At 43.5% G+C, this 70193-nt stretch overlaps 5 protein-coding genes across 7 annotated transcripts; 4 read left to right on the top strand and 1 right to left on the bottom strand.

Annotated features, from left to right (window-relative positions):
• Positions 1-19347: 19347 nt before the first annotated feature.
• ift52 (intraflagellar transport 52 homolog (Chlamydomonas)) lies at positions 19348-25426 on the top strand. 2 transcript variants are annotated; one of them, XM_080494923.1, is made up of 14 exons: positions 19348-19588; positions 21403-21538; positions 21923-22010; positions 22339-22468; positions 22576-22651; positions 23344-23415; positions 23513-23639; positions 23723-23803; positions 23888-23956; positions 24040-24194; positions 24287-24374; positions 24829-24937; positions 25021-25166; positions 25239-25426. In XM_080494923.1, the coding sequence occupies exons 2-14, from the start codon at positions 21420-21422 to the stop codon at positions 25278-25280; spliced, it is 1302 nt and encodes a 433-aa protein (XP_080351049.1). In that variant the 5' UTR covers positions 19348-19588; positions 21403-21419; the 3' UTR covers positions 25281-25426. The 2 variants fall into 2 exon arrangements, with proteins under 2 accessions (XP_080351049.1, XP_080351048.1); XM_080494922.1 differs by having other exon boundaries at positions 23720-23803.
• Positions 25427-28861: 3435 nt separating this feature from the next.
• mybl2b (v-myb avian myeloblastosis viral oncogene homolog-like 2b) lies at positions 28862-35320 on the top strand (the record flags this gene model as incomplete). The annotated part of the gene is made up of 15 exons (XM_080494508.1): positions 28862-28914; positions 29308-29404; positions 29492-29563; positions 30474-30566; positions 30651-30871; positions 31704-31836; positions 31913-31972; positions 32050-32247; positions 32433-32705; positions 32786-32928; positions 33933-34032; positions 34134-34244; positions 34399-34509; positions 34592-34723; positions 35192-35320. Exons 1-15 carry the CDS (start codon positions 28895-28897, stop codon positions 35318-35320), a joined length of 1893 nt encoding a protein of 630 aa, XP_080350634.1. The 5' UTR covers positions 28862-28894.
• A 2521-nt stretch (positions 35321-37841) lies between these two features.
• Positions 37842-49611, top strand: rpn2 (ribophorin II). Of its 2 annotated transcripts, XM_080495282.1 has the most exons (18): positions 37842-37895; positions 38193-38383; positions 39145-39240; positions 39959-40134; positions 40224-40299; positions 40396-40530; positions 40608-40784; positions 41038-41156; positions 42232-42337; positions 42858-42949; positions 43666-43780; positions 43877-44071; positions 44622-44708; positions 44832-44927; positions 45499-45574; positions 46760-46889; positions 47278-47390; positions 48917-49611. In XM_080495282.1, exons 1-17 carry the CDS (start codon positions 37883-37885, stop codon positions 47327-47329), a joined length of 1932 nt encoding a protein of 643 aa, XP_080351408.1. In that variant the 5' UTR covers positions 37842-37882; the 3' UTR covers positions 47330-47390; positions 48917-49611. The 2 variants fall into 2 exon arrangements, with proteins under 2 accessions (XP_080351408.1, XP_080351409.1); XM_080495283.1 differs by lacking the exon at positions 47278-47390.
• Positions 49612-50980: 1369 nt separating this feature from the next.
• Positions 50981-54276, bottom strand: ghrh (growth hormone releasing hormone; the record flags this gene model as incomplete). The annotated part of the gene is made up of 4 exons (XM_080494426.1): positions 50981-51104; positions 51188-51292; positions 53589-53675; positions 54197-54276. The coding sequence occupies 4 exons, from the start codon at positions 54274-54276 to the stop codon at positions 50981-50983; spliced, it is 396 nt and encodes a 131-aa protein (XP_080350552.1).
• Positions 54277-56655: 2379 nt separating this feature from the next.
• Positions 56656-63293, top strand: cdk5rap1 (CDK5 regulatory subunit associated protein 1). Its single transcript, XM_080494515.1, has 13 exons — positions 56656-57027; positions 57131-57234; positions 57364-57398; positions 57692-57792; positions 57857-58067; positions 59527-59647; positions 60340-60570; positions 60650-60747; positions 60844-60899; positions 61455-61585; positions 61674-61823; positions 61909-62049; positions 63069-63293. Exons 1-13 carry the CDS (start codon positions 56784-56786, stop codon positions 63213-63215), a joined length of 1770 nt encoding a protein of 589 aa, XP_080350641.1. The 5' UTR covers positions 56656-56783; the 3' UTR covers positions 63216-63293.
• Positions 63294-70193: the final 6900 nt, after the last annotated feature.

Genomic DNA, 70193 nt, shown 5'->3' with positions numbered 1-70193 from the left:
TCCGTGTCTCCGGCGCTCCGCTCTCGCCTGATGGAAAGCAAATAACAAGCCGCATGAAACCCCCACCCCCCCTGGACACACACACACATGCACACACACGCGCACGCTAACCCAGCACAAGATAACAGGGCCTCTGCATGGGGGGGGGGGGGTGCAGGGAGTCGGGGATCGAGGAGAGGTGGGAGGGGGGGGGGGGGGGGGGTGAAGGGGGGTGAGGTATGGCACACACACACACACACACACACACACACACACACACACACACACACACACAAAGGCAGCCCTGAAATAGCCCCCTCGCACAATGAGACCTGCCACTCTGTCTATGAGATAATGTCTAATTGAAAACACTGCAGCCATTGTGCTCCTGTCACCGGCTCTATTGTCCAGATAGCCCTCCACCCCCGCACCCCCCCACCTCACCCACCGCCGCCGCCGCCACCTCTCTTTTTTCCATTGACGCGGCGCAATTGTTCCTCGCCATTGTGGCAACCCTACTCTCTCTCTCTCTCTCTCTCTCTCTCTCTCTCTCTCTCTCTCTCTCTCTCTGTTTCTCTCTGTCTCTGTTTCTCTCTGTCTCTCCCTCAGTATTGTTATAATTTCATTACTTATTTGTTTTTTGTTCTGCTTCTCCTTTCACTCCCCTGCAGACCTTTTGTTTGCCTTATTTAGGCACTTCATTGGGATCTGCTGCCAAGAGATGTGTGTGTGTGTGTGCACGGGTGTGTGTGTCTCTTTCAGTGTGTGTGTGTGTGTGTGTGTGTGTGTGTGTGTGTGTGTGTGTGTGTGTGTGTGTGTGTGTGTGTGTGTGTGTGTGTGTGTGTGTGTGTGTGAGCAGGTGTCAGTTTCACGAGGAGATAAAAACAGGAAGCAAGATAAAATAGCTCTCTGAGATGAAATAAAGCCCTCGCAGGCATCACAGAGAGAGAGAAGCGAGGCAGAGGAGGGGAGGCCATTTCATCCACACGCAGCTCTGTGAAACCCGGCCTGCTGTTTATCCGCCGCCTGTATTATTCTTTTTAATCGATGTCGTCCCGGAACTCTTGAGCAAGCTGTCACGGCTGACCCCCGGGTAATGAGTGGCACTGTACCTCGGGCCGCCTCAACCTGTAGCTGAAGAACAGTAACACTCATGTTACTCATGGCTTTTCTCAGTTCCGGCTCAAACAGGAAGTGTCAAAAGCCCCATTTACACTTTTTTTTTTTCCCCCAAGAGAAAAAGCAAAACTTTTGCCGTGTTTGAGTGTCCGTTTACACACCGAAAACCAAGCTTTTAAAAACTTCTCCCATGGTGGAACTTTAAAAAACGCTTTGACTCTTTGAACCTTTCTGGAAACGCTCAGGCGCCATTACCATGTGTAACGGCGGAAACACTGCTACTGCACACGCACCGTGTCACATAGTTGTTCTGCACATGCTCAGTAGATGGACAATAAGAACAACGTTTCCTCCAGAGCAGTGGTCCCCATTCAGGTCAGTGACGCTGCGTCTTACCTGGAAAACATGCATTTTGATTGGATAGTGTCGCGTAATTCCTCGGCATTCCCTCGGGGAAACTCCTCGTCGTCCGACATTTTGAATTTTTAAGTTTCGTAAACATTCAGATCGTCACGCGAACGTATTAAAAACCCACGCGAATTCAACACATTAAAACAACTTCAACTAAAAATACGTATTTTTTGATTATTTTGACTTTCTAATTCCAAATGTAGAACTTTTTATGGTTCAGAAAAAGGTTGAGTGAGCAGGAAGAGAAACGGACAGGGACAGGACTTCATTTGTTATTGACCAATATAATAGGGAAAATCCTTTTTTTTTCTGTGAAGAACTCAGCGAGGGTTATTTGGTTATTTATTTCATAAATAGTGTTATGATTTGTTTCCTGACTTTTTTCTGTGAAGAACCCGGAAAGGGTTATTTGGTTACGTGCGGCTTTCTGGAAAACAATACATGTTTACGTTTAGGAACCCCTGCGATCGTCACACTTTTTCTGTTACAAACTGACCCCGGCCCCCCATCAGAGAAGGGAAAAGTCATGTGGCCCTCACAGGAAAAAGTCAAGAGTGTCAAGACCCCCAGTCCATGTTCTCCTGGGACTTGGTGGTTTTATCGGTTACAGTGACAATCCAACTTGGTCGTCTGTCCAGTAGAATGTCCGTTTACTCAGCATCGTTTATAGCGCATTGTTCTCTGCTGCACGTGTGTGTTGTTTCATGACGAAACAAACAGGCCCAACATGCGAACCATGTTGTTTCTAGCATTAGACAAATATGACAGAAACATGTAAACAAAAGATCATGCATTTCCGCTTGAAACGTCGTCGTCTGAGCGGGACCTCAACTGAAACTACATAAGCTGGCAGACCTACAATGTCTTAAGGTCTTAAAAGATAAATATCATTACAGAATCGTGGTGATATCTTTGGCCTTTGCTCAAAATCGGCAGCACTCCATGACTCTGTCAGACAGGTTAGAGGATGGCCGTTGTCGTGACAACCTGTGATAAAATTCAGATATCCCATATTTGGGATAATCGAGACTGGTGCTGCGATCTGCGTCAACTGCCTGACTGACTGACTGACTGACCAATAGGAATGCAGTATGACTAATTGATCACAGCGACACCAAACCCAAATAGATGCTTTACAATGTGTAGCGGGGATTAAAGAAAGACATTGCAAATCTTGTGAATTGTGTTAAATAAACCTGTTCAATGTGAACAAACTGCAGCTGTACTTTCAGATTTGTAGGTCATTGTGAAGCATTTCTGTCGAACATGCCCCAGCAGGACAGAGTGAAGGTGCGAGCGATCCACTGTCATCTCCGGGGTGAAAGAACTTACCCTCCCTTCTATGTACTCCTGCTGCCCCTAATGCATCCAACGTGATTTAACACACACACACACACACACACACACACACACACACACACACACACACACACACACACACACACACACACACACACACACACACACACACACACACACACACACACACACAGAGCGATGGTTTGTCCTCTCCCAGTGGAACTGGTGAGGCTCGCAGACTATAGCAGCGAGAAAAGACCCGTCTTTGTTCCCGTATGACTCTGCCAGGCTGGAATGTGAGTGCACAGACTTATTAGGCTGCTTTTGTGCACTAACAAGTCAGGCCACACATGTCATGTTGATTGAATAAATTGCTTACAAACAATGATAATCACCCCCCCAATGAAGTTCTCGAGCACTTCTCCACCTGCATCATCACCGCGCTGAACTTTGGACCAGAAATATCATTAAAGCTGCGAAACCGAGATGAAGATGAATGGTCGCCATGGTAGCGCTTAACACAGATCCCGATTCCTCTCACCTCACATGGTGTTTTTTAATGATTGGAAAGTGGTAATTACGTGAGAGAAAATCTGCATCTATTTCACTATTTCGTTTTGGGTTTTTTTTGGTGAGTTTTAGTATTTTGCTTTTGGAGCTGATGTCAGTCAGTGATAAAGGCCATTTTACGGGACGATTCAAGTGAAAACGTATCGATTTGGCATTTTTGTTTCAGAAACGTTTCACGTTTACACAGCAACGCCATGAAAACAGTGTACATTTACACAGAAACAGTAATTTATATGGAAGTTCAATTATTATTTGTTTCTTGTATATTTTAACTACTGTATTAATCCTCTTGGGGCACGTTTTGACCAAATGACCCATCAGTACTATTAGTGTGACTGTCAACTCTTGAGCTAGGTTTTCTCTCTAAACATTTCACCTTGTTCTCTCAGGTGGTAAAACTTACTGAACAAACAAAAGAGCAAAATATACACAAAGCCTTACCTCCCTACCTGTAATAAACAAGAGAAAAAGATTGAACTTAAAAGTTAAAGCTCACTGCAACACCGCACACATTACTCTCCAGCTGTTTGACTCGACGAGGGATGGCTCCGCCCCTCTGATCCAAGTTCTGCCACCACACAACGTCATCCTTCCTCCTTATGTACCTTCAAGCTGCTCCTGGAGGAAGGTTCTGCAGAATACGGTGACCTCCTCCTTTATACTGAAGTCACATGGTTGAGCAGAGCTACGATTCTCCAGCACTTTCTTTCCTTGCTTGATGACATGAGGGCTTTCATGGAGACGAGGGGAGAGGACACCACCTTGTTGAGTGATGCTGAGTGCTTGTTGAATCTGGCTTTCTTGGCAGATGTGACTGAAAATGTGCACCACCTGAATCAGCAGTTGTGAGACAAAACTGTCATTGATATGATCAGTGCTATAAAGGCGTTCAAAGCCAAACTGTCTTTTTACATTCGGCAAATGGAAATCAAAAGATTTCAGCACTTCCCTGCTGTTGCAAAGCTGCTGGAGGTCCATTCAGGAGTGAGAAACATGTTAAAGGAACAGAGATATTGTGACCTGTTGTCTAAGCTGCGGCAGAAGTTCTCAGACAGATTCTGTGACTTTGACAAACTGGAACATTTATTGCCAACTCCTTCCTGAATGTACAATACCTTAATAGGTATTGTTAACGTGCTCCTGACAGCTCATCCCTCCTGAGCTGTCAGGAGGGATGGCTGAACTGCTTTGTGTTGATCCTGTGGATGGAGATGGAGATCATAAATCTCCAAAGTGACGTCCGGCTAACATCCCAGCAGCATTCGCAGCATTTCTGGAGTTTGGTTGAGCCAGACAATTACAACAATCTTCACCAGGCTGCACTGTAAATGGAAGCTTTATTTGGGTCGACATATTTGTGTGAATCAGCCTTTCTAGACATGAACGTAATAAAAATCAAAGTTCAGAAGCAGACTGACAGATGAACATTTAAATGAGTGCATCAGAGTCAACCTCAGCAGATCCACTCCTGCTTCCAGCTCTCTGGTTGAATCCATGCAGCGCCAGTCTTCTCACTGACTGAAACTGTGCAACCAATGGACGTGACCATGTGATGGTGAATGTGTGTTCAGAAGGTTGCACTATTGCACTGTTTATAAATGTTTTGACAGCATATGAGTGTCGTTACAAATTCAGCATGCTGCTGACTTTTCTTTGACTATATAAGTGACCTGTTCTACAATTTTATAACTGTTGAGAATGTCTAAAATTTAGTTAGAACAGTGTGCATATGCAAGGGATTTGGGTTTAAGTTTTTCTATTTGTAAAGTTCCCTTTTCATGATTTTGAAGCATTAAAAATGCATTTATAGGTGTACGTTTTAAGTATTGTTCATTAGTTAGTTTACAAAATGCACATGCTGGTGAATGTTATATGGACATTATGTGTTCTGTGTCAATATATTTGAATGTGTATCCAAAATAAGTACATTTACCTGTTCTATATGGAAATTAGCGATTTGAATAAACCTTACTAAACACCAGTATATCTCCGGCACATTCATTGTTCCAAAGTAGCTCAGAGACAATAAAAGGTAGGAGACCCCTGCTCTAACACTGTTGTTATACATGATAATTCAAAATAGTAAATGTAAGTGATCACCAACAACAGTTGACAATCACACTGATGTAAAATAGCTTGAACGCAATGGAAAACACAGCGTTAGTCAGTGTCAACAACTGAGACTGTCATTACTGAGTTCCTCTTCAATATTTACAGAGCACTAATGCGGCAGCATTAGCAGTTGTTCTCTTTGTTGCTGGGGAGCAGCGAAGGAACAAAGGCTGTTGACACAATGCAGAGAAAAGTTGAGCTGCACTCAGGTAAGATGAGTTCTCAGTCGGCTGGATTACCTTTTGTCTGGTGCAGCCACATGATCAGGACGTAACCCCTCCTGACCTGCAAGACCGAGTCCCTGACTCTGCCTGTATTTGTCTTAAAAACACGACTCAAACAGATGTTTGATGGTGTGTGAAAGTAATTGAGGCTGGATTCTGCTTTGTTTTTCTTCACTTCTGACATTTCTTTAATGTGTAGCGAACTGAATAACTACAACCACTGCAGTAACAAGGTGTCCTTCGTTCTTTAATTTAGTATAGAGTGAAGCTTTTCAAAGCTGATTCCAACATGGTGATCAGGGCAAACCCACGAGGGTATGTATAAAAACAGAACATTCATACTGAGAAGTCCATAATGTGATCATGAATAATTCCAAAAACAACTGAGTCCTGGACACAAAAATGAGTCCCAAACAAACCATTGAGATCAGGAAGTTATTGCCATCCAAGAAGAGTTGTTCTTGTGTAAAGTTGATCGAAGGACTAGCTTTCCACATTGTTGTGCTTGTTTGGATTTAACATCAGATTGAAAAATCAGGAGTATTTTCTGGAAGGGTCATAGAGTTGTTTAAAATTACGCCATTGTTGTTATTGTCTGTCGTAAAACCATTTACTATGACCGCCGTAGTGTTTCAGAAAAGTTGCATTTAAAACGTGACGTTAGCCTGGCTTAAGACCTCTGGTATGATGAATGATTCACTCTTTCAGTGCAGATGAAGTTCCATAGGAGAAAGATTGTCAATACTCTGCATGGTATCGCTCCTTATAAAGAAACAAGGAAAAGAAGCAGCAACTGTGTATGCAGGCCAACGCTAACATAAATTTAGGAGAAACTAAACAAGCGTTTAGTAACGCTGTAACAATGAGGCAACAGAGAGGGAGCCCTACAATTATATGAATGTTTTACAAAAAGTGACTTAAGACGCTTAATAGCCACTGTTAGCACATAAACAATTGTTCATTCAGTTCATGGCTTCATGACACGTTACTCACAAACATGCGACAAGTGTCGAGTTTAATCGTGGAGACAACAATGGAGTTCAAATGCCAGTGGGTTTTAATGAAACTGGTTCTTCCTGTTACCATCTACCAAAGCCTTCAAACATCATCTGAAAGCCAAGACTCAAATCCAACATCCGTCAAGAGACGCACCAGCTATCTTATTTTTTAATCCAGATACAACATGTGAACACAAGTACTTTGTGAAATAAAGCTACTCCCTTGTCATGGATGGTTAATGAAATAAAGCCTCTTCTAAGGTCCTGGCAGGTTTTGTTTGGAACGATAGAAGCTGATAAACGTGTCAGGCTTATGAGTCGGTAGGTGTCTGAGATATAACTGGTGCGCCGCCCTCCGCCCTCCGCCCTCCGCCCTCCGCCCTCCGCCCTCCACGCTGCCACCCCGCCACCCCGGCCGCCGCTCCCTGACCCCCGCCACTTGTGGAGCAGACCTGGCTGACATGTTCATCAGATCCCCTCCGTGTTACAGCCAAACAAGCGCACAATGAAAAATGCCTCCACATTTCCCCGCTTTCACAAACACCGTTTGAAACAAAAAGCCCTTATCGGACCTGGGTATTATTCACCATGTTAATTCCAGGGGAAAATAAATGCATTGTGCATCTCGACGCTGCTGTTAAAACAAGATAAGGGCCGAGCGAGCGAGTCTGAGGCAGCAGCTATTGAGTGAATTGTTTAATAGAGAAAGTATGAACAAGTTGGAAATGTTTTTCTTTTTCCCCCCATTCTTTCCCTCACTGCTGTAGTTTTGCGACTGATGTGAGCCATGTGGTAATCCCCAGGTAGCTTTCATTCATCGATCCTCACTGATCACACGTCAGACATACACGTAAATACAATCGAAAGTGGAAACATGGAGTCTGGATTCCCCCTGATGTTCCCTCACTGATTAAGCATTGAGTGATACAGTGAGCCAGAGCAGATGTGGTATTTCTGGGGATTTAAGCAGGCGTGATGCTCCATTTTTGTTCTGTTCTCAGGCAGCTGTAGAGCTTTTCTCCACCTCGGGCCACAATGGACCTCAGCCCTCAGAAGCCACCTTCTAACACCAATGTGACAGCTGTGTGTGAATTAACAAAGAAAAGAGAAAGAAACTTAGTTGCTTATTGGTTTTTTCTTTTTCTTTCTTTTTTTTTCCTGAGCGGCCCAGTGTTTCCAGTTCAAGAGAACAGTAGACATGGCGTAAAATGTGGATCATTTCAACGCTATGTAGGAGACATGTACACATGAATCTTAATTATTTTGAGCCTTGGTCAAAGAGTTTGGGCTTTGGGCTTGGATTAAAACAGTCCAGGTTCAGTTTCAAGAAGTGAAGTAGAAGTAATCGTGGTCTGTTTGACAAATCCCAGGTGTGGTTTGGTGAATCCAGGCCTTTAAGAGTCTGGATCGTGTCCGAATAATCCTTGTCTACTTTGTAAAGGACCTGGTTTTACTTTTCAGAGTCTGCATGGAGTTTATAGAGTCATGGAGAGAGAGTCTTCGTCTGGTTTATACAATTCAGGTGTAGTTAAAATAGTACAAATTCTACGATTAAGATGCGAAGTCTGCTTTGAACTGAAGTCGAATTGAAGTCGGCGAGATGTGAAAGAAAATAAGGTTCATGGATGGATGGATGGATGGATGGATGGATGGATGGATGGATGAGACACGATTGGCAATGCTTCAGAATACTGAAAAAAGAGCTGATTACATATGTTATAACTAACAAAGTGAAACAGAACTCTAAATCATTATTTGGTTTAAAACTGATTTTTTCAGAAAATGTCAAAGTTTTTCTTCAATGAAAAGCCAACAATTTAAAGATTTTAACTTAACGTGATGCAAAGAGGAAAGTGGATCTTTTTTTTCCTTCTATACTGCTTGACACCTCGAAACGATTAGTGAAATCCAGAGAAAACACTCTTCAACCGTGCTGGAAACCATTCCAGGATGGAGATGATCTTCAAGCTCTAAGGCTCTGCTGCATTAAACACATGATTATGTCAAACCACAGCATGAGCTCAGGAACACTTCTGAAACAGCCGTCTGTGAACACGGCTCTTCCCTTCATCCACAAACACAAGCTGAAAGTCAAAGAAGAAGAGAAGCTGAGTTCATTTAATGCTGTTCTTTCATCTGATGAAGCAAAAGTTCACATTTCCACTCAGCTTGTTGTCGGTACAGATATCAAACATCAATATCAGTCCTCGATAAAGTTGGATCTGCAATTAGGCCAATAGTACTTATTGATATTTACAGATAACGTCTGACTGCCGCATGAGAATGTGGAAATTTGGTTATTAAGTGAACATGTGGTTGTATTGTGTACTCACAAATGGGTTTGTATGTTGTGGCTGCAACGCCACAAACTATAACCCGGTTTGTACATCACCCACCGATGGACGGAAGCAGTACGGTGGCCGATAATTACATCGTGAGTCACATCTGTAAAGTCCGTGCTCGGTAAAGCTCGGGCAAAGAAAACCAAAACATGATTACACACGTAGCTATAATTGGTTCACTCTCCGTGATGCAGGTCGCAGCAAGTTGCTCCACCCTGCACTGAAGCGATTGTCTGCTTTGAATGAAACATGTCAGCTTGTTTGGTCGAAGCTTTACCGGCTCTGCGATAACATCTGCACTGCGGACGGACTCGGGTGCACGGCCAGGTGGAAAGTTGAAACGACGGGCATTGATTCAAAGTGATAGCGCCGGGGGGTTTTTTTTTGTGGTTTTTTTAGACATGCAGTTGTTTTCACTGCCTGTGCTGCGAGCACTGTGTTTCATTACCGAGTGTTGCGTCATTTGACATCAGCAGCTCGAAATAGTTGAGTAGTTGGATTGTGTTGATCTCTGAGTAACTAATAAAAAAAAAAAAATCTTTGATGGAAGGACAGCTATGTATCATTTCTCCTTCATCATTTTGCAGTAGATCAGAACAAACACTTGCTGATGGGCCTTCAGTCTCTGTTACTAAACATAGCACACACAAATATGTACACATATCGGGGTGAGCGATGAACTGACATTTTTTAAAAGGACAAATATGATTACTAACAATTAGCTACTTTGTGATACTGAATAACAATACAAGTACTTAATAAATGTAATTACAATTACAACTCGAACAGGCACTCAGTAGAGCGCATACCTTCCCCAAAGCTACATTTGCTTGCGGCACCAAGTTAGCATTCCTAGCAGGTTAGCCATTAGCTCACACTGAGTGGGAGAGATAAACCACTACCACCTGAGTCAATGCGCTCACACTGGTGTTTCTGGATACTTGCCAAACTGGGGTATTAGCTGCGAGGTCTGGAGTGGCGTTAGCTTAGTACGGTAGCTTCCATGCTGCAGCCCTGACTGACAACAGAGTAAATATTTACCTCTCTAGAAGCTGTTTGATCCCAAAATCTAGTCGATTGGTCCTTGGATGATGACAAATCATCCCTGGAGATTTCATACAATTCAAAAAGCTCCCTGAAACAACCTGGCGAGTATTACGTGACGTCAGCAGCGTGGCCCATGATTACGCAAGAGAGCACAAGCAATCTCGACGGTTTGGAAGTTCTTCAATGATATAGGCAATGACAAAAGTAAGACGGACTGTAAAAAGTATTGTGCCAAAATATCACAGGGAGGAGAAAAGTGGTTCGTACAATACCAGCAACTCCACCAGTTACATTTTTCGTCAACCCTCCGTTGAGGTACCGAGCACTGAGAAAGGGGGACAGACGATGCAGCCGTCCGCTGATTGGTAGGGAAGACCGTCACTCTTAAATCACCCACAATATTTAAATTTCTCATCGGTAGTAAATCCACTCTGCGTTTTTTTGCCTGACACATCCCTGCGTCGTTCACAACTCCGCCTACATTTTACCGTACTGTCTGCAGTGGGACCATATGACAGAGTTGGATCTGGGTGCACTTTACCATACCGTACGTGGGACTACGCTTTTTTGTGATGGATCATCTCCGAGGTGAGAACATTTCCAGTAGCTGGTTCTGGAGATTAGAAGAGCAGACTCAGCATGTTGCAGGTTTGAATCCCACAGCTTACATGTTACCACTGTAGGTCCCTGAGCATGACCCTTGACCTCCACCAGCTCCCTGGCAGCTGCAGCATGGCAACCAACTGCTCCTTCTATGTGTAGTTAAAATTAACTCTGAATAGGTTAAATGCAGGGAAGGAATTTCCCAGAGGTGATCAATAAAGTATGCTTTCTTTCTTTCTTTCTTTCTTTCTTACAAAGACATTGTAAAGCCCACAGGGGCACATTTGAATACTCCTGTTTACACGTGATTCCACTCATATTGTCACTCTTAATACATTACCTGCAAAAGGCATACAAACTCAACTTGCGATCCATTCTTGTGTATTTAGCATGAGCTGAGTAAATCAGACAAACAGTGGTCAGAAAGATTTTGCCTTCAACACTGTGAAGGTTTTACATTTCCTGTATACTGACACTCAACTCCTATTAAAGCAGCACATAGTGTTGAAAAGAGAGAATTGGGCCCTGGTTACACATTTTGTTTTCATTTCAGAAAGGTTTTACATTTAGTTGGCAAGTGTAGAAAGCAAAGTTTATTTACATGGAAATGGCATAAATGCTGATAGTGAAGTAATTTTCATCTTAGGCCATTAGTGGGTGCTGTCCTTTATTTTTTTGTAATAAAACCACACACATTTTTACATGCACGCAGAGAACAAACCTTTAACCTTAACAATGGGACTGCCACCAAGTTGAACTGTTACTAGTGACTCTGGATGAAACTTTGATGTTATCATCCATCTACTGAGCATTTGCAGAACTATCCTATACTGGGCCATTGTGTGCATGCACAGGAGCAGCGTTTCAGAAAACGTGCATTTTCTACATTTCCAGAGAGCATTTTCAAAAGTAGTGTTTTCTACCGTTTCTATAGAGATGGAGTCTGAGTGTTTTTGAAAGATTGCTTTTGTCAATGGCTCCAGGCACTATTGTTGTGCAAATTTACACCAAAAAAAGCAATGAAAGTTATCAGTTTTCAATTGAATACCTCTCGTATGATGCCTGATTGTTTAAGTACAGATGGAGTTACAACATGGGAGAAAGATGCTGGATACTCCTTGACAATGTATGAACTATGAACAAGGACAGGAAGAATCGACAGACAGAGACAACAGTGTTACAATTATTTTAATATTGTCAGGGATTGCAGGTGGTGTGCAGAGGGATTCAAGTGCAAACTCACAGAGTTCCATGAAAAACAGAGTTTATGGTTGAAAAGGTCCAGGGAAAATTAAGACCACAGGTAATCTGGAACAACAGGTGAAAAGAAGAGCCACAAGATGAGCCGACAAAGACAACAGAGGGAGAGGGGTTTAAATACACAGGGGAAGGGTGGACACAGGTGGAACACAACAATGGGAGCACACAAAGGGAGAAGATCATTGGTTAATTGGAAACATGAGGTGAGAAACACAGGGGCAAACACAGAGACCTGACAAATATATGACAAAGGTGACTTAAGAAGCTTAATAGGTATTGTTAACGTGCTAATAATTGCTCAATCAGTTCCCGAATTAATCATTTATCATTCACAAAGTAGTTACAAGTGTAGATGTGCTTAAAAAAAAAAAAAATCCCCTTTTCACTGCCTCCAAGCATTGTTGTCACAAAAATAAACAAAAAAGTGTTTTGTGTGTTTACATTCCACCGCAGCTCAAACTGCTCCATTGGCTACAGAAAAGGTTAAAAGTTTGGGACGTCATCAACATAAATAGATGAGCGGGTATTGTTTGCAGATGTGTCAAACTGGCTCAGGCAGAATTGCTCAGGCAGTCAAGACAACCATGTCGGAGGAAAGATGAAATGCAGTAAACCTGAGTTAAACACAGCACACTTCAGTTGCCCACAGAGCTGTCCGGATGAGCGACACTTTGAACTTCACTAAGTGCTGGAAGTGACACGTGCTCCGGCTCGGGGCCAGACACTGCAGTGAACGTGGCCGAGCTGGTAGAAATGCAACGATCACATTGAAATACTGCGTTTGATTTGCAGAACCTTGCGGTGATATAACGAGTGAGCTGAGCTGTGAATCAGAGCTGCAGTGTGGGTCTGACGGTGTTCCAGCCACACCATGGACATCCCGTCAGTCAGCGGGGCAGGAAGCCGGCGGCCAGCGGGTCGTCTGGCCAGCAGGACCGGGCGCGCAGGGGTCAGACTGTCAGGTGGAGGGGGTGCACGTAGGTGAGGCAGCGAGGGGAACAAAGAAATACCAGCTTCCACCTCCTCCTTCCCCATCCCGTCTGCCTTCCCTTCCCCTCTGAACAATCGGCACTGGCAGGAACAGGAAGTGATGTCGGTGGATCCAAACGGGGCAATTCCTTTTCGGAGGCTCAGAAAGACGAGCGTGGAAGTGAGGCTAGAAACAAAACACACGCAGGGCGAGTGGCAGGAGGGCATCCTGTTTGTGTGTGTGTGTGTGTGTGTGTGTGTGTGTGTGTGTGTGTGTGTGTGTGTGTGTGTGTGTGTGTGTGTGTGTGTGTGTGTGTGTGTGTGTGTGTGTGTGTGTGTGTGTGTGTGTGAGACGACTATTTTTAGGAAATCCAACTCCAGACAACCTGTCGTTCACTGCTGATGCACACTCTCAAAGAGTCTGAAACTTTATAACTTTGCATGAGGCTCATCTCCCAATAAAGTTGAGACGCCAAGGCCCCATTTATGCAACGTTTTCAAGCATAAACAGAACGCTGTGTTTGTATTTTGGGTGTCCGACATGACAATAAGATAAAAAAAACAAAAAAACAAAAACTGAGGACAAGCAAATGATTCATTTGTGTATATGTATAAAAATACAAAACATGCATGTAATCATATGTGTGCATGTACAAATAAACACAATTTGATAAAAATACATGAATCCTGTTTGATTAAAGGAGTAGGAAGAATTATGCACTCATATTTTTTAACTGTTCTTACTATTACATATTTGGATGTGATTTTCTGCTGGTGTAGAGAATTTTTTTTTAATGATATAAGATATGAAATACGAGCACGTTTTTTATTAAATACCAGCAAAACTGTTTAAAAAGCCACTTTAGTTTAATAGAAACAAATCCAAATATTCCAAGAAGGTTTAATACAAACAAACAAACAAACAAATCATTAAATAAAAAATATATAATTGTTATGATTTAATAATATCAAAATATGTTACATTATTATTAGTAGTAGTAGTAGTATCATTTAGGTAAAGAAAATGAAAAACTGTATTGTTATTTAAAATGATTTAAAGGGCATTATCTAAAAACTCAATTAAAAAATTTTTTTGTGTTTGTTTGTTTTAAATTTTGACCCTCTGAGCGACACACAAACAGCACAATGTTGGAAAATCACCTCCTCGGGGGGGGATTTACGTCTCAACCTGCTGCCCGATACTGGTGGAGTCCACGCTTCAATGGAGCGTCTCTCTCGTAGCAGACCAACACTTTATTCGATCCTAATGTTTTGGCTGATCTGTGTGTTTGTTTGTTGAGGTTGTGTTTGTCCATCGTTGTGGCTGCTGTCAGATATGAGGAGACACTCGTGGGCCTTGACTGTAAGTGAGGCCGCGATAGCAGTGTGACCCACACCCCCACCTCCACCCCCCTCCCCCCCCCCCTGCTCTGTGCGCATTGATGCTGGCCTCCCATCATTGTTATTTTGACTCGGGGGGCCGTCCGGGTGTCGGCCTGCCAGTCTCTTCTCCCAGCCTTCCTTGAGAATGTTAGCAGGCGCATGGCATTGAGCGCCCATTCCAGCGGCTCGCGGCTCAGACACCAAGCATGCGGCGCGCGACAGCGATGCCCTGCGAGTGACGTCACGGCCGTGGGTGTACGGGTCCCCGCCCTGAAAGAGGACACCGCGGTCTATGCCACCCGGGCTCCTTGCGTCTTTTCTTTCCCTTCCACTTGTGGGCTCTCGTCTGTCCACGGCTGCTAGTTTCAGTCACATGTCCTCCTCTGGAGGAGGTGGTGGAAGGACAGATGGGGGGGGGGGGGGGGGAGGTTGCTGCAGGCCTGTGTTGCATGTTATTAATACTATTGTTAACTGCACACTCAAGGCTGACCTCCCTGACTCAGCTCATCATGTTACAGGTAGATTGCGCACAACAGAGAAATGAACAATCCTGCTTTTTATAATCCCGTCTATAAATATGGGAGGGGATGCCTTCGCCACTTATGGTCAGATACAGGCTGATTGTCATGAAGCATCTGCCTCAAGACTTTCAAGGGCCCCGTTTACATGATAACATTTCAAATGAGAATGCATTGTTTCAGATTGTTTCAGAAAAGTTTTGTTTTGAAAACGATGTCTGTCGTGTGGGCCAAAACCGGCCCTCCAATACGCCAAGCAAATTCCAAGAAAACATTGATTGAAACACACAATGCAACACCTGGAGGAGAAGATTTTAGGACATTTCACTGTATTTGCAGCAGATGGTTTCATTAAAAATGGTTTTATGCTGAGATTTCAATACGTATTGGTACTAAATGTTGCATTTTGTAAAAAAAAAAATACATTTCACACACTCTACAACAATTTTTAAAGTTAAAGGTTATTATAGCATTATGTTGCCATTCATGTTGAAATTGGTTCGTTTGTGGCCCCTGAACTAAAATGAGTTTGATACTTCTGCTTTTATAGTCTGATGTGAACAATATTTCATTTTCTCTTTTTCTCCACCTTGATCAGCAACGCTGCTCCAGAGCCAGTTCTCCACACTGTGCCAAAGACACAGCACCCTCTAGAGGTTAAGTCTGGTAGTGCAGCTTTGTGTCTGGCAGTCTTCACCTCGACTTTGTTTTTGTTTCTTATATTTGAATCTCCATTTCAATAACTCAACCAATACCATAAAGATGTTCTAACGGCAACTTTGAATTGATGATTTGCCATAAGGTAGACGAGTGGCTTATCGCAGAGTGAAAGGAAAGACTTCTTATAGAAAGAAGAGCGGTTCAGAGGTGCAGTCCATGTATGTTATTAACAGCGCCATCGCTTGATTAACGCCTATTCTGTTCTTCAAAAAAAATCTCCACATTCAATCAAAAGTCCATTTGCAATGGAGAAATGGTTCATTGTGCCGTGTTACAAAGGCACCTTTTAGCCCATTGTGTGGCGGGAGTCAGAGGTGAAGGTCAGCTCGCTGCTAGAAAGACACAACTTCGTATCTGACAAGCTGCTGAACAGCTGCCAGTGAAAATCTTCCACAATTTACGACATTCGCTCTAAACACTGTGCAAAAACTGAAAGTGGGAATATTATAAAGCAGTGGTTCCTAATTTTGCACAAGCAGAAACCTTCGTTTCACCAATCCATGGTAAAATAAACATTTAGGTAAACAATGTGATGCAGTACACACGTCAAAACCTTGGGAGGTAGCACCCCTCAGGAGGGCCCCTGGAGAGGGGATGGGAGGGGATAAGGCAAGCTCTGGTCACCAGTCTCGCTCCCTCTCCACGCCTCCATTGCTGGTGCCACCGCCCTCTTGATGTGGGCCGTCTCCACCCTCCAAGACTCGGCCTGGGCCTCTGCCCTCTGGCTCGACTCCGCCCCCAGGGACCGCTTCCGTGCTGTCCCGCCGAGGTTCCGCCGAGGTCCCGCCTTTCTCAGCGGAACTGGGACTGGAGCCGGGACCGGACCCAGTGAGCCCACGACCTGGCTTTCCTCCCCCCAGAGATGGTCTGCCGACACGTTGCCACCGCCATTCAGCCCTGGAGTGTCACACTCAAACTAAGCAACAAAAACACAAAACAATCATTACCAACACTAATAAGCCATATTAGGCTGTAAACCCAAGTAAAGACATTTGAAATGCTGCAAACCCAACTCCCATAATGCATTGCAGCGATCAACTCCATGATCGGCTGGCAAGTGTTAATCTAACAAAATCAAGATCATAAAACACCATTAAAGAAGCTTAAACAATTATTCAATAGCAGTCTCCAGACTCTCCCAACAAGATAGATCTCATGACATGGCAGCGCCTCCATTGTTTATGTTGGAAACACAGAAACGCTGAGAAAATTAAAACAACTCTGATGGCAGAGCTGTCTGTGGTGCTGAAACCACTATTGTGGTGCGTCTGCACTCAGATTCACATAAAAGCACAAACAATTTTCTGACCTTTCCTTTGCTGAAGGTCTGGTAGTCCAGGTGTTGGTCTCCCATCTTTTAAAAGCTGCTGTTTTTCCTCAAAAGAAAGTAGTGAAAATGTCTTCATCGTCTCTAGTGCCATTATCCTGCCTGTTAACCCGCCAACTAGCTGGAGAGCGTAGCAACGCTGTATCAATTCACTAATGCACTGTGAATGTACGTGTAGCATTTAGCATGGCATGGTTACATCCAAAGGCAGAGTAGTGATCTGCCTTTTTATGTGAATAATTTTCATTTTAGGGAACTGACTGCACATGCACAAACACACCTATACACTGGATATGACCGGCAAAGGTAGTGATAGTGATTAGCGAGCTGGAAAAGCCATTTTCTGACAGTGAGGCACCCCTATAGTCCGGCCCGGACGGTTGGCACAGTCAAACCAAATTTCTTCTGCCAGAGGGACCTGGATGAAGAAAATGACATCATTTTGTGCGGCAGGACCCCGCAGTGCAGAACTTTCTTCTTGTTCTTATAGAGTATGAATCGGCCTTCAGCGAGCACAGGAGTGAGTGACTTGTGCAGCCTCTCTGCCATACCAGGAAATAGCAGTGTTGAGTCATTCGGGCTATGAAAAGCACAAAATGTTGACACTTTGAAACCTATAGGTACTGTAGGCTACTGGAAATGGAAAAAACATATATATATATATTATGTATTATATTATATTATATTCAAACAAATAATCAAAATGAATATTTTGATTATATATTCCAATATAGATCAACTTACAACAATGAATAACTTTATTAAAATTGTTTTTTAGTCTGCAAGTGAAACAAAATGTAAATCCTTATTTAAACTATGAACTATGATGTGATTTGAATCATTTGATACTGAAAATGCTTATTAAATAAACTCAATAAATAATAATAAATTCAAATTGATCCGCAACATCAACTCAGAAGCACAATATATAAAACAGTTTAACTAACAAAACAAAAATTAATAAACCAATTTGTACTGTTTTTTTATTTTATTTTTTTAATCAAAATGAGAAAGTCAGGATTAATGGCTTCAATGAGCATGTTTTGTACTGTACAGCTTTTCAAAGCGTGATTTGAAGCGTGACATTGCAGCTCTCAGCTGCTCAATGTTTAGCTGGGACCTGTGCTTGGTCTTCAGTGCAGCACCAGCAGAGAATCCAGTCTCACAAAGATAAGATATTGCAAAAAGAAGAAGAATTCCAATAGCGCTCTGCCCTACGAGTGGATACTGCCTCTCTGCACTCAGCCAGGATTCACTGAGTCTGTGATGTGAGCCTCAGTCTCAACGTGGAGTCAGACGTCATGTCAATGTACTGGTCCTCCACAAACCAGTTGGAGCTGGTGCATTGAAAGGATCGTTCACCCAGTCGTACTGGGAACTGTTCAGGAGTTCGGGCTCTTGCCCAAGGACACTTTGGCATGTGGGCAGGTGGAGATGTGAATCGAGGAAGTCGATGACCACTGCAGTGGTGACAGACCTGGCAGGAAGACCTCAGACATTAGGAATGGAGATCATTGGTCACCAGGAGGAAGCATTGATGCTGTGGAGTGCCATGAAGTTCCCCACGGATGTCCATCTGTATGTGGGTCCATGGTGTCTGAGGCCACTGGTGAGGCAGGCCGCACAGTTTCTGACCTCTGTCCTCTGACCTCTACGTTTCCATCGATACACAGCCACCAGAAGTCCCCTGCATCCTTGCTTGACCTTTACAATGCCCAGATGGCTGTTGTGGACCATGGCCAGGACGTGTCTTCTCGCCACACAAACATTATTCCAGCAGGAGACGTCACTTCTGACCCAGTGAAAGGGTGTGAGTTCCTCACATAAAGATGGAGGTAGTATTTCGGGTCTTAAAGGGCTATAAACATGAAAACAGACTCGACCAAACAAAATGGGAAATGAAGAGAAGAATAGATATGATGGAGCGAGAGTGGTTAACAATATGGGCATATCGAAGGAAATGTAGCTGTTCACAGAGTTGGAGGCGGTTTGGATGGAAAAGCCTGGAAAGACGCTTTATTGCACTTCATTATGAAAGAAACCCCGCCGCCTGCTGGACACATTGTGGAAATACATGTGCAAATCATTGTGTTTTGGGGGAATGCAATATAACACATTTTCAGAAATGTCCTGCCCTTGCAAAGTAAAAATTTGCCTTTTTGGCCACATGGATGAAATATGACCAAAGAGAAACAAATTCATAAAAGAAAAAGAATGATTTGAGAGCACAATCACATTTGGCATACGAGTAGGAAAAATTAGAAATGATGAAACCAACGTGGTCGTGTTTACAACGTTTCTTTAAAAAAAAAAAAAAAAAAAAAAAACACTGGTGCATTAATGTAAAACACGTTGCTCGCTCTCCGTGGACGCCACGCGCCGCCACTCGGTTGCTATGACAGTTCCCTTGGTTACCCCTATTCTCCCACAATGCACCGCGCGTGCGCAGCAGCGGAGGATGCGAGTGTCCGCGGAGCTCAAACGAAACGATTGTGGCCATAGATATAAAACCTGTATATATATACATCTATGATTGTGGCCACTTCTCCGCCTTTCCATCCCGCTTGGCGTTCATGTACCGGTCAAGCGGACATGAACGCGCCTTCGACGTCGGCTCTTCCCACCGTTGTGAGGCAGAATTCACTAAGTGTTGGATTGTTTACCTACTAACAGGGCGCGTGAGCTGCTTTAGACCGTCGTGAGACAGGTTAGTTTTACTCTACTGTTGACGATGTGTTGTTGCAATAGTAATGCCTTCATACGGTAAGTTTCACCTCGCGACTGAAGTGGAATGCGACTTATAGTCGTTCCTTTGTTCCAAGTGGGTTTGGAAAGAAACGACACTGGGTGTGAGTGAAGCCTCTTGACGTGAGGCGGCTGGCGAGCTCCCGTTAGCTCGTGGCTAAGTTCGCTAGCAGCAGCGCAGCTTACGACACGATCGTTACGAACTAGTCGCGTCCGTCTGCCTCACTTGGCGACGACTAAACAAGACTGGCGACTAAACAAGACTGGCGTCTCTTAAACCAAGCTCAAAACAAAACATAGGGATCTGTTGAGTTTAAAAACCCTGCATATTCTCTAGTCTTTAGTATTTTCACAGCTCTCCCGAGGCTGCAATGTGTTGTGTACTGCGCATTTCAAGGTGTATATGGTACTGCATATACATAATATCCATTGTCATGGGTTTATTGTGTTATATATTTCACATTTCAGGGTTTATTGTTTTGGATATCGCACTTTTTAGTGGTCTATTTGATTTTGTATTGCCCATTTCAGGGTATATTGTTTTGTATATTCAAGGTTTAAAGTGTTTATTGTCATGTGTACAGTAAAGAAACGTGTTTCCCTCGACAATGAAATTCGTACTTTACTGTCCACACTGAATGCCAAATACATTGTAAAACTGGAATAGACTTAAGCAATAGAAATATAAACCGAGACATTAAACTGTGCAAAAATACAAGTGGCATATACAATATATAATTTAAGGTGGAATTTAAAAAAAAAAAACGTTAGTCTGTACATAAATGTGCGAGGTCGACAGCAGTAGATGGATGAGATGTGAACTGTACACGTGTGCATCTAAAGTACATGTACAGTACAGAATTTTTAGGGGTATACTGCCTCCTGTATCACTGTTTGTCTTGCCCATATTCTCTTTTTTCAATTCTATTTTGGGTGACATATTTGGTATTTATCTTTTATTCTGTGTGATGTATGTCTCCATCGTAAGAGGGCAAGCAAGATGAAATTTGGATTTCACTCTGTGTGTTGTATGTGTGTGTCTCAGGGGCTCCACTGAGGACCCCTGCGGCTCAGAGCATTACAGTTTACTGCATTAGAGTTCAGCTTCCTTCAGCTGCGGCATTCACATATGCATTTTCTTCCGGAAATGCAAACCGCGAGCATAGATTCAGTAATCAATCTACAGAAAAGCGCTATTAGATTGATAAATAATACTGTTTATTTTGATAATACTGGTTATTTTGATTCTCCAAATCCATTATTCCTACGGTCCTGCACTTTAACATTTCCAGCTATTGTGCATTTCAAAACATGTGTATTGAGTGTACTCAACTGGAAAATATAATTTAAGAAGATTGTTTAATTTTTAGGGAAGTGACAACTAATATACAATACAGATGTGTTTCTGTTCTGAGAGGAAATTAAATAGTAGTTGGTTGTTGACTTTCAAAAACGCTGTACAACACCAACTGGTGTTGCAGATGTTGGTAGATGTTGCAGTTCAGACTGTTGATGACAGAAGGGGACTATCATTATTATTGTTATTGTCTTTCATATCTTTCTTCTGTTTTTCTTCTTTTGTTGGTTTTGGTTGTTATCCATAGACTTTATAGGACAGGCATAAATAAGCCACTGGCTTCAGCCTATTCCATTTCTTTTTCCATCTAACGGGAATAGTATTTGTTATTGTTTGCATTGTCCACGTGTTGGATTATGACCAGAAATAACCAAGATTTTATTCATTCAGTTTAATTCTGTGTTTTCCATCATTTTCAGGTCAGTCTGATTCAAACATGGAGAAAGAGCAGCACAACACAGTGATCTTCAATGCTTCCAAAAAAGAGCTGTTCACCTCAACCAATGGCTTAAAATCCATGCAGAAGAAACTTCGAGCCCAGTGGAAAGTCCAAAGGTAAATAAAGTGTTTGTGAGGAAACGCATCACGTCCCAGTTTGACTCAGATCTAGTAAATTGTCACTTCACTGGGAACGTTTATGCAATGTCATTTGCAATTGTTTTCATTCTTTTTTTTTTTTATTCTATATTAGTTTTTTTCCAGAGGACAGTGCACATTAATGAACACTCGGTACAGTCACTTTGTGTAAATGCGTCACATTTAGTCAAGGGCTACTTTAACCAGAGTTTGAGCTCTTTTTTTAAATGCTGTAAAGGTGGAAATTGGAAGACTATTCCAGCTTGTTTAAACCTGTCACTGTAATGGTGTTTTGTCCAGTGGGTGGTCGGCCTGAATGGAACCTCACATTCTCCATTGCATTTACCTTCCTTCCTCCTCTAGCATGAAGGAAGAACTGTCGTCAGAGAAGCTGAAGGGAGTCAAGTTGTGGATAACTGCGGGTCCAAGAGAGAAGTTCACAGCATCAGAGGTGATTTACAAGTCCAGATGTGTTTCCCTGCTGCACGGTGGAGCAGTGGTTCGCGCTCTCGCCTCCGGGGTTCAAATAACAACTGGACCAAACGGGAGTTTGCATGTTCTCCCTTCGTGTGTTGTTTTTCTCCCACTGTCCAAAAACTTGAACGTGAGGCTGATTGGTGACCTGGAATTGCCCCTGGGTGTGAATATGAGGGTCTTGGGACCCATTTACATCACAACATCTCGTCTTTATTTCAGAAGGGTTTACATGGCAACGTCACTTTGGTAAACATCTGCATCAGACGGTCACTTTTAACTTGTTTTCTCACTCTGTCACATAGCTGGAAATGCTGAAGCATTACCTGGATGCAGGAGGGAACATTCTCGTCATGCTCGGTGAGGGAGGAGAAGTCAAATACGACACAAATGTCAACTTCCTCCTGGAGGAGTTTGGAATATTGGTCAACAACGGTGCGTACAGAGATTTGTGGGGGAAAAAATTTGAGTTTAATGCAAATGTCACAGACATCATGATTCTAAAAAATGTTCCTGTGGCGATTGTTTTTGTGACACGACAGACGCTGTTGTGAGGAACGTCTACTACAAATACTTCCATCCAAAGGAGGCGCTCGTGTCCGACGGCGTGTTGAACAGGTTTGTGCAACGTCATGTTTTTTTTTTTGTTGTTTTTTTAATCATACAAAAATTTGAAGTTTTCTTAATGTTTAAAATTTTTTTTGGTATTTATTAATAATTTTTTGGTAAAAATAATAACTGTGAATGTGAACTGCAGCACGTTGGATCCTGGCCTTAAGCCCGCTGGTTCCTCCTGGTGCTTTGACGCTATATTTGGTCGTTTAAAAAAAGAGACTCAAGACAGCAAGATATGTTTGACCATTTATTTAGCAAAACACAGTAAAGATAGCCATAAGCAATGTGCAGTTCTGTACCCTGAATGTCTCGACACGTTTCTTCTGGGGTGGGGGGGCCGCACCCCGACAGCAGGTTGCGCTTCAGCGTGATTATTCAGATTTATCAAACCGAAATCAGACGTCTTTAATCAATGTGTGTCACGAAAGCTGTGTGTGTGTTTGTGTATTGTTGTCCGGAGTAGCTGAGTTCCGTCTCTGTTGTTCTGCCATCCTACGTCAGGCAAAATATGAATTATAATCAAATGCAGGTTTTAACAGTTAATTTTTTTTTTTATCAAAAAAAGCACCGGAAACTTTAAAGACCCCCCCCCCCCCACAGTGTCCATAGAGTTATCAAAATAGGACAATATCAAGACATTTAAGCCGATTAGCTATAATTTATCTATAATTGTGTGAATTCTCTCTCCTGTCCAGAGAGATCAGCTGTGCTGCTGGCAAAGTGGTCACGGGAATCACCGAGGAGGAAAACATCGGAAACAACGCCCAGTAAGTGGCCCCGCCGTCGTGTCTTCTACGTTCAACAGTGAATTTATCTTCCAGCGCTGCTGCTGAGTTGAAGCCGTCGCGCCGTCTGTCTGCGCAGGGCCCTGACCTTCGTTTATCCGTATGGCGCCACGCTGAGCGTCATGAAGCCTGCCGTGGCCGTTCTCTCCACTGGCTCCGTCTGCTTCCCCCTCAACAGGCCCGTCCTGGCCCTCCATCCGGGGAAGGTCCGAGGCACAGCGAAACGGCACGTTTGGGACTCGTACTTGACGTGAGATGGTGTTTAAAGATGTCGTGTCCTCTCAAGGAGTCGGGGAAGCTGGCGGTTTTGGGTTCCTGCCACATGTTCAGTGACCAGTACGTGGATAAAGAGGAGAACAGTAAAATCATGGCGAGTTCAGATAAAGTCTTTTGGTTGTCGAATTATCAGAAGGATAACGTATTAAACCAACTTATTTGCTGCATTTCACTGCAGGACGTCGTGCTCCAGTGGCTCTTAACTGACAACGTTCAGCTCAATCAGATCGATGCCGAGGACCCAGAGGTGAGGCAGTACGGTGGATAATCATGCAAATCGCCGTGACAACAGCGCACGTCGAAAATGTCCTCGTCTGTGCCGTCCCGCAGATCACCGATTACACCATGCTACCAGACACCGGCTGCTTGTCCGACCAGCCCAGAGTGTGTTTGCAGGAGGTGGACGAGAACCCCCGGGGCTTCAGCTCCCTCCTCAACATGTCTCTGTTCAATTTTTCCACCGACACTCTGCCACAAGTCATCAGGCGAGTGTGCTGAAGTCACAACACTGCAGCTTACCGTGGATCTTGTTCGCATTTCTAAAGCTTTTTTTAAATTTTGATTTTCTCCCCTCCAGTGCATACAAGCAGCTCAATGTGAAAGATGAGCCCCTCCAGCTGATCACGCCACAATTTGAGACCCCTCTGCCTCAGCTTCAACCTGCTGTAAGCGTCAATCCCGTCTCACAGCTCATGTTTGGTAGTTTGCATCTCAAACAAGTATCGACTCAGGCCCCGTGTACACGACGCCTTTAACTGAAAACTCAAAACATTCATTGTCCGTTTACATGACAATGGTGCTTGGAGTCCCTGAAACCACTTTTTGAAAAAGTTTCCCCCAAGGTGGAACTATTGGAAACGGTGCCTACTTCATTTTAAGTGTTTCTGCCATTTGTAAACTGACATTTTTAAAAAATGCCTTTTAAACGTTTTTGAAAAGCCAAATCAATGAGTTTCCACTTGAAATGTCGTGTAAATGTGAACTTTTATAGTTTCTAGTTCTTTCAAAATGTAATCTTAACCTCAGCAGGCAAAGCCCCTCTGTTAATCAGGCATCGCACACACTTTGTACAGATCCCATGCTGGAAGGGATCATTTGCAAACTTTTTGCCTTTTTTAGGTCTTTCCACCCGCTTTTAAGGAGTTGCCTCCTCCCATGCTGGAGCTCTTCGATCTTGATGAAGCATTCTCCTCCGAGCAAGTTCGCCTGGCACAGCTCACCAATAAATGTAGGCTGAAATTGGTCAGTTTTTAAAAAAATATATATATTTTATTACTTTTGAAGGTACCATACATAATGTTATATTCACAGGTACAGACGACGATCTCGAGTTCTACGTGCGGAAGTGTGGTGAAATCATGGGGGTGACGCCAAAGTTGGAGAAAGAGCAGCGGGACGCAAAGCACATCTTGGAATACATTTTCTTCCAGGTTGTCGAGTTCAAGAAGCTCAGTCAGGTAAGGGATTTCAAACTATCCAGCAAATTAAAACAGAAATTCCCCTTTGAAACGAACCATTGTTTCTTGCAGGAACACGATGTGGACGCAGAGGCCAGATTCACTCCAACATGAGTAGATTTAAGAGTTGTTTGCTATAACGAACACAAAAAAAGGACTCTTCCAACTGTTATGGACCATGGTGGCTGCTCCCAATGCTTAAATGGATAAAAAAAATACTTTGTTAGAAATAGCCTTTATAATCGCAAATTATCTAATCAATAAAGAATAATTTCAAAAGTTGATTGCACAATTTATCAGTTTTGTGGACGGAGGCAGACAATAAGTCCAGACATCCAACAGTTCTCTGCATCGCTCACGGAGAAATGGGCTGGGGAGTCGGACTCAATATTTGCTCCTCGTCGAGTCGGGGGCTGTCAGATTTGATCAGAGAAACGTCCCACGACATCTGAGAGACACCGAGGTCGGTGTTGGACAGGTCAAGGCCGGCCATCACTTTCAGCTTCGGAAGAGACAACACCTGCGGAGTGGAGGACTTTCCCTGGAGAGGAACGGCCAGCTGGTATCCGTCAGCATCCGGAGGATTTGGGATGTTCAGAGAGAAGCCCGGGAAAGGGGAGCCGGTGTCCGACAGCAGGCGGTGGGAGACCTGGAAGGACGGCTTGCCGTCGGCCCCGTCCGCAAACGGGCCGGTCGACGTGGACAGCTGCTCCGCGGACATGGCCAACGAGCTCTGCTCCCCGTAAAACTTCCTGTCCAGCTCGCACAGAGACGAGCACTCGAAGCTCTTCAGGTCTACAAGACACAATGTTGGATTTTTTTTTTTTTTTTAAGAATTGGACGATTCAAATGAAAATATTGTTTGTGCATTCTCGTTTCAGAAATGTTTTGATTTTTACATAACATTTTGAAAATTATGTCATTTTACACGTCAACAGCAGAAACGGCAACAATGTCGTGAGCATGTTGGTTTTTGTAATGAAATCACACATGCAGGAAACGATAAGCTATAAACATTAACAACATTGAGTACACAGGCATTCATATGGTTAGACGAGGGCATTGATTGTCATGACAACATTATGTCATTGTCCATATACTGAACACGTGCAGAAGAACCATTTACTGAAGCCGAGATGCACAGTGGCAGAGTTAAGAAAAGCTACATTTTCCACTACTCACACAGATGGGGGTCCAATATTTTTCAAAAAGTTGTATTTTCAGTAGCTCTGAGCAGCGTGTAAACAAACCTCAATCATTACAGAGGTTTTCCCATTTTCACTTGAGAATGTGTAAACGGCCCATCAAACCAGCTTTACTCACCGTTACTGTCCAAACCCTTCTCCATCGTTTCCTGGGGGTAGTGAGCGTCCTCGTTGCTCCAGCTCGGCTTTAAAGCTTTGTTAATTGGCCCAGCTGGAGGCCGAGCAGGTCATCAGGCTGGAGAAGGTGGGAGGAGTCTGCAGGTTTCGCTATGAAGAGTTCATTAAACAAATGTGCTTTCATGTGTTTGTTTTCCATCACTTATACTTGTCAATTTTTTTTCCATAAAATAATCTACCCTATTCTTACCTGCAAGTACATATTTAGCTTCACATGTTTGAGTTATAGACGACACGTTTGAACAGGTTGGAGTGCTGGCAGGTGAGGTAAGAGAAGCAGGTGGGTCGCTTCCTGCAGCAGGAGGTGCCAAAGTAGCATCGGCAGGTTAAAGTCGGGCAGTGAAGCTCACTACGCAGAGTGGGCGGGGAAGATGGGGGTTCAAAATATCTGCTGAAAAAAAGCAAATACATGATATTTGGAAATAAACATAGAGTCAGGCCTGAAGGGTTAAGCGTGTATAACAAATCTTTGGAAAAAGTTAAAAGTGTGCACTTTGATGAGCAGGACCCATATTCAGGAAACTGAATAAATCTGAAAAAAATCATAAATGTTATGCAGTGTCGTGCAGGGAGTAGTTAGGGGGGGGGGGCAGATAAAAGCACACTGCTCATGATTTATCGAGCAATGGTTCACTCGTCTATTGACTATGGGAGTGCAGCAAAGACCAACCTTGTAACACTGGATGTGGTGCAGGCTAAAGCATTGACGGTCTGTTGTGGAGCAGTCAGGACCACCCCTATCCTGGCTCTACTAGTGGAATGTGGAGAGATACCCCTGTGGCTGAGGTGAGAAAAGTTAGACCTCCAGTATACTGTAAGAATCCAAAGCCAGGAAGAGTGTAACCCGGTGAAATGTCTGCTTCAGGAAAGTTGGGAGACAGCTCAGGGTGGGCAGGGTAGAGGAGCATTTGTTAAACAAGTATGGGCTAAATCACCTGAGTTCTGGGTCTTAGACATGGCTCAGCGGGCGTGAATATGTTCAGATTCAGCAGCTGCTCTAATGGCCCTGCAGACAGGAAGGTCATGTGTGCGATCTGACCCAATATTAGAGATTCTGCCTGTACTTAAGAGAGCTGAGTCTATACGCTTGTCTGTGGTGTTTATGTGGGTCCCAGCTCACGTGGGGATCAAATGCAATGAGGTGGCAGATGCAACTGCTAAAAAGGCACTGAATAATGACTTTATGAATGTTACCATGTCCATCGAATCTTCTGAGAACTATAGTATTGTAGGACAGAAGATGTCTCAAAAATGGCAAAGAGAGTGGTACACAGAGACTCAGGGGAGACATTATTATGCTATTCAACAAAGTGTTAAAGGTTGGGACTCGAGTTGGGGAAATGGCAGATTTCAACAGGTCATTCTATTCTTGAATGTGGACGTGAAGAGACTGTTCAGCACATTCTGATGAACTGCGATATGTGCAAGCATGAAAGAATCCGTCTCTACAAAAGACTTGGGAAAATTGGCGTAAAAAATCTCTTCCATAATGTCCTGTTTGGGGGCCCGCTCCCCCGAGGAGGGACTGCTCGCTCCCCGTGTAAGAAAAATGGAAAACCACAGTGAGTTGAAGCCACCAAACATGAAACTTGAGAATGAAATCAACACATGAGTTTTATTACAAATCAATCTACCTAAAAACACTTACAGAAATATTTCTGGGTTCAAAGAGCTGTTCACCACACAGGTGGATCTTGCTTCTCAGAACCAAAAACCGGGCCCCAGTGAATACGGTGGAAGAAAATGGAAAAAGAGCCCCGGCTCAGAATTACTGCCTCCTTTTCTCTATCTCCTCCCATGTCTTCCTCCTGTCCCCGCCCGTGCTTTTCCAGTCACGGGACATCAAAATGGAGGAGTAAGCTGGTTTGCACCTGTTCTTATCAATTTTAGCAGGCCCCAGCCAAGACAACTACAGCCCCAAATCAAAATTTTTTAACAATAAACACACAATACTGGGTCCTGAATTACAGAGGGATGGAGGAGAATGTATTTACAGTACCAATCTGCACCGCAGGATCTGAGGCGCTCTTGAGCGCCCAGCCTGCCCAAACGCAAGAGGGGAAGAAGAAGAAGCGCGCAGCTCTTCTGCGCAACTACGTCATGGGGCTGACTCTGAGGAGGAGAAGGGCGCCAGATAGGAATCTTGAGCGCGTATATTCCGGTCCGCCCCGCTCTCGCCGCTCCTCCAGCTGCTCCTCTGGGCTCCAACATTTACGAATCAAGGCTCCCCGGATTCCCAGGACCATCAGCAACAACAACCCAGTGGAACTCGGCGGTTTGTACAGCGTGTTTACGAGCGTCAGCGGAGAAAACCGTAGTAAACAGCCGATCAAGAATAGGAGGGAGATGTCCTGGTGGTCGCGCGGGTAAGTTGATCATAATTTTGTGAAATAACTGCAACACTGTTAGTAAAAAAAAAAAAGAAAAGACATGAAACAGGGTTAAATGTAGTATTTCGTGTGGTTAAATGAATGCCCCGCGACTATTAGCCCGATCTGGTAAACTTCGCGGAGTGGGCTCGGGTTTGTGCCGCCCTTTTTCCTGAACACTTTCCAAGCTGATAGGAACCAAGGTGCTCCTTTCATAACTGCGTGAGGTATGATGGTTAGCCGTGTGGCAGGTGTGTGTGTGTGTGTGTGTGTGTGTGTGTGTGTGTGTGTGTGTGTGTGTGTGTGTGTGTGTGTGTGTGTGTGTGTGTGTGTGTGTGTGTGTGTGTGTGTGTGTGTGTGTCCTGCTGACCCCCGCCTGTTGTGTGTCAGGGAGGATGGAGAGGACGCCATGCTGCAGGACACAGACTCGGATGTGGCAGAGCAGAGGGAAGGAGGGAAGGTGAAAGTGAAATGGACCCAGGAAGAGGTGATTGTTGTCATCCACCCACCCCTCCACCAGCACTGGACTGACCCATGGCTCTCTCTGACATGTTGATTTCATGCTTGTTTACAGGATGACAAGCTCAAAGCGCTGGTCCACAAACTGGGGACGAATGACTGGAAACGTATCGCCGGCTATATACCTGTGAGTTATGATCGACTCACGTCTGATCAGTGAACTTAAAGTCCTCTCTGTGTGATTCACGTACTGCTCATGAATGTCAAATCCTGCATTTGCTTTAGTTTTCTGTAACGAATCTTCCTTTGCACATTTGCAAAACGACACCCCAATCTTAGATTATGGTCATGTGGGAGTTTCTCCCTGAACTCCCAGTCAACTGACTCTGCGATGGGAAACTGTATGACATATGTGTAAAATCTGGATTTCATTCAGGTCCAATCCAACAGGAGAAAGGTGACTTGGGGAGCACTTAAAAATGAAATCTAAAACATAATTCAGAATGAAAAGGCACATATGCAATGATTACACCTCACTTTGATGTAAATTTTAGCATTTAAATCGATGTAGGCTATTAGATTAAACAAGTCATTAAGTAGCCACTTCAAGTAGTAATTTAAACCAGTGACTAAGTGTTGTTTGAGCTGGTTGTCTCTGTTAATATCCTACTGAGTAGATTAACACAATGTTTACACATTTTTATCAGAGTGGAGTCATTTAAAATGTGATGATGTGTACATCAACACTCAATAAAATACTAAAATGACTCCATACTGACACACATATTTAAAAAAAAATTATATTGCAGGGGTGATTCTCTAACCGCTCTCCACACTGTTGCTTTACCAATATTATAAAGAAAACTACCATTTGACAAAAAAATGTAATGCTGTGCATAAAATGCTCTCTGATGTGAGGCGTGGGATGAATTCTGGAAGGAATTCCTCCCATATATATATATATATATATATATATATATATATATATATATATAAAACTGCTTGTCAGTTGATCTACCTGGTTTACAAAAAAAAAGGAAAGTAAATAGATAAACGTTGTCCGAGATCAGCACTTTGACGCTTGCTTTGTTGTTTAGAGTCACTCTGAACATCAGTGTCAGCACCGGTGGTTTAAGGTCCTGGATCCAGAACTCATTAAAGGTCCTTGGACCAAAGAGGAGGACGAGAAGGTACGTGGCCTTTCGGAGGAGGGCAGTCTCACTAAAGCACATCCAGCCCGGTGGTGTTTATATACCTCGTGTCTTCCCCGGCAGGTTATCAAGCTCGTGAACCAATACGGCAACAAACAGTGGGCGATGGTGGCCAAGCATCTGAAAGGCCGGCTGGGGAAGCAGTGCAGAGAGCGCTGGCACAATCACCTCAACCCCAACGTGAAGAAGTCGTCGTGGACGGCCGAGGAGGACCTCATTATCTACAAGGCCCACTGCCTGCTGGGTAACCGCTGGGCTGAGATCGCCAAGCTGCTCCCCGGGAGGTGAATACATTCCTTTCATTGTCACTGATTGGCTCACGGGGATTTGAACCTTTTTTTAATCTGTGAACTGTCAGATTTGATGCCACATAAAAGAGTTGCAGTTGGGTCATAAAACCAGATTTGGCTTGCGTTCCTTGTAATACACGTTAATTTCATTAAGTTGTGTCAGTTTTATTCAAATTACTGTACTCATTGTGGACTTTCTGCACATTTTTCCCTCCATAACAATAAAGTAAACTTTTTAATCTTTTAAAAGTCACTCGGTAACTAAGGATTAAATTCAGATGATCGTCTTTTCCCTTTTGTTTCCCTTTTTTTTTTTTCTCAGAATGAGCAGGGGTGGGAGGATTGGGGGTAAAATGTATCTCTTTGCTTTGCAAAATGTAAAAACTCCCATAATGCAACAGCTACTGTATAGGAGAAGTTCACTGTACTTTGCACCAGGGGGTTTCATTGAAATTGGCTTCTTGTTGAGATTGTGGTCATTTTCCATAGGGATTGTTTGGGTTTGTTACAATATCAACATTGTCATCAGGTATACTTTGGGCCAAAATAAAGAAAAACTTTCAATTTAAATTTGAATGTTATTATGGCAATATTTGACCAATCCGGCCCACTCAAGATGAAATTTGGCAGTATGTGGTTGGACACCCCTGATTTCGACCAATACAATAGAATATTAACAAATCGGTGGTTGGATTTACTTGAATATGATCGTGGACATGAGATATCGATTGAATATAAATAATAAGAGCAGGTTTGTCGTAATGTGGTGTCTCCCTGGAGTGTGAATAATGAGCGAATAATCGACGTGCGGTATATTAACTTCCAGGACCGACAACGCTGTGAAGAATCACTGGAATTCCACCATCAAGCGCAAGTTAGAAATGGGCTTCTACACCGGGGAGGACTTCAAGCCTGACGAGCTGGAGGAGCTGCTGGCTCGAGTTAACAAGGATCTACAGGTGGGTGTTCTTCACGCGCTCGTCTCCTGTTGAACTCTGTGAACTGTGTGCAGTGAGTCCTTCTCTGCTTCCTCAGACGCCCGGCTGTTCTCAGGACGCCCCGGACACCGACCCCGAGCAGAAATGTCCTCCTGCAGTAAGCAGCACAAACGCATTTCTACGTCTTTACAAGCTCTGAGCAAAGACTGAACCCTCCATCTCCCCAACCTGCAGGACGCGTCCCCCCCCGACACTGACCCCGACGGCGCGGTGAAGACCGCCTCCTCTCCAAAGGACGGTTTGAGCCCGGACGCCGACATGGAGGCAGACGCCTCGGGAGACATGAGCATGACCAGCTGGGTGGTGGACAGCTCGGGGTTTCTCTCCCCGACCGGCCCCGTGCTGAAAGAAGTCCTAGACATGGTGGACGGGGTAAATATCCACACACTCTTCTGTTGCACTGGTATCGGGGTTATACATGGGTGGATGCTCCACAGTGGTACACTGGAGCCGTGAAGGCTGATGGAGGAGTGCGTAGCGTCAACACACCGGCTGCACTGAGGTGCTCGGGTTGAATGGCCTTTCATTGACGGTTGAAATATCTGCTTTGTGTGAAGGATCTTGATGGCTGGTGCAACATCGCGGCCTTCGACCTGCCAGAGGAGAGCAGCAGCAGCCCGGAGCGCCACCACCAGTTCCGCCTGGAGGGCAGTGCCCTGCAGGAGCTCAGCAAAGGCAGCCGGGGAGAGCTCATCCCCATCTCCCCCGGCGGAGTCACCCCGCCCTCCATCCTGAACCGCCGCAGGCGCATCGCCCTGTCCCCCGAAACCAGCAACTCCATGACTCCCAAGAGCACGCCAGTCAAAATCCTGCCGTTTTCCCCGTCTCAAGTAAGACCTGGTGGGTTTTTATTCCATTCCCGGTGTCAACGTGAGCTTCTAACCCCCCCCAACACGTTGTTCTTCGACAGTTCCTCAACATGTGGACCAAGCTGGACAGTCACGACCTGGAGAACCCGTCCCTCACGTCCACGCCGGTGTGCGGCCAGAAGGCCACCGTCACCACGCCGCTGCAGCGAGAGAAGACCCCCCTCACACAGAAGGAGAACTTAGTGTGAGTTACAGTCCAACTGAAAGCAGAGTTCACTTGTTCTCATGAATACAGGCTGATGTTGCATCATTTATAGATTGTGGAGAGGGATAAGGCCTTTTTTTTTGTTTCTCAACAAAAACATTTTTTTTACTGTTTTTATGTGTGGAAAGAAAGATTCACAATATATCGATCAGATGAGAAAGGATTTTACTGGACTTTTTACAAATAAATTTGAGTTTTCCACCTGATTTCTAAAAAGTATCAGGGCGGACAACTTTGCACCAAAACTTTCCCTCCGTGACGTCACGCAGGGAAATAACCATCCCCTCTGGTAGTGGAGCTCTGCCCTGCTGATCTGCTGAATAAATTCAGTATAATATGAAAAAGCGTGCCCTTGCAGTCACCCGGAGCTGGAGGGAGCAACTTGGTCGTAACTGTAACAACACACGCGACCAAATGAACTAACATGTTCAAACCTGGATCAACAGCAGGTTTATACAAAGTCATAGTGATAAATACATCAACCTTAAGCATTGTCGCATTGTACCGGTGTTTCGGATTCAGTGGTTTTCCTGTCAAATGGCGACCGGTTTCCTTTAGTGCCCAGCATTGCTGCTCGTAACGGCATATGTTAAAATAATACTCACAAAAGGTCAGACAGTTTGAAACTTGCGGTGAAATGGCGTTTGTCAGGATCACTATGGATCTCTGTAGGGTTTTTAACAAAGGATCCTGAGGGGTCACCAGTTAACAGGGGAACCACTCAATTTGCAACACTGCAAAGCTTTTCTCCCTTTTTTGGGGGAAAGATTAAATGGAGATGGATTCAGATTTCACTCCTTTGGTTACAGAGGTTTTGTCTTCATGGAAGGAATCCAGCTCACATCAAGGTTCTGTGTCCAGTTTATAAAAATGTGTTTTTTACTGTCACTCTTTTCCAAGTGTAAACATGCAGTCGAGCCTTTTTCCTGTTCCCGACACAAATCTGAGGTCAGTTCTGCTTCTCATCTCTTCTGTCCCTGCAGGTTTGTTACGCCCAACCACAAGTCGGATCTCTGCACGACGCCGCGCACTCCCACGCCGTTCAAGAACGCCATGGAGAAGTACGGCACCCTGCAGCCTCTGGTCAGCGTCGACCCGCCGCGACACTCCAATGTTTGATCGCTTGGTTTTCTTTGCAGTCCACATAAACGTTGGTTTCTGCTCGTCTTGTTCGCTACGCGTAGCCGCAGACGCCAAACCTGGAGGACGACATCAACGAGGTGATCCTCCGAGACGCGGGGATGGATCTGGTCATCAGGTGTTCGACTCCGCCCAAGCAAAGCCGCAAAACAATGGTGAACACTTTCAGCTCCCAACACCTTCCACTGAGTTTTAGTCTAATGGTGTTTTCACTAAATTCAGAAGTACCAACTCAAGTCTGACTGCCACCAGCTATCAACGTTGGCTGATTAGCTGAAGCGCTAACTGTAGCTTCTGTGGTCCCCGCAGCACCGCCCTCCGATGAAGAAGGTCCGTAAGTCTCTGGCTCTGGATGTGATGGACTGTCAGGCGACGTCCAAGAGGAAATCGGCAAAGTTGGAGGTGAAACACGGCGTCAAGGTAAAGAACGGTGGGGAGATGTGTTGACTTCAGCCCAGTCTGCCGCTTCCACGCGTCTCATCCCGAACCTGTGCGTCTGCAGGAAGAACCCGTGCTGATCTCCCTCAGCACCTCCTCGCTCTGCAGCCAGCGACACGACAGCATTCTGGACCAGGGCTTCCTTCTCGGACCCGGTGACGGCGCCATATTCCCCAGCACTGTGCCTCCGCTTCCCGTACGTTCCACCTCCTGATCCTCTTGAGGCCCCGTTTTTACAGGACAACGTTTCATTTCGGATACATGTTGATATAGAAACTGTAGTTTTATTTTGGTCAACAATCACTTGCCCTGAATGCAGCACAGCTCCAGACGACAGATATTGATCTCTTTGGAGGTGATGGATAGATTTTCAATGTTAATATCGCCGGCGATCAAGTTAATGTCGTCGTAGCAGCCAAAACCGTGATTTAAAATGTGATTGATTTTAGCTATTGCGTGCACGCACAGTCGCGGTATTTCAGAAAAGTTCCGTTTTCAAAAAGTTCCACCGTGGAGGGCAGTTTTCAAAGAGTAGCATTTTCAGTAGCTTACAAGCATCCTTGTCCTTGTTATGAAAGTTTTCTGCTTTCACTTGAAAATGCTGTAACTGTGCCCAGAGAGTAAACCTGAACAGAAGCATCTGACAGATTGTTTTCTCTTTCAGATGTCCAAAGAATGGGAGCGTGTTGTGTGTGGACAAACTCAAGACCAGCTCATCATGACGGAAAAGGCCAAACGCTACCTTCGCTCGCTGAAGTCTCACCCTCCCAGCCGGGCTCTGATCCTGTCTTGAGGCCTCTGTCCAGCAGGGCTTCCTGTTGCCATTGTTTTTTTTTTTTTTGTTGTTTGGTTTTTTCCCCCCACTTTACTTTTGTTGTTATCACAGAGAAGAACTTGAGTCGTACGTAGGGTTCGCACAGAGTGTTGGCTTGTTGTAGACCCGTCACTCACGTTAGAGAGACGACCGCTTTTAGACTGAGACTCCCAAGACAGACCACATGTTGTGAAAAACACAAATCAAGATGGTATACTTTAGCTATCACTGAAAAGACGTGCTTTTGCAATGCATAATGTGTCGAGTTGAACCGTTTTTATACTTGTGAGCTCTTTTGGACACCCGAGTTCATTTTGTGATGCGCAAACTCGACCAGGTTTGTTAGACACGGAAACAAAGGAGAAAACAATCATGTTGATAGTGAATTTTCCAGCGTTCAGACTGTGATGATCCTTCTGGGTCATGGTTGTTTCAAACCAAATGGAAAAAGAAAAAAAAAAAGACGTTTCATACATCAGTAATCCATCCATCAACTTTGACATGTTCTGATCCTACAAAGTTATCTTTTTATTCTTGTAATAGGGCGCGAGTTGTTATTGGCACTGTAAATATTTAATGTTGTGTGTTTTGATGTCATGCAACATTTGGTTAATGAAAAAAATTAAATATATATATATATATATGTGTGTGTGTGTGTGTGCAGCATAGATTGATTATTGATAAAGTATTTCAATTCCATCGTTCTACATCTCTGTGAACAGTCAAATCCATTGACCGGCTGAGTTCAAGTGCTTAAACACAGATTATCACTCAAAAAAACCTGATTACTTGAAATTAATTTCTTAAGAGTGGTGGGCACAAACTGACATGTGGGTGATGCTGCCTCACCAACAGTCCATTTTAAAATGGCACATTAAGACAAACTTCCATGAAAGAACAACATCCTTTTCCATCTAACAGTCAATTTTGCATTTTCTTTTGTGAAGAACAAGCTGAAAAGTATACAGTACAAATGTGTCAAGTTTCCTGTTAATCCCAAAAGCAGTTCACTGCACAATTTTTCAGATTTAATCTTGATTTCAACAGTTTTGTCTGACAAAAACACTGAATGCTGCCATTTTATTGAAACTATTAACAATTAAAAGTTATTACACAGACATTATAATCTCTCAGACACACTCATAGACCCAATGATGGATCTGTTCCTATTTGAACTTGGTACACTGAAAAAAGGAGACAGTTGGACCAACTTACCTCATTTGTAACATCGAAATGATCGAGGTTGTTCAACCTTAAATAACTATTAATTTACTTAATTCGATTACATTTGAAGAATTGATTTATTTAGATGCTACTAATTGAAACATTTCAGTTAAACTGGTCCAAGTTTTCTTTTTCAGGAAAGGAAAAGGCACAAAATGTCATCCAAAATGCTCTAGTTGTCATTACAACGGTTATTTCTGTGACAAAGACCTTGAAACAACTGGTCATCGATTTTTTTTGTCTGTAATGATGTTTTAGGGTCAGTGATGCCGGTTACGCGTTAATTAATAACGCGTTACTCTTATATGACCACTTTTTTCAGAAACGAGTAATCTAAGGCGTTACTATTCCAAAACCAGCAATCAGAGTTTCTTGTCTGGAAAACTGCTTTATTATGAAATAGAAACGACCGCTCCTCTGTTCTACTCCAACCAATGACAGAGACAGACACGCGGAGCGCATGCAGCCGCTGCGCGTTCACCGACCCGCCCCCTTCTCCACTTTCAGCCAATCACAGGCCAACCCGTTCAAACGGTGCGTTCAGGTAACACAAAAGAATTGGAACCCGCCAGCTTGGACAATAAACCTTAAAATTGCAATTACTTGTTACTTTTTAAAGGAGTAACTCGTAATCAGTCATAGTTCATTTTTTTTAGAGTAACTGGAGCAACACTGTTTAGGGTAGACTTGCATAGCTGGTTGTTTTGAAAACTTGGAAAAAAATTACATTTGTCTATTAACACAATTTAATTTAATTTATTACATTTAATTTAATTTAATTTAATTTAGTTATTGACAATAAGAAAACTTTGCACTGCAGGACTTTGACCTTATAGAGAAACCTTGGACTTTTTGACTTAATGCTGTACCTATATTATTTATCTTAATGTTCTATGTTTTGGTTATTTTATATATATTCTAATATGTTGTGGTAATTGTCTATCGCACAACAGATCGTGTAAAACAATGTATCATATATATTTTGTAAATTGCAATTTTGTTCAGTAGCAAAAAACAAACAAAAAACTATTGATTTGGCGCCATCTTGGATGAGGCTCTGCTCCTCTAAGCGCATTCTCTTCTATTGAGGAAGTTCTATTGACAAGCGCATGAAGAGACGAATTTTAATAGGACGTTCACCCTAAACTTGACTAAAGATTCGATTATACAAGTTATATATTTATTATATATATGGTTGACAACGCCTGATTAAAACATTTTGGAATTGTGCTGTTACTTTGAATTTCACCTCACCCGGATGTCCTCTCTGCCGGAAGTAGCTGTCGGTTTTGGTGACGCTGCATTAGACTGCTCGACATGGACCGGTCTGGTAAATCAATTCATTCCTACAAAAGCGCCTTTATAACGTGATTTGTTTCTATTTTTATTCCCCGATATGTCGTGTAAGTTAGTTTTGAATCGTTCAGCGATTAAATGAAACGAAAGTGGCGGCGCACGTTGCACGCGCTGTGCTGCTTCCTTCTGACGTTAGCTTACCTGAAGCTAAGGCTCGAGCGTCTTCTTTATTGAATGGATGCCACTTTGAGGAATTCACGCTCGATGATCTTCTGGGATTGTGTGTTTCCTGCTCGGGGGGGTTAACCTGTCACCCTGTGTGTGTCCCCAGGGCTGCTCGGATGGATCCTCTTCAGCCTGGCTCTAGCCGGAGCTCAGGCTCTCACCCCGACTCACTACCTCTCCCTGTCCGACGTGGCCCGGCTGCAGAACCACCTGAGCCGACAGTTCTCCGACCTGGAGTCCGCTTACTACTCTGTTATTGGCCTGACAAAGCTCGGAGCCGCAGTTCCTGACCACAGCGTAAGGAAATCGCTCATTCACAGCTACTTTGGTGGGGGATAATTGACAGCTCCAGTCAGACTGAGATGATAAAAAAAAAGAAAAAACGCCCATTGAGAGCTTCAAACGAGACTCCTAATAATCCTTGACATAAATTGCACTCGATTGAACCAATCGACACTAAAAATGCATGCACTTTGTCCAATCCACTTCCATTGTGCACAACGTCTGAAAGCCATCGCAGGTCAGGAGGTCATGACAGGTTATTTCACTTCAAAATCCCCTTGCACAGGCTACAATTACCACGTGTTTTCATCCACACGCCCATCTCAGTTCCTTCTTATGCCAGCTACACAGATTAAATAAAACAATTGTAAAAGAACTAAGCCACTGCCAGATAGATTGAAGGACAATCGTCGTCATGGTCTTACATCCAAAGACGACCAATGATAAAATTCTGACTGTTAACTAACTAACCAATACAAATGCAGTGTGAAATGTTGTTTTTTTTCTTCTTTCTTTTATGGTAAAACGCATCAGAAAAAGGATGTAAACTCGCAAAAAACAGAATTTGACGGTCAAAGGCAGGAGATGCTAGTAGGCAGCGAGCAGCTGCTGATGATTGTTTTGAGGATGTACTTCTATTTATTGCAAGAGATTTGAATTCAGTCCACTGACTCGGGCATCTTCTGTTTAATTTCCCTGTGAACTGAAACGTGACGGCTTTCTGGCTCTCGCGTTCAGCTCCAGTCGAGAGTGGATCCCCCTCGTTTGTTTTGCAGGATGTGTGTCAGTTCCTGAAATCCCAGCTGGACCCCAGCAGTGTGGACTCCCTCTTCTTCGCTGCTGAGACCAGTCAAGCCATCTCAGGATGTGAGGTACGGAACCCTGCTGACTCTCTTGACGTTAACTTGTTTCACCGCTCACTTTTTCCTTTCCCACCAGTATTTCACATTTCATCCAGTCTGATAAGGAGGGACATTTTAGCATGAACATTTACTGAGCAGTTTGATACATCAGCTCAAGGAGTTGTTTTTTGTGGGGGGACATTTCACTGTATTTGCACCCTAAGGTCTCAGTAACATTGGTTTTAGGTTGACATTGTAGTGATTGCTTAATCTTTTATGGAAATGCTAACATTTTCCTCCCATATAGTCTGCACCACAACAAAGAAAAAGTTTACATTTCAAGGTCATTAAGGCCACTCGTGATGAAATTGGGCCATATGTGGAACTTGAACTGAAACGTATTGGAACGTTCCTGAGCTACATTTTTAACAAAATCAAACAATTATTGTGGAAAATGACTCCTATCTCAACATGAAGCCAACTTTAATGCTTCCTTCTGAAGCAAAATACAGTGAAATATCGCAATAACCTCTCCTATAGTTGTTGCTTTACGCCTGTGACAGCGTGGCTTTGTGACGAGTTTGATGACGAGGTACCTGGCTTTCATGGCAGCGTCACCGACATCTCGGCTCTAACGAAACATTTTTAATCTGTGATCAAGGCAACTGAGAGCTTCTGTATCAAGTCTTCCTTTCTAACCAGCGGTGAGGTTTCTCAGTGGCGCCTTTCCACACATTCTGTCACTCAGATTCCCGTGTCCAACGAAACCCGCGACATCCTCCTGGCAGCAGTCAGCGAAGATTCGACCATGACTCAGATCCATCGGGCCGTGAGTGCGCTCGAGTCTCTGGGGCTTCCCCTGGCCTCGCAGGAAGTGGTCGGCGCCCTCACAGCTCGCATCAACAAGGAGGACAACGTGATGGCGTGAGTGTCAGCCGCAGCGAGGAGGTGGAGAGGGTCTGGACGTCGTCTCAGGAGTCGGATAGTGAATCGGCATTGTGTTGTTTCCACAGCATTACCTCGGCGCTGCTGACGGCGTCGCGCCTGTCCAAGCAGGCCGAGCTCGGAGGAATCCTGGAGGAAATCGAGGTGAGTCTCAAAGCCTCCACCAGGGGGAGCTCTGCCACTGTCGTCTGACCAAAAGAGAATCTAAATGGGGGTTTTTTTTTTGTCTAATCTTTTCAGGATCTGACAGTTCGCCTGGATGATCTCGGTGGCATTTACCTGCAGTTTGAGGAGGGTCTCGAGGCGACCGCCATGTTTGTGACCGCCGCATATTCACTGTCTGACCACGTGGACATGGAGCCCCCTCTGAAGGAGGTGAGTGTTTCCCTCGTTTCCGTTCATCTCTCACGCCTGCACCAAACCCTGACGGAAGTTGTGCTCTCCGCCTGCAGGACCAGGTCATCCAGCTGGTGAACTCCATCTTCAGCAAGAAGTCCTGGGACTCTCTCGCCGAGGCCTTCAGCGTGGCGAGCGCCGCCGCCGCCTTGTCCGGCAACCGCTTCCACGTGCCGGTGGTGGTGAGCGCGCAGGGTCCGGCCACCGTGTCCCACAGCCAGCCCACCCTGCAGGTAGGGGCACAGGAGCTCAGCGGGGGTCCGCGTGGATCCGAGCGGCACTTTGCTGACTGTGTGTGTGTGTGTGTGTGTGTGTGTGTGTGTGTGTGTGTGTGTGTGTGTGTGTGTGTGTGTGTGTGTGTGTGTGTGTGTGTGTGTGTGTGTGTGTGTGTGTGTGTGTGTGTGTGTGTGTGTGTGTGTGTGTGTGTGTGTGTGTGTGTGTGTGTGTGTGTGTGTGTGTGTGTGTGCCTGTGCCTGTGATTCACAGCTTCTCGTCACAGACGTCATGTCACAGCCCCTCTCCTCTGCCAACGTGCTGGTGGAGTCTGCGTACGCCGTGGCCTCCAGAAGCACCGTCCTCAGCCAAGCACCTTTCACTCTCAACGAGTACGTAAGACGAGATGAGTGGCGTTTCTCCTCCAGAGCCCCCCCCGGGGGGGCCGCCAGTCATCTAATGCGTGGACACGAGTGCACAGAAAACTACCAGGAAGGATGTTGAATTCCAGCATAAATATACAATCAGCGTGTGCCACAGCAATATAAACAAATGTAGTTCATCTGCAATTTTTGTTTTACAATAACTACCAAATATCAGATTTGGTTGATGTTCTAACTGTAACACCAATAGCTGATACTGGATGGATGACTTGTACTCGTAAAAGATCCCCCAATACAACATCCATCAGCAACATCACCTGCAGGTGGACGAGACGGGACGAGCGGTTTGGAGATTGTTTTATTATTAATGAGTGACAAAAGTAAGACAGACTTTAAATTATGATCTGCCGAATTATCAAGCAGAGGTGAAAGCCACAATTATTTATACTAATTAGAACTTTTCTACATGTAAATACACACAGGCATGAACGCCTATACACATAAATCTACACATATAGATAGATACTTTGTAAGTCTCTAAAAGTGAATATATATTTATCTTATGAAATTACTTGTATACAAACAAATATCCACTCTGCACACACCCATCAAGAAGCACATACTTGTGTACAGAGACGCATATCTAACTCAACATGTCTGGAAATGACTTGTTGAGTTAAACTCCCAGAGTTTCAGGACTATTCAGTGGACCTGACGATAAGCCACACCCGACAAATCTAAAAAGACGAAAAAGTATGGTCGGAGTTGAGTGATGCACCTGAACGCATCACTCCTCAGTGGCACGAAGCTCGCAAACCATTACTTTGGTGAAAACGCCTTCAATTGTCTTTATTTCCAAGTCATTTCTCCCACTTCTCATAAAAAGATCTGATTAGTTTTTAAATGAATTGGTCTTCAAATGTGAGCTGATGTGAATCGACGTCTCACATGGAGACAAAGACAATCTGCTTCACTTGTTGTATCGACTTTGAAGAGTCCAAAAGCAGTGAGTTTGAGTCATGTTGTGAGAAATCTGAAGTGTAATGAGGATTTGTTGGACCGACGTTTTGTTTCTGCGCTTCAGCGGCGTCTTTGAGCTGAACTTCATGTCCAGTCAGCCGGCCAGCGGCTACTACCAGTTCACCGTGGCGGTCACTGGAGACAGCCGGCTGGTCGCCAACCACGTGGAGGCAAGTGGTTCACTTCATTTCAGAATTTGACCAGGACGTTTATGAGCTCATGTCCACTCATTGACATGATTGAAGGACAGACGGGTTGTGCTGAGGTTTTGGATCGAATGAACAATAGTGGCGGCGATGGCCGTCGTGTCGTCATCTGATCCCGTTTAATAAACGGGATGAGTCAGCGCTCCGAATCAAAAGGAGGTTAAATGGGGTTCAGCAACCTGTTTTTAAAAAAAAACTATTGTGCTGTGTGTCTGTAAACTTTCAGCACAGAAAACACGCGCCTTTTATTTTTATTCAGCCGAAAGATGTAAAATAACTTTGATCACTGCATCTCGTTTACTTCAGGTTGCACAATCATTTTCCCTCACATTAAATGTCTGCCTTGTGTCATGTATTGGAGTATTTCTGCCCACTTTTGAGGAGCTTTTCAACGCAATGTTGGCGCCATATAACGACCGAGACGTGAATGTGCGGTGAAAAGCTGGACTTGACACTTCTTTTCATCCATCCTTGTGTCCTGCAGCTGAAAGTGAAGGTGTCCACCGAGGTGGCCATCACCAACATGGACCTCTCCGTGGTGGATAAAGACCAGAGCATCGGCACCAAGACCACCAGGTGGGCTCATGTACAACTACCACCCTGCTATAAACAGGGCCTTGATTGTTTCCTGCTCTCGAGCCACATAATTCAGTTCCTTCTCCTCCTTTTTCAAACAGACTCACTGCTTGTGTGAAACTCAATGAAAGGTTCTTTAAATGCCCAGTGTTTGAAATGAAAAGAGCCATTTAAAGCTCATGCAAGGATTTTAGTTAAGTTATTCTGTTTTTTTGTTTGTTTGTTTTTTTCCTTAATATCAACTTTCATGTTTGACATTTTATAGCCTTTACCTTTTCTGGAATTTGAAATAAATACTCTACTAATTAAACTATTCATTCTGATCTGTGTATACTAGACGTGTCAAACACATTTTAATTCAGGGGCTTCGTAAAGCCCAGTTTCATCTTGGGTGGGAGGAACTGCAAAAATATAGACATAATAATCTTTAAATGTCAAGTTTTTTTCTTTTTCTTTTGTTTTAATGTTTGGCACCTGTGATGTTTATCCAGTTCAACCCTCATAGTTCCAGTTAAACACAAGACGCCACTGTTATACTTGAGTCATTTTCAGAACCAGCATATTCTTATTTAAATGAAGGAAATGAGATAAATCAATTGTTTTTATACACTAGTATTTCTCCCGAGGCGGAGAGTTGCGAGTATTTCGCAGCTTCTTTGAACGGGTTTTAAAGATGAGCTAAGTCTTCTTTTCTTCTTGTTCCCCGAACGATCCAGGGTGGATTATCCCTCCAAAGCCAAGAGCTCGTTCACTGCAGACAGCCACCAGAACTTTGCCATGTCCTTCCAGCTGGTGGACGTCAACACTGGAGTGGAGCTCACCCCCCACCAGGTCTGTAGACTGGGCCTCCTCTTCCTCCTCCTCCTCCTCCTCCTCCTCCTCTCTGGACCTCCTCAGTCGTCACAACCTCCGTTCACTCGCTTGCAGACCTTCGTGCGGCTGCACAATCAGAAGACGGGTCAGGAGGTCGTGTTCGTGGCCGAGCCCGACAGCAAAAACCTGTACAAGTTTGAGCTGGACACGGCCGAGAGGAAGTCGGAGTTTGACTCCATGTCGGGAACGTACTCCCTGTACCTCATCGTCGGCGACGCCACGCTGGAGAACCCCATCCTGTGGAACATGGTGTGTGTTTACTTCACCTCTTTACTACTTTTACTGATATTTAATTGTCAAAAACCCGTTTGAATGAATGGAACCTTCCGCCTTTCAGTGTGTGGCAGAAGCACATTCTCACGTTCTGAGAAGCAAACCTTTTCAATGTGCCCGTGAACCTTCTGAGTGTTGTCGTGGTAACAAGAACCGTATTTTCTGCACAATTTGCCCTTTTGTCAGTTTGGTCAAAATATATTGGCGCTGACCATGTGTTACCACTAGATGTCACTGTTTGACAACAGAAAGCTGCTACAGCGCCACAGACTAAACCGAGCAAGGGAAAATGTCTAAACGGCGCAGAATTGAAAGTGAGAATGATGAGATGTGCAGCAGAATCTTGTTGAAATTCTGTTACCGGGAAGAAAAAGTACGACGGGCAGAGGTAAGGAACAAATTCTCAGAAGGTTCATGAAGCCGAGGGTTATCAGCAGTATGGTTTCATCCAGCCAGTATGGTATGTGTCCAGAATGTCTCTGCTTTTTTTAAAAGCTTCCTTTAAGTAGTTTTCAAATGTTTCCAGGCTGAGGTGGTGCTGAAGTTTGTGGACGAGGAGGCGCCGGCGGCCATTCAGCCCAAGACTCTCTACATCCCCAAACCAGAGATCCAGGTAAAGCTATGAAACGTCAAGCGGCGACGACGTCACTGCAGCTCTTTCTAACCTCTCCTCCTCCTCCTCCTCCTCCTCCTCCTCTTCCTCTTCCTCCTCCTCTTCTTCATCGTCCCCGTGCAGCATCTCTTCAGGGAACCGGAGAAGAAGCCCCCCACCGTTGTTTCCAACACCTTCACCGCTCTGGTCCTGTCGCCCTTCCTGCTCCTGCTGATCCTGGTAATTCAGTCCCCCGTTTCCACGGCAACGTGAAAACATAAAACTGGTCCGTATCCTCCGGGGGACCCAGAATAGCAACCCGAGTTCCGAATCTGTCTGTACGAACGTCTGCGCACTCGCTATCGTCAATCGTTAGATCCAGTTGTTCCGCGCGTGTAGTTTCATCACGAAAACGAACGGCGCCCACCAAAGGCCAGACGTGAAAACGCGGCCACACACTGGTTGTGACGGTTCCCATCAGGAATCAGAGCAGACGCACTCATTCTTAATCACAGCTGCTGCTAATTCAGGCTATTATGTGTGGAAAAGCTCTTCACGCACAACCTGAATGAGGCTCCATCGTCAATTCCACATCACAAAGGCCGGGCGCGTTGTGTTTTTTTATTCTCCTTCGCGGTATTTTCACTGCTGAGTCATTGTTGCCGCACGTCGGCATTGTCCCTCGTGCGGTAAACAAGTTTTCAGGCCTTTTGTTCGCAGCTCTCACCGAAGCACGAAAACCACATTGTGTGTGTCTCTCTCTCTCTCTCTCTCTCCCTCTCTCTCCCTCCCTCTCCCCCCGTCTCTGTAGTGGTTTAAACTGGGAGCCAACATCTCCAACTTCAGCTTCTCTCCCAGCGCCATCCTGTTCCACGTCGGACACGCAGGTCAGTCCACCGAACCGACACGCGAGTGTTCAGCCGCCGACGGGACGAGAAACGCGGGGGGGGGACACGTTACCCATCATGCATTATTCATCTTCGGTCCAGTAAAAGGAGGTCTCGTCACAAATGGCCCGATGTCTCCGGAGCATTAAGTCTGCTTTGTTTGAGTCACAAGTCAAGCCGAGCGCGAAATAAAAAAAAAATGAGATGCTAATAAATGCTAATTTCCATTCATAACTGTCATGTGAGTAGAAGACATTAATTCAATGTGAGCCATTTGGTCTTTGAAAGGGAACACCTTGAAAATTAAAGAGAAAATGCTGCAAACGTCGGGGGGGGAAAATGTCGGATGTGGACTTGGTTGTGATGAAATTGATGGTTATGATGCAACAACTCATTCAATTCAGGCAAATAGGAAGTTTTTTATTTTTTAGATGTTACATGCTTGTCGAGTAAAACTAGGGATTTGCTGATACCACTTTTTAAAAATACGAGTACTCTCTGCGTCGTATCGGGGATCTTTTACCAGTAAAATATTATTTTAAAAATGTGTTTAAATGGTAAGCTACGGCTGAAATTCAGACATGTAATTTCTAACTGGAGTATTTATCATTAAATAGGTCCTATCACGCATTGATTTGACGTTTCTGTCTCTTGTAATATTGTGTCGGTCACCATAATGTCACACAACTTGGGGGGAAAAAAAGGTTCTTAAGGAAAAAATTCAGGCTCCTGATTGTTGTGAATAAGTGGTGAGGATGGTGTCAAATTACAATCATATTGCGTGACCATTTAGTCGGGGAAAGTCTTGAATCAATGCAGGTTTTTTTTGTTGTTTTATGGCCAAAATTTAATGCAGCTGATTTTGCTTCCACTCACTTTATGTTGACATCAGTTGAACGTGAACCAGAAGTCGGTTTCCTTGTGAAAATATTAGACATTCAGAGCAGCGTGTCATTTTGGTCACGTTTTGTTTGATCATTAGATCCCATTCTAATTAAACTCTGGTTCTTGATGTGCTTCTTAACTGATTTTCCAAGTAAAGAAATCATGACTTCTTTTACAGTAGAATCAACATGAATGAACCTCCTCTTGTTTCCATGGAAACACTGAAACAAACCAGAAATGATCACGTTGCTGTTGTGACTAAAAGTGTGTGTGCGTGTGTGTGTGTGTGTGTGTTTTCAGCCATGCTGGGCCTCATGTACGTCTACTGGACCCACTTGAACATGTTCCAGACTCTGAAGTACCTCGCCATCGTCGGTGGCGTCACTTTCCTGGCCGGGAACCGCATGCTGGCCCAAAAAGCAGTGAAGAGGTACACACACACACACATACACCTCTGAACCCTCTGCCTCACACATGAAAGCACACACACACACACACACACACACACACCCAGTTGAATAAGAGAAGTGTGTGTTCTGAGTGTTTCCTCATCGGGCTTCCAGAGACTCTGACCCGAGGAGGAGCTTTAGGCTCTGCAGGAGTGAAAGAGTGGCCAATTAGTTGACGAGGGTCCCAGCGGGCCGTTTGGAGAGCTCACCTCTTCTCTTGACTCCTCTCTGCTCTGGAACCCTCTTTACCCCCTTTCAACTGGGAGAATATGGAAATGAAAAACATGGAAACCCCCCCCCCCCCCTATTCTTAAAGCTCTCTCTTTCTAACCCCTGTCGTCGCTTGTTTGTCTTTACTTCCTCTTCCAGGATTGCAGCAGAGCAGAGTAGTAGGTTGGCAAAGTATAGGAGCCTCCGATAAAGGCCCCCCCCCCACCCCCACCCTCCCCATTTGTAACCGTTGGTTCTACTTCCAGACTGAAGTAAGGGCAAAGCATCCGCGCTGCATCTCCATGATGTGTGCTTACAAGCATGGCCGTCAATCATCCCGGCTCCCCAGTGTACCCTCCCCTCCCCCTCCCCCATTTCACCCCCCCCCCTCCCCCTCCCACTCCCACTCCCATCGGCACTGTGGTGGTCCAACACGAGTGGCTCTGCATCGTCCTCATTGCGAACATGCCCTCTGTCTGCTCAGTAACATTGTTTCTCTGTGGAGGTGGTGACGCTCAAAAGATGCATGATTCACCCGACAGGAGGAGTGGAACCAGGAAGCAGCCGTTTGAGAGATTAAACTTCAATACGGTTCAAACCGTTACAGAGCATGGGGGCTGGGACACGATCAAAACGTCAGGACTTTGTCTCATGTTCCCCAAAACATGTTGAACTTCCAAAATAGGCTGACGCACACCGACAAACGTCCAGAGTTAAAATGGTTTGTCTTGAAACATTTTGAACTGAAAAACCAAAAGCTTCTGGGTGTTTGAGGCGTTCCTTTACATGCTTCAAGCCACTGAAAACACAACTTTTTTTTTTAAAACGGCTCCCAAATTGGAACTTTGCTGAAATGCTCCAACTCTGTCTCCATGGAAACGGAGCAAAAACACAAGTTTTCTGGGTGGAAACTGCGAATGTGCATCACGGCGGTCATAAAGAGTTGTTCTGCTTCTGCACATGCCCAGTAGATGTTCAGTAGCAACAGTGTTTTCTTCTGTGGTGTCATGACTCCGTCCGTGTTCTCCTTCCTGCACTTGGACGTTTTAGTCGACTGTAAAAAAAAACAATCCAAATACTCCCATCTGTCCACACGAGTGTTTGTGCACTCAAACTGTTGATCTTTATCACGTATTGTTTCCTGCTGCATGCGTGTGTTGTTTCACTACCAAAACAACCAACCGCACCAACTTGTTAACTGCACCATTTTCAGCGTTTCTGCCATTTTCGTGTAAAAGTGAAGCTTTTCTGAAAAATGTATATCTCGTTATTCACGCATTTATTATTGCAATAACAATGTTTATTCATTCGGTGTCTGAACAGTGTGAAGTGCAAAACATATGTCTGTTTTCTATATTAAATTAACAATAAACATCCCATTTTAAATCTCAATCCTTAACCATTACATGTTAAGGATTGGATGTTACACTCCATATATGTTGAGTCATTCCACTGCATCATGGTTATTTGGGGTTTATTTGCATGGCTATATTGGATTTATTTGGTGTTGCTAGCAAGTTTATAATAAAAAGTGTTATTCAGGACGTTGCATCATGACACACACACACACACACTGGTTGTTACTTTCTGATCATTTCGATAAAAAAATGTGGCATGCCTTCAGGAAAAAACAATCTCCCCCAGCCTCTGTCTCCCTCAGTTAATAAACAAACGGGCTTTGAAGCACAGGATCATTTAAAACGTCAAACTGATGCGTTCCACTCCTGCCCGTCTTCATATCGACTGTTTCTTCTGTCGACTGCACTCACTGATGTTTCTGTGTTTTTTTTTTCCACAGACTTGAGAAAAAATAAAAAAGAAGACATCAAGGATTTGGTTTGTTTTGGCTTTTTTTTTTTGTTTTTTTGTTTTTGTTTCCAAGGAGTCATCCCATCAAAATTGGAATTCTAAAAAAAAAAAAAAAGTTCCCGAATCCATCAGACGGTTAAAATTTTGCAGTTTTTGTTGCCAAAATGGACAAACTCTGAAAGGCTACTGATCATTGCACTTCATCGTCCTGTGAGATTCCCTTCCTGTCCTCACGCCGTCGTTCTCTTTGTGGTTTGCCGATGACTTTTGTTTTGGGGGATTTTTTTTTTTGTCTGTTTATTTGTACATTCCTCTCAGTCGTGTCTTGGTGCCCATTTCACCTCAACACTAAGCAAAAAAGCTCACATCTTGCACTGATGATCCGTTTGATACCGAGTCTCCAAGAACGGCTGCTAAATGATTGCAAATCTGGGCAATGTGAGGATTGGATGTTTTTGTAATGAAGAGGAAATAAAGATGTTGAGGTGAAGAAAAGTCTTCAGAGTCTTTTATTTAGTAGAAGCTTCATGTTCTGAGAGTGAAGTGACTGATAAATAGATGGATATCTCATTGCTATCTGGGTGAGTTTGTAAAAACACCCATGATGCAGCAGCTGTAGAGGCTTTTGGAACATTTCACTGTATTTTGCACCCGAAGGTTTCATTAAAATTGGTTTTAATTTGAGATCATACTAATTTTCTGTACTCATTTTTAATTTTTTGTGTAAATAACATTTTCATCACGTGTACTCGTGTGCCACATCAACTTAAAATTGAAAGGTTATTGCAGCATTACCCCTTAAAAAGGAGTCATATGATAGATTTTCAACACTTTCACATGAGTCCCGTTGGTCTAAAATCATTATATTCAAAGTTTATTGCCCCAAATCCAGCTTTTCCTTGATTTTCCTCCATTAGAATATTGGATCGTAGGAGCTGCATACAGAATCTGCTGTGTCTGTGTGAGCTGCACTGGCTCCGCCCACACATGCCCATCTTGGGACGAGGAGGGAGTACTTCCTCTCGTGGTGCCATGTGCCAGAGCAGAGCTGCCTGACTGTGGGAGGAGATTGTGATTGGCTAAACCCCCAATGACACTATAGAGGGTTTGATTTCTAATTCACTCATTGGAGCAACACACTTTATAACAATTGAAAAAAGAGCCAGGGAGCGAGAGGACGGAGTTTCTTCACTTCTGGGGCGTCGTTCCAGGTATGGGGACGATGATTACTGCTGGAAAACCATTGGGAAGTGACTAGTCTAATATCAACCCTTTAACATTCATTAGAATGAGCTTCCCTCCTATTTGGATTCTTCAGCAGCTAGATTCAAGAACGTTTTCATGCTGACGCCCCTTAAATATGAACTTTTCTACACAATATTTTATTTTGTTATAAAAGTGCAAAATAACCCAAACCCTGCAGGATTGTTCATATCAAAGCACACTTAGCATGCTGCGTCTGCTCTTGTCACTTTGGGAGATGATGGGAATGGCGCCCTCATCTCATCAAGCGGCTTCTCCTTTCCTTGTAGTCGCGAACCTTCAGTATGGGTATGGTTGATACCAGCTGTAGATTTCTGAAGTATCCGATTGGAAAGCTCAGTGGAATTACGTGCCACTTTTCAAACAGACTGGTCATCACAGGGAGTTTTCGCAGCTTCTGATCGATCCACGTCCTCGTTCACCTGTTCACAGTCTCTGTTCTGTTTTTCTCTTGGAAGAATGAACCAACTCCAATTTTTTTTTATTTTCTCCACAACTTTTAATGTGAATGACAATAACATTACTTCCACTTGGAACAAACAAGAAAGTAAAAGAAATCCAGGATAAAAAGTTTGACGAAAGCCGGTGGATCTTTGTTTTTTGTTTTTTTCCTCAACTCAGCAGTCTGTGAAGAGGAAAGACTTGGGTTAGTGTGTGTGTGTGTGTGTGTGTGTGTGTGTGTGTGTGTGTGTGTGTGTGTGTGTGTGTGTGTGTGTGTGTGTGTGTGTGTGTGTGTGTGTGTGTGTGTGTGTGTGTGTGTGTGTGTGTGTGTGTGTGTGTGTGTGTGTGTTCACCGTGGCCCGATGACAGTCCCACGCACGCCGCTGTATCCACGATCACTCCGTATGGACGTGAGGCGTTCTTTATAGGTTCCCTCGTAGATATCCGACCGACGCTTCATGAAGCTCTGGTCTCTGCGTTGTCACACGGGGCACCAGTTCAGGTTTCATTTCAACTTTTTCAAGTGTTTGAGCTCTCGGTACAATCGAGTTCTTACCCCAGACGTTTGCCCATGATGGTCTGAAGGAACTTCCTGGCGGAGATCTGACCCAGGACCTTCCTGTAGCTGTTTGTAAAGATGGCGTCGGCGTGACGTCCTGACCTGAAATGACCAGAGTTCGTGTTGATTCAGCGTCGCTCCCGAGTCATTCTCATCGGAGCGTAAATTCATGTCAGTGAATCATTTGTTAAAGACAGAAGTGACAAGAATCAGCCCACTGCAGTTTGTATTCGAAAGTTGTCCGCAGGCCTGTTCTTGGTTTTTTTTTTAATCACACTTGTATTTATATAGGTTTAAATATGACAATGTTTGTTTATTCTTCTTATTTTTCGACCCGCTGTTCCTCAGTATTCTTATGTTGCACACTGGTTAATGCTGCGTTGACACAGAGGCACTGGGCGAGTGAAAATGGGATGTTTTATCTATGAAATGTTCTTGATTAATAGAAATAAAGTGTTGAATATTGATATTATCCGCTCCCTTCCTAGTTCAGTCATTGTTGATAATTATTGGGAGAACTCATCAATGGGATCAGTGTCTCCACAAAGATGAGGATCAATAATACTACAACTAAAGTCCAACTGAGCAAATGTGTTATTTCAGAGGAGTGTGTGAAGCTGGTCGCCCTTCGAATGACGAATGAAGAAGTTCTGGGTCTCAAACAGCCTGGTGACGCCTGGTCTAGACTGTAAGAGGCCAAGACTGAGTGAAGACTAAGACGGCTCCTGACGACTACAAACCCCGTTAGCACAGAGCTGGGTGATGACAGGAAGTGCCATCCTATTTCAAATCCAACATTAAAGGTTGTCAAAGCTTCAAATTGCCGGTTTTCCTGCCCCAGTTGTTGAGCTGGAAGTTGGAATCACATCACGCCACGAACTCTCTCATCTGCCTGGAGTTTAGCTCAAGTACAACAACAACATTCCTGAATGTTATTTACATCAACATTCCTGAATGTTATTTACATCAACATTACTGAATGTTATTCACATCAACATTACTGAATGTTATTTACATCAACATTACTGAATGTTATTTACATCAACATTACTGAATGTTATTTACATCAACAACATTACTGAATGTTATTTACATCAACAACATCACTGAATGTTATTTACACCAGCACATGAGCAGTCTCAGGTCAGAGTTGAATAATCAAGATTTTGACCTTGACTTGGATTATTATTTTTTACTTCTTGCAATACTTCCTCTCAACCTCTTCCTCTCCACTTCTTCCTCTCAACCTCTTCCTCTCCACTTCTTCCTCTCTACCTCTTCGTCTCTACCTCTTCCTCTCCACTTCTTCCTCTCCACTTCCTCCTCCCTATGTATTCCTCTCTACTTCTTCCTCCCTACGTCTTCCTCTCTACCTCTTCCTTTCTACTTCTTCCTCCCTACGTCTTCCTCTCTACTTCTTTCTCACTGTGTCTTCCTCTCTACCTCTTCCTCTCTATGTCTTCCTCTCTACCTCTTCCTTTCTACTTCTTCCTCACTACGTCTTCCTCTCTACTTCTTCCTCTCTATGTCTTCCTCTCTACTTCTTCCTCTCTATGTCTTCCTCTGTACCTCTTCCTCTCTACTTCTTCCTCTCTACTTCTTCCTCTCTATGTCTTCCTCTGTACCTCTTCCTCTCTACCTCTTCCTCTCTACTTCTTCCTCTCTACTTCTTCCTCTCTACTTCTTCCTCTCTATGTCTTCCTCTCTACATCTTCCTCTCTACTTCTTCCTCACTATGTCTTCCTCTCTACTTCTTCCTCTCTATGTCTTCCTCTCTACTTCTTCCTCTCTACTTCTTCCTCTCTACTCCACATCTGACCACAAGATATTGTCCAACCTTTTGTTTCTGCGTCTACTTCTTCTGATTCACACAGTGAGCTTCGTTACTTTAATATCCAAAATGCATGTCGCTCTATGTGACGTCCTCTTGCCCCACTCACTGGAAAGTCTACTTGCACGAGAACTGAGACCAATGATTTCAGAGGGACCGGAGTTTCCTTGTTAGATCCGGATCAGAGTTCCGGGAAGCGTTCACACATGTCCAAAAGAAGCGGCCTTTCCCAGAAAGTCCCTGAAGAAAACCCTGGCCTGCATCAAACAGGGAACTGCAAACGTGCTCTTTACTAACATTTCTAAGAGCTCCAGGAAACAAACTCTTAGACTGATCACCTGAAAATGGAAAAAAAAAAAAAAAAAGATGAGGTCCGATGATGAGGCTGGAGTAAAATTACACATTTTCAGTTTTAGATCATGATCGCCTTGCAATAGTTGAAAAGGAAACTTCCTGGGAGCAAATCCTTGAGATGTTCTTTGACAAATGTCCATTCTATTTAATGAAAAAACAAAAGACATTTCCCAAAAGCACCGGCTGACGACGGAGGTGTGTGATGGTACTGACCGCAGCTCTGCTCGCTCCAGTGCAGGACGCCTGTCCGGATCCTTCACCGAGGACGTCATCAGGATGGACGTGTCCCTCTGGCCAAACCTGAGAAACACACACACACACACACACACACACACACACACACACACACACACACACACACACACACACACACACACACACACACACACACACACACACACACACACGAATGGAATTGTATTCAAACGACACTTATGTAACCCCCCAAAAGAATCCAGAAATACTGATTTGACCTAATGATGTGTGAGTCTGATGACTCCCTCCCTGCTTTCCAATCTGACATATTCTGCAGTGTGGCTGTAACGCGGTGACTAATCCAGACATCTTGACCCTTGTTAGCATAACAAATGCAGTGGACAAAACCAGGACATGCAAAAACAAGCCGAGAGGCTGCGGGCTTCACGTGGATGAAACCCATTGACCCTGGAATTCATTTCATTCAAACCAAACACTTTTTCCTGCACTTTCAACTGTTATGTTGTTTGATTTCGAAGCCGTTTTTACCTGCTGTGACACGAGAACTTTTCCCTCCTGAACATGATCGGCGATGGTCGTGTGAGAGTGACAGTTGATTCGCTCACCTGATGGACGGGAAGAGCGGTGAGCCCGATGAAGACACCAGCAGGCAGCAGAGCAGCAGCAGAGCAGCTTTCTCCATCATCCCCACCACAGCCGGTCCTGGAGAGATTACCGGGGAGACAGCGAGCACCATCAATGACAGCAGGAGGAGGAATTTCATCTGAAGAGAAAAGTGCTGAGAGCACAGTTTTCCCCCCTCCATTGCTCATCTCTCTGCACAGTGGAGTGTCAAAAGAAATGAGCGTTTCACAGAGATTGTGAAATGTGGTTCACCTCAATGTTCTGGTAAGTTCCTCTTCACTCTGCACCTCCCGCTCTCATCGTCTCACAGCGAGCGAGCCGCAGCAGCGCTTCTGTGGTCACTTTATAGCCAACATGTGGATCTGTGTCACTCCCACTGCACACATCATCACCCTCTCGCTATGATTCATACTCAACTTCAACACTGGAGAGTGCCACACTGAGACGAAACAGCTGATTGAACCATCACCGCTCTCAAAACTGCTGGATTACAAGAATCACAATGTCTCAGAACTATTCATGTGTAAATAAATGTCCTTTTATTCTATATAAAAAAAAAATCTTCAAATGTTAATTTGCTGAAATATTGAATCAGGTAAAATAACTTGTGACAGTTTACTCTTGTGATTATGATGCATTTCCTCAAGAATCAACAAATTCACTGAAATCATCATTATACCAAACGGTTTGATATAATTCTATCTATGTGTGGAGGCAAGGCAAATTTATTTAGAATAGAATAGAATAGAATAGAACAATAGAAAAAAAGATACATATACTTCATGAATCTTTACATTGCTGCTCCACACAGAATAGAATAAAACGAAGTGAGTAGAAGGCTAAAAAAGATCAAATAGAAGTAAAAAAAGAAAAAAGTGTTAAATGTCAATATGTAACTAGTTCTTGGTTAAATTGAGCACAGAAATAATTAATTTGAGAGAGAAAAAGCAACAAACACTATTTATTATTACATTAAAACAAGGAGATTCAGAATCTTAAGCATTAAAGATGAACATTATGAAATATATTCAAACAAAGTGATTAGAAAAGGATAAAAGGGGGAATAAATAGTAAAAGCTTTACGATAGGTTCAGATAAAGGTAATAAAATAAGTCAAATCTATTGTTTATTGGAAAGCAGATAATGTGCGTGAAGGAATTAAAAGAAGTGGCATTATAGTCACAATATCTAAAATCCATTAAGAACAATGTGGATAAAAATTTGTTTTTTGTAAAGGCTTCAAATGTCACAGTTTTGGAAAAATGCTGAATTACAGTACTATTATGTTATGGTGCATTTAATTAAGAATGAATGAATGAAGTAACATTGTAATTATATCAAAAGTTAGATCATAATCATACACAATTGTTGTCCTTGTTATGATTCTTGTTATTATTCAGTTTTTGTGTAAAATATATGATGTGAAAATTCCAGTGATTGGAATGAAGTTACTGACTAGATTTTATTTAAGAAATGGTTTATAAAATGATTCTGGGCTCCCGTATTAATAAATAAATAAATAAATAAATAAATACATACATACATACATACATACATACATACATACATACATACATACATACATACATACATACATACATACATACATACATAACAATCTAAGCTTCAATCACTGCGGAGCGGAACGTTGCTCCACGTCGACATTTCCTTCCGGAACCTGAAGAAGGAGGTATGAGGGGAATGTTTTACAACACGGACATGGACGTGGGTTCAAGATTGAGCGGGATATTTACTTCCGGCTTGGTCGACGATTACAGGCGTCGACGATTGATCAGTAAAACAAAACACTAATAATAATTAGATTCTAATTATACACGAATCAGCAAACGGATATCTTCTCGTTTGCACATGCGCGGATTTGTGGCTCAATCTTCAGTCATTACAAACACAAAAGTTCCATTTGATTGTGTTAAAATTTAAATAACTTCACATTTAAATAAATACTCTCAATGAAGTCATACACAGAAGTCCAGTAACAACAAACAACTTACGTGGAGACTGAATGTGGTATACGTTAATATTAATAAATCATCTCACTAATTATCAACAGATAATTTATCCCAGTCTTCTATTGGCTGTCAAACAGACAATAATTTAGTGTTACAGGTCATATTGATCATGAGATAAATGGAATATCATTAATTATGACGTTCTTTTGTTTCTTGTTACCAGAAATAATTAATTCAATTAATAAGATAATAAAAGAAATACAATCTTGTTTTGAGTCAATGTTTAATACTTGCACTCATAAATGAATGAAGGCGACCATAAAACCTCTGCTCTGTCTCAAAATGCTCTTTCTCAAATTAAATCATCATTCGATGGAGCGTATGATGCGACCGGCGGAGACGAGGGAGGGATTTCTCTTGACCTTCAATCATCTTTGGCTCCACATGATGTTCCTGTTGTGTGACATTTCTGCGCGTCTCTTCTTTACTGGAACTCGTTAAACACACACTTTAAAAAAAATAAAAAAAATCTACAAAATGTTTGCGTGCGACCACAGCTGAGGATTATTGTCTGCACGGATCAGAAGAGCAAGACGTCATGGAGCTCCTGAGGACTTTATCTCCACTGTTTACTGTCCAGAGGTTACCTGTCAGGTGCGCGCAGCTCAGATTGAACTCCTCACAGAAGAGGAGGGATGAGTTCAGGGGACACGTGTCTTCTGGTCCAGACTTCAAGGACTTCATCAGGGGACTTCCACACACCCAGAGAACTGCAGAGGAACATCTTGCAGAGACACATGAGTACCTGGGTGAAGAGCTGCACGTGGGGACTTCCAGGAAAGGTCAGTGTGCAGCTCTGAGGGAACATCTGCAGCTCTGAGGGAACATCTGCAACTCTGAGGGAACACCTGCTGTTTGACTGATTGTTCTGATTGTTGTCTGCAGTGTATTTTGAAACCTACGGATGCCAGATGAATGTCAGCGACACACAGATCGCCTGGTCCATCCTGCAGAAGAAAGGCTATCAGCGCACTGCTTCCGTAAACGAGGTACAACTGGATTACAAGGAGACTTTCACATTTCTGTGTCACCTGTTTCAGTCGAATTAACGTGTGTGTGTGTGTGTGTGTGTGTGTGTGTGTGTGTGTGTGTGTGTGTGTGTGTGCGCGCACTTGCAGGCTGATGTTGTTCTTCTGGTAACGTGCTCCATAAGGTGAGAGGTTGCACCCAACATCTGGAATACAATCCAGGAAAGCAGTTAGTGGGAAGAAGTTGCTCTGTAGTCAGGATGTAAATGGAGGAAGATGCTCTATAATCTGGACATTAGTAGGATTAAAACACTATAACCTGGTAACACTATAACCTGGCTGCGAATGGGAGGAAGTTGCTCTATAATCTGGATGCTAGTGGGAGGAAGTTGCTTTATAATCTGGATGTTGGTTTAGGAAGTTGCTCTATAATCTGGATGCTGGTAGAGGAATATGAATCTGATCCGTTTCTGAACAGAGAAAAGGCTGAACAGACCATTTGGAACCGTCTGCAACAGCTAACGGCCATGAAGAAGAAGCGAGTGAAGAGTCACACGCCCATGAAAATCGGTATCTTAGGTAAGGATCTGCAGGTTGAGGTGTTCCTGACCTCTGTGGCGCTCTAACCGGACGCTCTGTGCAGGCTGCATGGCCGAGAGGCTGAAGACCGAGCTCCTGGAGCGGGAGAAGCTGGTGGACGTCCTCGCTGGGCCGGACGCCTACCGGGACCTCCCGCGCCTCCTGGCGGTGGCTGAGGGAGGTCAGCAGGCGAGCAACGTGCTGCTGTCGCTAGAGGAGACGTACGCCGACGTCATGCCCGTGCACCATGCTCCTCGAGGGAACAGCGCCTTCATGTATGTTTGACGGATAATTAACTATAATCAGGAATACTTCCAAGACACCGAAGGTGATAAATGTTTTTCAATTGATCCAATTGGGGAAAAAAGCTGTCACTGAATACATTTAATAAAGAATATCTCGGAAGAAAAACACGGTTTCATTCAACATGGAACAATAAAAACGAGTTTAATACAGGGGGGCGCTGGTTTACTGATACGTTTGAAATTGTAACATAAAAGTTATGATGAAGATGCTTGATGGCTAAAACGGACAAAACTATTGGGCCTTGAATCGACTAAAAATGACAAGCCACAAAAAATAGCTAAAACTGACTGAAATATAGAAAAACATGTTAAAATTACTTTAAAAGGTCAGAAATAAACATGAAACTGCAAAAATGGCTACAATGGCTAAACCTACTAAAATGGGTAGAAAACTATGAAATGGTTAAAACCATTTGGAAAACCATTAAAATCTATTTGAAAGAATACATGGAAAAACCCTAACGCATGATATTAAATACAACTGCAACAGCTAAACTCTAAAAATTAATGAATAGAAAAACAACTTCATGGTTTTTTAAAACCATTTTCAACAGTTAAATTGGCAGAAATTGAGAAAAACTTTTGAAACAACAAAATAAAAAAGTTAATTTCCAAACAATGCTGAACCTGCTAAGAGACAAAGCTAGCCCAATAGCTATAATTACTATAATGTTTAAAAATGAATAAAACAGAAATACTAAAAGTAGCTCATCAGCAAAAAGCTAACAGATATGATAGCTAGATATAGCAGAAATGGTGGAAACGGCTAAAATGGCCAACATTGAGAAAAACTGAAGCAACTAAATATAAATGGGGGGAAAAAAATCATAAAATTGCTAATTTGGCTAAAAATGCTAAACCTACTACAACAGATAATGGCTAAAATGATTAAATGGATACAAATCATAAAGTGGCCATAATTGCTAAAAATGGGGAAACCCCTAAAAGTACCAAATCTGTCTGAAAGACTAAAACTGGTTCATCAACTAAAATCTATCAGCTGTGATAACTAAATATAGCTTAAACAGCTAAAGTGGCAAAACTGCTAAAATGGCAGGAAATGTCAAAAATTGCAAAATTAGCTAGAATGGCAACGGGCTGTAAGGACACTGTGTCAAAGAATGCGGTATGAAGAACAATATAGACGCCTCACTCGTGTACAGTGGCGTTTCTAGATGTAAACACTTGGTGGGGCAAGATTTTATTTCAGGTCTCGTGACATCACTGAATTTCAAAGTAAAGTGGGTGCACAACATTATTACGACCGTACAGATGCTGATCCCGTAAAAATGTTGAGCCTTTGGAGATGGCGAGTTTCAAACTCATCTTGAATATAATCGACCTAATGTATTTAGAGTCTTAACTGTTTGTTAGCTGCTAACAAGCTTGTGTGTGTGTGTTTGTGTGTGTGTGTGTGTGTGTGTTTCAGCTCCATCATGCGGGGCTGTGACAACATGTGCAGTTACTGCATCGTCCCGTTCACTCGCGGGAGGGAGAGAAGTCGACCCGTCAGCTCCATCATGGAGGAAGTCCGAGTTCTCTCAGACCAGGTGGAGTTGAACTAAAACCACGTTGACGTGGACCATCCAGATTTGAGACTGTGGAACCGTGGACTATTGAACACACCCAAAACCTGAAGTCTTCTCGTTGTTGGTTTTGAGGGAAAGGTTTTGCAGGATTTTCACTGCTGTGTGCAAAAAAAAAAAAAAAAATGCTGCAACATTCAGATAAAATGTTCAGAAATGTGTTAGAAAGCTGGTCTTTTCGCCTTTCTTTGAGAATCCTGCTGAACATTTGTAACATTCAGTGGTCTGTGTTTCTGTTAACCGTTAGCTTTATTGCTATCAACTGGAACAAAAAGACATTTTTATGCTGAGTCGGCGACACATGAAGAGCGAATATTTGAACAACGTTCTTATGCAAACATGCTGACTCTGCTTAAATGTTACTTGTTAGCATGGTGAGCTCATGTGAAACATTTGCTAATGTTAGCGTTCAAAAATAACCATCAATAACCATATGAGATGCTTCTGTATTGTGAGGAAGAAACGAGTATAATCCCATCCAATGTTGTAGTACCACTCCTCACCACAAGGTGGTGTAGTGAGTTGATCAGCTTTCTGGAAGCTGAACTCCCTTCTTAATGTGTCGTAGAAGTCTGAGATGAAAATGTAGCATAACCACAGATTCTGGTTCTGTTCCTCTGGTTTGATGGACTTGGTGTTTGTTGTTTGGCGTTCAGGGTGTGAAGGAGGTGACGTTGCTGGGTCAGAACGTGAACAGCTACCGGGACACTTCGGAGGAGAACTTCTGTGGCTCGTCGCCCACGAAGCTGAGTCGCGGCTTCAGGACCGTCTACCAGTCGAAGCGAGGCGGCCTGCGGTTCTCCGACCTGCTGGACCGGGTGTCCCGCATCAACCCCGACATGCGGATCCGCTTCACCTCTCCCCACCCCAAAGATTTCCCAGACGAGGTTCGATCGACCAGCCTGAACGCGCCCTGAGAACCAACGTGTCAAACCAAGGTCTAAGAGTGGCTGTCGACTTTCGCAGGTTCTGCATCTGATCGCAGATCGAGGGAACATCTGTAAGCAGATTCACCTGCCTGCTCAGAGTGGAAGCAACCGGGTGCTGCAAGCAATGCGTCGTGGGTAAGAGATCGTTGGTATTCTCATTTAAGAAAAAAAACAAAACACAAACAATCAAAATGATTCAATCTGTAAAATGTGATCTGCTTAAATGACCAGATACACCAGAGAGGCTTATCTCGACCTGGTCAAGAACATCAAGCAAATCATCCCAGGTACTCAACACAGCTCCTACGCGTCATTATTGGTATTCTGCGGTATTCTATGCTGAAGACAAATATAAACACAACACTTTGGTTTTTGCTCCTATTTTTCATGAGCGGAACTCAAAGATCGAAGACTTTTTCTGTGTGCAAAAGACCTATTTTGAGGAGAAAGTGCTCACTAACACAGATTTAGACTGATTTGTGCTCCATTTGCGTCCGAGCGTGTATTTGTTGACGTGTGTCTCGTCAATGGTCATATCAAGGCTGCGCTGAACCAAATTACAAGTGGCGTTCCTCAAGGCTCCATACTGGGCCCACTTCTGGTATGCAACTGGAGTACAATGTGCCATCACAACCACGCTGATGACACAATGACTTGCATCACTCTCTCACCTGCAGACTTCAGTCCAATAAAAACATGAAGTGAGGCTTGTCGAGCATCTTCTCTGGCTTCTCAAAGATGTTCTAGTAATGTGTAGTCAAGGAGATGCTTTTAGAAACTGGATATTGATTCTTGTTTTAAAAGACTGTTATCTTTGAAGTGTTTCCTTCTCTTTGTGTCAGACGTGAGTCTGAGCAGCGACTTCATCTCCGGCTTCTGTGGCGAAAGCGAGGATGACCACCAGCAGACGCTCTCTCTGATCCGGGCGGTGGGCTTCAACGTAGGCTTCCTCTTCGCCTACAGCATGCGGAAGGTGAGCGCGCATCCCGGTTCCTTCCCCGCCGCCGCCTGCTCCGAGAGTTTGAAGGTGCGCTCCACCGTTTCCGTTCTCACCTCGTCAGAAAACGCACGCCTTCCACCGGCTGAGCGACGACGTGCCCTCCGAGGTGAAGCGGCGCCGGTTGGCCGAGTGCATCGACGTCTTCAGAGAGGAGGCCCTGAGGGTCAACGCCGCGCTCGTGGGCAGCAGGCAGCTCGTCCTGGTGGAGGGAGTGAGTCCGGCAGGCACAGCGTCGCGCCACGCGTTTGGCTTTTCTCCTGCTCTGCTCTGAATAACTTTCATTTGCTTCTGAGCAGGAGAGTAAAAGATCTGCCAAGGATCTGTGCGGGCGAACCGACGGCAACATGAAGGTGATTTTCCCCAAAGAAGACGTCGGCGCCCAGCCTGGGGGCTCCAGCACGGCTCCCATCGGAGCTGGAGACTATGTGCTGGTGCAGGTAGGAAAAATAAGTTTGCAGTTCCAACTCAACTTTTTTTTTTTTTTGCAAAACAGTTCAATTACAATTGAACTATATTTATATAGCAAGGAAGTGTTGAGCCTCCTTTGGTTTGCTTATTGAGAATTCGAACGTTAGTTATCATGGCTGTCGCTTAAACACTTCCGGGGGCGAAGGAAAAGTGGCTAGGAAAGGAGATAGGAGAGACAATATGGAAGCACCCACAAGAGGAATTACTTCCTCCTCTTTTCTGAAGCTGGGCATGTGTAGATTTTGGGGGCAAAAATAAATGTAGACATTTTTGGATGAGCAAGAACCATGTGAAAGTGTTAAAAACAATATAATATGACCCCTTTAACTGCACTCAAACTATTTTGAGTAGTGCTATTTAAGGGGTTAATGAGGTGTACCTTCTTTCGTAAGCAAAAGTTAATGCGTTTGATCGGTTACCTTCAGAGTTTTTGAAAATACAGAATTTTAACACTTAATTTATTTTCAGACCTACTTTGTTATATTTTGAGTTTTTTGAGCGAGTGTGAAAAAAAAAAACACGATTAAATGTTATTGATATGGATGTGGTTAACCGGACAAAATTACATTGTGCTTTAAAGCTTCGGCTCTGTTTACATAACTGCGTCAGAGCCACTGAAAAGGCTACTTTTCGAAAACTCACGGGCTTTGTGTCGATGGTTAAAAGGCTGCTACAGCACAGGCACACCCCGGCCGTAGTAAATACCGTAATTTCTGGACTATAAGCTGCAACTTTTTTCACACACTTTGAGCCCCGTAGCTTATATATATAATGACGCGGCTAATTTATGGATTTTTTTGTCCCACAATCCTGGTTTTTTGAACCTGATGATCAGATAATCTCTTAAATTGTAATTTTTTTTAGTTTTAGTTAATTATTTGAACTGCTATCGTTTTAATGTTAATCATATCATTTACTTATCCGTTTGAAAGAAAGTGATTGACGAGTGGAAGTTATCCCTCATGTTTTCATACCTCGTGTGTTTCAGATCTCTTCGGCCAGTTCCCAGAGCCTGAGAGGCCGAGCGCTCGCTCACAGCCGCCTGAGAGACGCCGTGCGGCAGTGTGACACTCTGAATGGACTTACACCCGGTGACCCGGTGACCCCGGGCACCGCCATGACCGGAAACTCCTGAGAGGTGCTTCTTTTAAAAGATCCCCCTTTTTATTTAAACTGAACTGCTGTGATGACAAATAAAAAACATTGAACTGTGTGAACGCTCCACATAATATATCACCGTGAACAATGTACATATTGCAGAAGTTAAAACTGATTTCAAATGTGGCGGGAAATTATTCACGATTACCATCTTGTTTGGGTTGAAAGTTGTCTGTCATGGACACTGTACAGGCACTCAGTAGCTCGTTATGAACTTTCTATTCATCATTAACCCCAAACTTTCCAAAAGTTGCTTCTCAATATGTCACATGACCAGACAATGGAGAAAACGATAACCTCGACTTCAGAAAATACAGTAACCCACAAAGAGTGTGCAAACCACTAATTTGAAGATGATTAATTGACGGCTCTTATCCTTTAAGTCCTCGTGGCCAAAGGCTAAAAGTCCGAAGCGTAGAAATCAAGAAAAAAAAAGACAAAAATCAACAAGCTGCTGTTTCTGAAATGCTGCTGGTGGAAACCGAGGACACACTATGGAAGAAGAAAGAAATAAACGCAGGTGGCAAGAGAAAGAATCTCTTTTTTTAAAGAAGGAATCTCAATGTGAAGAATATTTATCACAAATCATGTCCCCATTGCAATTCAACACTGAAAGGAAGAGCCGCATTTATGAGAAACCCCACATGACTCCTCCTGAAGTGTCTTTCTGAGTGATGAAGCAGAGTTTAATGGGACTCGGGGAGTCAGCACATCCGGAGAAAGTCGTGGACAGAAACGGGAGTCGGAAACTCAGAGGGACAATTTTCCGAGGGGGCGTGTTACAGGAAGGATGGTTGTGTCAAAAAAAACAAACAAAAAAAAAAACCCCAATGGAGGTCTGCTTCTTCCACGGTCATCACCGGGAGTGTTCAGGAGTGCAGCTCAGCCCATGAACTGAACGTCTGTCCCGATCAGCACGTAGTCCTGTAAAACAAAAAAACGCTTTCAGATTATGAATTCTGCTCATCGGGTAGAAAAATTAATTCGGTGACATAGTGAAGCGTGCAGCTACTGGATAACGTCGTCTGACCTTCAGGATGTGAAGCTGAGTGCTTGCGAGCTTCATCTTGCCAATGGTGGGCAGTGGATATCCTTGAGCAAGACGTTCTGCGAAAACAAGCCTTATTACCACTAACAAAAAGTAACAAAGGTTATCTGGATCTATGAGCCAGATAACTTCTATTGAAACCAGATACAAGATTGGTTTACAGGTTTGAACTACATTTCAACCTCATATCTCATGTAAATATTGAGAATTGAAAGGAAGTTTTCATTAAATCAGTTGACAACAATTGATTATCCTCCAGGCTACTTCCATTTGTCCCGGAAAAAGTTCCTGGAATTACTGGTGTCCTGACTGGGAAGTTTGAAAGCTTCATTTCCTAGTTTAAAGAACATATCTAAACAATTGTTAAACTGGGAAGTTCCCACTTGGACAGTGGTATGTTCCCGAGGCACGATTACCAGTTCGCTCAATTAAGACATAAACATTAAAGCTTTTCATGGTGCATTCTGATAAGTTCATAACTCAGAGTAAAAATGGATCAATTGTGATTCTTCACATAAGTTACATTAAAAAAAAAATAAATAAAAGATGGATGACTTACCGTTGAGGTTGGGTAATATGACCAAATTGAGGACCAGTTTGAAGATGTTGTCGAGTGAGCTGACCTGCAGGGGGTAAGTTCACTTTCATGGATTTCTTAAGCATGTTTACAGATTTCTTTCTGAAAACCAGAATAACTTTAACCGGAATCAAATGAAAAAAACCGAAGTCCAGAAGCTAAACCAGTTTCAAATGTCTCATTTTTATTTTCCGACATTTACGTCAGAAGCTTGAACACTTTCAATCAACTTGGTAATTAAAAACAACGGCTATTTTAAAACAAAACAGAACAAGTTTCCATTTGCTTTTGAAACCAGCAGATGGTGATGTGCAGATTGACACCAAAATATCAATACCTTGTGTTTTTGGATTGATTCTCATGTTAAAATGTTGATGTTTACATGTGTTTATTTGTCAAAGTTAAAAGATGTTGTGCTATTTAGTTGTTTTTAAGTTTATTTTATTTCATTCATTGTAAAAAGAATAAAGAAAAAAATTCTTAACAAAAGGGAGCAAAAACAAGATTAACTTATATACAGACCCTTTATATCAATTCATCTTTTCTATCAAAAATTAAAAGCAAACATCAAACAAAATGACTATAAAATCCCAGAGACCTACATAGCTACTTTCCCTTATATATCGGTTACTTTTCTGAAAAAAAACTCAAATAACAAACAAAAAACAAATAAATAAATCAACTTCTCTCCTGTGTGCTGTTCTGCTATGATCAAAAGAAACTCTGTGCCTTGGTTTTAACTCGTATAATTTCACGAAAAACACATTTGAGTTCTTTCTCTCACACATAAAATTGAAGTTACTCAGACATATATTGACGATTCCAGCTATTATTTCACCTGGTATCGGATTTGAAACTGGCATCAGAGATCTGGACTTTGAAGCGCAGAGATTCATTTGTGATTCCAACACTTCATTTTATGCGTTTGCCTCTTTTCTAAATTCTAAACGATTCAGATTTACCCTCCTGATGTGGAACTATTTCGTGCTGGACTGTATTGATGGGTCAGAGTGCACTTCCTACCTGAAACTCTCCAACGTAACTGGTGACGAGGGTCATATTCATTCTGTGCAAATCAGGCAAAAAATAATAATTACAATGCCATTTCCATTTTTACGAGGGGTCATAGTTCAGCCTCAGTTGATTTCTTTTCTTTTTCTGTAACTCACTTGTGGAGGGTGACTTCTCCGGCCAGCTTTATTCCGCTGACAAACACTCGGCCGCTGACGCTGCTCTCCTGTCAGGACGGTGGTTATCGGGGTTGAAGTGTTTTTCCTCCAGACGGCAAAGTGGCTTTCATCTCGTCAGCCGAATGACTTACCAGGTTCAGGATGAAGAGAGGAGAGAGCGTGGCGTTGGGCTGGATGGCGTAGGCTGTCACCGTGGAAGTGGCCTGGATTGTCATGTTGTCGGGTTCAAACGCGACGGTGGGGCTCTTCACCGTCTTCACCAGCAGCTTCATCGGCAGATTGGGGAATTTCTCTTCAACCTACGTGTGAAATGTGCAGTGAATTGGTTTCGCGGCACTGCCATAGCCATCTGGAGCTTTTAAGAGTGGCGGAATAGGTGGTTACTTGTGGCACGAAGACGCCAAACGACTTGGTGGTGAGTCGGAAGGGAGAACTTTTCGGAATCTGTTGTGAAAGGATGAGAAAGATCAAGAATCAGTGAGATCTTGCGGAGTAAACTCGGTGTGATCTTGCCAGTCGAAAGAAGCAATCGTGACGAAATTGAGTGACCACAGACTCTGGGACCTTTCTAGCGCACAAATGTGTTTTTCAAAGCAGAAATCACTTCTTTTGCTCTTGATAATTTGTAATTTTTCCACTTTACAGGTTAAAAAAAAAGATCTTCTGCAGTTCCTTTGGCATTGTTTCTGAAATATGTATTAATGAAACTCGGGTGACTGTACGGAACTGAACCTGAAAAAGGGAAATATTGGTTTGAAGTCCAAGAAGCAGAGGAAAACAGGAAGCTCAGTTCATGAAATCAAGTGTAGATGTCGGGGATTTATTAGAAACAACATACTCGCTAAAATAGTCTGAATTTGATTTGCTTGATTTGTTCACATCACATCCCAAACCATTTCAATAATTTTCAAACGTTAATCATATAGGACACTCACCAAGTCCCTTTTATGTAGTTAATTTCTACATATTCATCTTCATTTTAATTAATGTTGAGAAAAATGTGCAAGCTAGCGATCTTTTTTGATGAGTTTATGGAAATATGCATTCGGGAGGCTTCAGAAAATGTCCTAAAACCAACAGGCTTTCTCCAACATAAGCCACAATCTGAGCCAAACAGGATTTCCAATTGAATTTTTCAGTATATGAGACAGAAGCATTTATTGTTGCTACTTTCATCGTGTCTTCTCTGCACTAAAACAATGGGGGAGCTGGAGTTCTGTTTATTCATGGGGTCGTTTTCCAGCTCTGGTCCAGTTGAGATCAACCTGGCTGTGATTGGCTCTGAAACTGAATCGAGTTGTAGTTCTGAGCGAGACACCAGGAATGGTCTAACCATGTCATCAGTGACGTAGAGGCTGAGCACTCCGGCTGTGGTGTAGACGAACGCTGCCGAGTTGACGGTAAAGGCCGACATTCCCAGGTACATCATGTTGTTGGCCGTAGTCGCCAGGGAAAAGTTCTTGGGAGTGAACGGAGGCTCTTGATGTTTCCCGATGTTGTAAAATTCACCCTAAAAATAAAACACACACAGGAAACGGGAAATTTTTAACTTTGATTCTCATTCAGGTGTGTAATATACTCAGTAATATACTCTACCTTCAGACTCAAAACTAAAGAAGTATTTGAAATGACGGGCGATGACACCATGGAATATTCAATCTCGGCGTACTGGTCCACCTTCGCCAAGACTGCAATAAGACTCACGGTTATTTACTTTTTATATGCAGAGGCGGCAAATTAGCAAAATAACTGACAAAGCAGGGTGTTTCTTACCATTCATGGTCTTCAGCTCAGGGTTTAAGTCTGATACTGCACTACCTACCAGGGGGCAGATCTGCAATAATAGAAGACAAACCAAAAGTTTTTCCAAACACCAAATAAAAGCTACAAAAAAAAAGCAGTTTTCATGTGTGTGTTTACAATAGGAAATAAAGGCGGCTGGTTGGCTCTCACCTGTTTCTCCAGGGAGCTACGCAAAGCCTTGTCGATGGTGTCTCTGAACAGATTGTACAGCCAGCTGGAACCAACAAAGACGCCATTTGTGACGACAAGAAACTCACTTTCCTTCTCATACAACGTCGAGTCGAGCAGTTTATTACTAACCCGGGGACCCCTGGTTGGGAATAACGGTGCTAAACATTCATGGGGGGGTTAGCCAAGCCTTTCTGATTTTAAGGGGCATATAATTTTATAAAGTTTTAAAAACGTGCAAGTCAGCATTTCATTCATTTAGGTCACAGAACTACTAAGTTTGGGTGTCGTTAACATTACAAGTGTATCACTAATTTACAATTTAAAAGTGTCAAAAAAATGGCGGCACGTCAGGCAAAAGAATTAGTCAAAAAAAATAAAAATGTACCAAGATAGTCCCTGTACATCAGATATGTCTTCATAGAAGCAATGAACAAAACGGGGGAAAATCAAAGTTTGGAGCCCTTGTTTACACAACAAGAAAAAGAAATGAAAACGGTGACATTTCAGTAAGCGTGGGCTTTTTGATTGCACGTAAGCGAAGCTACAAGTTATCGAAAATGATAATATATGAAAACTCTGGCCAAAGTGGAGATTTGGAAAATCTACGTCTTTGTATTTACATGTAGACACTCAAAGGGAGGCGGGGCTTAACATCACAGTATGTGACAGGAGAGTCGTCGGCGACATACGTGTGTGACCTGAGTTTCCAGTCCATCAAATACCCTGGGATGGTTTGTAAAAGCAAAGACTCACCAATTTAACAAAGAAGGAGCAGTAGTCGTGGGGGTCGCTGGGGTTTACAATGGTAGAAGTGTGACTTCCTCAAGAGAAAGGTTGGGAATCACTGAAGTAGAGGGTTACTGGTACCTGGCTCCACTGTGAAACTTGATCTTTACGCCTCCAACGGAGGCCGAGCAGTCGCGGGAACTGACCACTGGTCGGCCCGTCTCGTCGCTCTCGATTTTGATGCTTGTTGTGATCGTGAGTCCATTCAGGTTGAGGTCGAAAGAACCGTGGTCCTTTCTGTGGAGATGGAGAGAAGAGCTTGCTTTAGAAGAGATCACGTCTTCATAGCAAGAAGGTGTTCTGCATGAGCAGATCTTCAATCACTTACATGATTCTGAGGTACTTGACCCTCCAATTTCCATGCAAACTCATGAAGGCGTCGCCGATAGACAGCCGGACTCCGATTCCCGTCACCAGGTCCAGTGCAGACTTTGGCAATCCTACGTCTGTTATTTGCATCCTGAAAAAGACCAAATGTTGAGCAGTTAGTGCAGGAAGTAACACAGTGAGATATATCACTTGAAAAGAAGTGCTGTCTTACTCTGACAGAGAGTATTTCACTTTCCCGATGGGAGAGACATTGGCCGATCCAGACATATCTTGGATTTTGATAGACTTCAGTTTTGACTGAATGGAAGCTATACCCAGCTGTCTCCCTGGCATAAAAACAGAGAGAATTCCATCAGGAATCTGAGAGGAAGGTGGTGATTTAAGGTTTTGTATAGCACCTTACCATAATCAAGGCCTTTCTGAGTCAGTTCCACTTGTACTCCAGGACTGATGCTGACAGTCGCAGGAAGGAGAACCAACAGAGCCAAGCACAGGAGCATCCTGACGTCTGGAAGGAAAAGAACAAGATTAAGAACATTCAAGTGAACCTTTTCCTGTAAACAAAACCCAAGGGTGGACTCGGTCAGATGACCAATTCCAATTGACCTGACTCAATCGCTTTGAGAAACACCAAAGTTCTGCTTTTTAAACTGGTTGGAATTTTTGCTGTTCGATGTGGAAAGCTTGGAAAGCAATTTCTTGCTTCAGTAGAGGATTGTATTGTTTTTGCATTATGAATTAGTCTATCCTCCATCCCTGTAACAATTTACAGTCAAGCATTATGTCTTTTAGGGACTGGACAAAGACACTTGCATCTAGAAAAAAAAACACTGGCCTTATCAGAACAAACACAATGAATGAGAAGGGTCAAACATATGGACCCCAGCCCAAAACTCACCTGACACAGCGTCCAATCCGGATGTCCGAACATAGTCTAAAAATCACAAAGCCTGAGGAAACTGTTGTTCAAAATTTGTCCAATGTATGTCGCACTGTTTCACTACGAGTAGTGGACATGCTGTATTACATCACCCTGGGCCATTTTCTGTT

This window comes from Blennius ocellaris (genome assembly GCF_963422515.1).
Source record: "Blennius ocellaris genome assembly, chromosome: 4".
NCBI lineage: Eukaryota > Metazoa > Chordata > Actinopteri > Blenniiformes > Blenniidae > Blennius > Blennius ocellaris.
The sequence above is the reverse complement of the archived record's forward strand: the minus strand, read 5'-3'. Positions and strand labels throughout refer to the sequence as shown.

Excerpts from the sequence above, each read along its gene's own strand:
- cdk5rap1 (XM_080494515.1), top strand. The coding sequence starts at position 56,784 with ATGGAGCTCCTGAGGACTTTATCTCCACTGTTTACTGTCCAGAGGTTA. Across the intron at positions 60,748-60,843 it reads CTGCAAGCAATGCGTCGTGG|ATACACCAGAGAGGCTTATC; the intron begins GTAAGAGATCGT and ends TTAAATGACCAG. Across the intron at positions 61,586-61,673 it reads TCGCCTACAGCATGCGGAAG|AAAACGCACGCCTTCCACCG; the intron begins GTGAGCGCGCAT and ends TCACCTCGTCAG.
- rpn2 (XM_080495282.1), top strand. Across the intron at positions 43,781-43,876 it reads TGGAGCTCACCCCCCACCAG|ACCTTCGTGCGGCTGCACAA; the intron begins GTCTGTAGACTG and ends ACTCGCTTGCAG. Across the intron at positions 46,890-47,277 it reads GCCCAAAAAGCAGTGAAGAG|GATTGCAGCAGAGCAGAGTA; the intron begins GTACACACACAC and ends TTCCTCTTCCAG.
- ift52 (XM_080494922.1), top strand. The coding sequence starts at position 21,420 with ATGGAGAAAGAGCAGCACAACACAGTGATCTTCAATGCTTCCAAAAAA. Across the intron at positions 23,804-23,887 it reads AGGAGAACAGTAAAATCATG|GACGTCGTGCTCCAGTGGCT; the intron begins GCGAGTTCAGAT and ends ATTTCACTGCAG. Across the intron at positions 24,375-24,828 it reads TGCCTCAGCTTCAACCTGCT|GTCTTTCCACCCGCTTTTAA; the intron begins GTAAGCGTCAAT and ends TGCCTTTTTTAG.